The 72,089-nt window shown below is 39.4% G+C and overlaps 3 long non-coding RNA genes across 3 annotated transcripts; all 3 read left to right on the forward strand.

Annotated features, from left to right (window-relative positions):
* Window positions 1-7,393: 7,393 nt before the first annotated feature.
* LOC134575502 (uncharacterized) lies at window positions 7,394-9,850 on the forward strand. The gene is made up of 3 exons (XR_010085682.1): window positions 7,394-7,534; window positions 8,459-8,497; window positions 9,608-9,850. It is a non-coding gene; the product is annotated as an uncharacterized LOC134575502 (long non-coding RNA).
* Window positions 9,851-21,607: 11,757 nt separating this feature from the next.
* Window positions 21,608-25,014, forward strand: LOC134575423 (uncharacterized). The gene is made up of 3 exons (XR_010085653.1): window positions 21,608-21,748; window positions 23,614-23,652; window positions 24,772-25,014. It is a non-coding gene; the product is annotated as an uncharacterized LOC134575423 (long non-coding RNA).
* Window positions 25,015-49,422: 24,408 nt separating this feature from the next.
* On the forward strand, window positions 49,423-56,180 carry LOC134575424 (uncharacterized). The gene is made up of 3 exons (XR_010085654.1): window positions 49,423-49,563; window positions 52,663-52,701; window positions 55,938-56,180. It is a non-coding gene; the product is annotated as an uncharacterized LOC134575424 (long non-coding RNA).
* Window positions 56,181-72,089: the final 15,909 nt, after the last annotated feature.

The raw sequence follows: 72,089 nt of genomic DNA on the forward strand, positions 1-72,089 counted from the left end.
GTGAGGAGAGGTATATCTGAGTGTCATCAGCGTACAGGTGGTAGTTGAATCCAAAAGAGGCAATACGTTTTCCAAGAGAGGCAGTATAAAGAGAAAATAGAAGGGGACCAAGGACAGAGCCTTGGGGAACTCCAACCGAGACAGGGCGAGGGGAGGAGGTATCCTTGGAAAAGGAGACACTAAATGAGCGTTGGGAGAGATAGGAGGAAAACCAAGAGAGGACAGAGTCACAGAGACCGAGTGATTGAAGAGTTTGAAGGAGGAGAGAATGATCAACTGTGTCAAAGGCAGCAGAGAGGTCAAGGAGAATTAATATGGAGTAGTGACCTTTGGATTTAGCGGAGATTAGGTCATTAGTCACTTTGATAAGAGCGGTCTCAGTAGAGTGGAGAGGGCGGAAGCCAGACTGAAGAGGGTCAAGGAGAGAGTTGGAATTAAGGAAGTGAGACACACGGGTAAAGACAAGTCTTTCCAAAAGCTTTGATGAGTAAGGGAGCAGGGATATGGGACGATAGTTCGAGGGGAAGGACGGGTCAAGAGATGTTTTTTTCAGGATAGGTATTACAGTGGCATGTTTAAGGTATATATAAGGTTATATTTATATTGTATTAACTTCTATTTATTGTTTTATTTGTTATTATAAGTTTTAAAATTTAAATGTATAATGTATGATTTTGATTGGATACTGATCATTGATGCTATTTTGGTGCCATTTTTTAAAGTCCCAGTGCCCCTATAAATACCCTATACTTTACATTGCCATAATACAGACAAGGACCGGGGGCTGTCAGAGAGCTGTAACTTACCTCTCCTTCAGCTCCTGTCAGCTCCCTTCTCTCACCTCCGGTCCGTGCATTACCCAGATCTGCTCCCTCTGCAAGTCTTGCGGGAGCTGCGGGGTCAGAGCGTTGCCACGGGTTACCATGGCAACGCTCCGCACGCCCGCGAGACTTGCAAAGGGAGCTGATCTGGGAGCTGCACGGACCGGAGGAGAGAGAAGGGAGCTGACAGGAGCTGCTGTGAAGGTAAGTAACACTTCCTGCCAGCCCCTCTCCTACAGCCCATCCACTGGACCACTAGGGAGTGAGAGCCCCCCTCCCTGGCCAGCTAACAAGCAGGGAGGGGGGACGAAAAAAAAATAATAATATTAATAATAAAAAATAGTAATAAAATAAAATAAAAAAATATCTAAGAAAAAAAATAATAATATTAAAATAATAATTAAATAATAATAAAAAAATGCCCACCCCCCACCAATGCTCTCCATCACACACACACACACACTGCACTCATACACACACACTGCATTTATTGGGACTATTTCAATTTATTTCTATTTATTTATTCTGTTTTAACTTATTTATTCTGTTTTAAGTTTGGCGCAGCCTTTCTTTCTCTTGTTGTACATTTCTATTTAGGAGGGTTAGAGGGTTACACTCTGTAAGGCCGCTGCCTATCCATTATATTATTAGCACTAACCTATTTTTTATTTTTATTTCTTCTAGATTTCTTGGCACTATGTCTTTTTAATGAGTCTGTTTTATTTGTGGTAATTAATATTTTGTGCTTTTGAAAAAGGAGAAGAAAAGGGGAAGGAGTAAGGAGGGGATATGAAAAAGTATACCTTTCTGAGGCATAAGTGACACGTTTGTGACTGTACATTCTCTTGTAGAACCTTCCTTCAATTGTACTGGTGGTTTTATTTGTTTGTCAAATTGTTTAAGTCTTTTTTGTGTAATTGATGGAGAAAAAAAAAGAGAAAAAAGAAAAAATAATAATAAATATTCTAAATGTCAAAAAGAAAAGAGAAAAAAAGGATAATGTCCATAGCATAATCATCATAGTTCAAGAATACAGAGATCAGGAAGAGAGATAAGCATAAGAAGGGAGTTTGGATCTTATTCTATAATATATGTTCTGTGGTCATGGCCCTATAAATCATCGCTTACTATCAAGGGCGGGCTGGGCCCGGGGGCAGGGAGGCAATTGCCCCCCAGGCCGCACTAAATAATTTTAAAACCGGCCGCGGCGGGACGGTCCTAATGCTGCAGCCGACTGAGAGCTCTGTTAAGAGCCTCCGGCGGCTGCAGCGCTGCTTCTCTCCTCCCCTCCCCTGTAGCGTGGCCGAGCTCCTCTCCAGTCCACGGTGCCCGGCTGCAGTGATAGGAAGGTGCACACTCAGTGTGCACTTCCTCTCAGTCCGGCCGGTTACAGGAAACAGAAACTCCGCGCGGAACAGGAGTTTCTGTTTCCTGTAACCGGCCGGACTGACAGGAAGTGCACACTGAGTGTGCACCTTCCTATCACTCCGGCCGGGCACCGCGGATTGGAGAGGAGCTCGACCATGCTACAGTGAAGGGAAGGGAAGGGAAGGGGAGGGGGAGTAAGAAGAAGGGGAGGGGTAAGAAGAAGAGGGGGGTAAGAAAAAGTGATGGGGCAAGAAGAAGGGGTTGGGTAAGAAGAAGGGGTTGGGTAAGAAGAAGGGGGGGATAAGAAGAAGGGGTAAGAAGAAGGGGTGGGTTAAGAAGAAGGTGTGGGGTAAGAAGAAGGTGTGGGGTAAGAAGAAGGGGGTAAGAAGAAGAGGGGGTAAGAAGAGGAAGGGGTAAGAAGAAGGAGGGAGTAAGAAGAAGGGGGTAAGAAGAAGGGGGTAAGAAGAAGGGAGGGGTAAGAATAAGAGGGAGGTAAGAAGAAGGGAGGGGTAAGAAGAAGAGGGGGTAAGAAGAAGAAGGGAAGAGTAAGAAGAAGAGGGGAGTAAGAAAAACAAGGAGGGATAAGAAGAACAGGTGGGGGTAAGAAGAAGGGGTGGGGTATGAAGAAGGGGTAAGAAGAAGGGGAGGGGTAAGAAGAAGAGGGGGTAAGAAGAAGAAGGGGGGAGTAAGAAGAAGGGGGCGACTAAGAAGAACAAGAAGGGGTAAGAAGAACAGGGAGGTTAGAAGAACAAGTGGGGAGTAAGAAGAAGAAGAAAAAGGGGGGTAAGAATAATGGTGGTAAGAAGAAGAAGGGGGATAAGAAGAAGGGGGAGAGTAAGAAGAAGAAGAGGGGGAAGAAGAGGGGGTAAGAAGAAGGGGGGGAGTAATAAGAAGGGTGGTAAGAAGAACAAGGGGGGTAAGAAGAGGAAGGAGGGGGGAGAGTATGGGGGGAGAGTATGGGTGAAGAGAAGGGGAGATGAGGAGAACGGGGGGACTGAGAAGAACAGAGGGAGGGTGGGTGGCGAGGAGAACAAAGGGAGGAGAGGGGGTAAGAAGAACACAGTGGGGTGAGGAGAAGGGGAGATGAGAACACAGGGAGGAGGAGGTGAGAAGAACACAGGTAGGGGGAGGTGAGAAGAACACAGGGGGTGAGTGAGAAGAACACAGGGGGTGAGGAGAACACATGGAAGGAGGGTTCAGAGAAGAATACAGGGAGGGTGGAGGGGGGGATGAGAAGAGCACAGGGAGGGTGGGTGAGTGTGAGAAGAGACCGCGGGGGGGGGGGAGCTCTAAGTGACAGTATGGACAGCTCTATAGGACAGGGGGCAAGACAGGGAGCTCTTTCACACTACGCGCACACGCACACACAATGCATCCCTATACATACACAGAAACACACAATGCATCCCTACACACACAGAAACACATGCTTCCCTTACACACAGAGAAACAGACAATGCAAACCCTTACACACACAATGCGACCCTTACACACAAAGACAATGCATCCTTTGCACAGAAACACACAATGCAAACCCTTACACACACATGCAAACGCACACACTGCTTTTCTTACATAAAAAACAGAAACACAACGCATCTCTTACACACACTCAATGCACACACATACATACACACACTTTGCATCTCTTATACATACAAACACAGATTCACACAATGCATCCCTTACACACAACCAGAAACACACAATACATCCCTTATACACAAATACACACTGCTTTCACTACACTGCATCACCTACACAAACTGGTATCCCTATACACTACATACCATAAGCACACATATTATATCCTCTACAATAACACATAACACATCCCTACACACTCCACTCTCTGTGAGCGAACTCACGGGTGGGTGGAACATATAAGTGGACTTATGAGTGGGCCTTATGGGCATACTCACTGTTAAGACACTCCTGGCATAAAGGAGTGAAACGGCCGCTTAGTAGAGCTTCCCCTTTCAGGGATACAGGCACGACTACTTTAGAGCCCCAAACTCCCAAACTGGAACCAGGGGAATGCTCCTAACTCCTGAACAGCATACTAATAATACTCCAAACTCCTGAATGGTAATCTCACGCTGCTAACAGACGAACAGACACAGCATCCAAGCGGCTTACATTCCCAGCAGTCAGTCTCTATCCGTGTATAGTATATCCCCCCAATCACGAGACCAAGCTCCGTATTGAGGGTAAAACAAGAATTGGCTTTAATAAGGGCTACCTGACCGTATTTAAACAGGTCTCCCACTTGGTGAACTCTCCCCTAGGGGACCAAATGGGAGACTGTAACAAAGGACAGACAGGTATCGAATCAGGACACACAGTCAAAATACACCCCCCACAATGCATCCTGGCTTCCTCCTCTCTGCCCTGGAGATAATTGAGAAGTAATTCAATTATCTACCAGGACAAAGACAAATCGCCATTATACACGTGGGGACACCAGAATAGAAATTACTGTTAAAATATACAGTGTCACAAATGTCACAATAAATACAGACATATAACATACCCCCAAAGAGCTCAGGTCTGAGCGCACATTATTAGGTGAATGGCGCTCAGACCACACGAATACAGTTTAATCGCCATGGAGCCAAAGTCTTTAATTCCACGAACAGGCTCCATGGCATGCTATCTGGGTACCCTCACATGTAATATAATATAAGACATAAAGTACCGAATGCTCCGTTGTTCAGTTTACGAACGAATCTGAAGACCCGTAGGCTGGTAGTTCAGCAGTGCTTGGGAGGAAAAAGTGTCCGCTTTTAGTGTACTAACACTGCACAGAGCACCGCTGGCTGGCCGGGGGGGACTTCCATAACACCGCCACCGTGTGTCGGCTATGTGTAACCGTGACCACCCAGTAACAGGCAATTAAGCTGCGGTTAACCATAGATACTGGGTGGTCAATTGAAAGCACACGCCAGCTTCCCGGTGGTCGCGTATTCAGTAGTCTTTCGGGAAACAACACGGGGAAACAGGGGGACTGTATGGGCAAAGAAATAACCGAACAAACAGACGAATGGAGGGAGGAGAAACATAATCCAATGACAGACGGTTCTGTCACACTCACTGTCAGGCCCTGGGGCTCAGACCTTGAGCTGTGTAAGGAGCCCCCAAAAAATGGAGCTGCTTCCAATTCTCCCAGAACATTGAATTTTGTGACCACAGTTGCAAACAGCCTCCAGAGATCCTGTTCTACACCAGACCAGTGGAGCCAAACTGCAGTCCATCATCATCCTCATCTGGTTGTAAGTAGGCAATCTAGTATGATATTAGTGACACTAATCTGTAATTTACCTCACATTAAAGGGACACTATAGTCCCCAGAACTACTTCAGCTTAAGGAAGTGGTTCTGGTGTCTACAGCTGGTCCCTGCAGGCTTTTTAATGTAAACACACACAGTGTGCAGCACTGGCGTTAGTTCATATGGCAGATCATATGGGTGAGGCATTGTGATGTCACATGGGGGCGGCAAATTTTTCTTTTGCCTAGGGCGCAAAAATCCTTGCACTGGCTCTGATCCTGGGCAGGTGCACCAGTCTACTGGTGACCCACAGGAGGGGAGTGCAATGATTGCACAGCACTCTCCTCCTGCCCAGATCTGTCTTTACTGCAGTGCAAGGGCCCTCTGCCCCTAATTTACAGTGGCTCACACTCACAGCAAGCAGTGCCTGGAGCCCTTTGCAGAGACGGGAACAAAGAGGTTCTGCGGCAGCTGGCCGTCCTGCAAGCATTACATTAACCAGCTGTTCCCCATGCAGCCACAGGTGGCGCTGTGCTGGGAGAATGTGATTACTCTTCACTTCCTCCCAGCTTACAGAGCAGCGCATGGGGGAGAGAGAGGAGGAGGCATGATTTAATCTTACAATAAATCCACTAAGCAAATCTTTATAAATTTTGGGGGGATCAGCTCTGTTTCCACAGTTCATTGGTGTTTACTCTGATGTCTGTATTAATATTGAGGGATGTCTAAGTAGTAACGTCAGTGTGTGTCAGCAGGGCCAGCCGTTGGGGTGTGCACGCTGTAAGGTCACGCAGGGTGCCATGACAACAGAGGCACCCGGCGGCCAACACAGCTCACAAGTTGAGAAACTGACGCTAAGAAGGTAGAAACAATCACTGCCCTACGTGTTCTCTTAATTGCAAACAAAACATTTCACAACAATATATTAATTTAACGTTATTTAAAACCTGATGGAAACAATACAGTCATCAAGATGCAAGTCATGATATAATTACGGATTAGAGTATATATATATATATATATATATATATATATATATATATATATATAAATCATTAAGGGCACATGTTATATAATAAAAAAATGAAAATAAACAGAGTAGAAGGGGTAATGATTGGCAGAAGATAGTTATCGCAATCTCCTTACCACTTGATGTTTCAGTTGTTGTTCCCCAAAATTCTATCCTTGGCATATTTAGCTTCCAATCTATGCTTCCTTTCTTGGCAACCTTGTTATTGCATTGGGTTTCAAACACCACATTAGGCTGAAGGGCCGGCACAAGACATTGGGCTGCCTGAGTCCAAGGATGAAATGCTGCCCCCTCCCCCCCCCCACCAACTCTCCCACAAAATCACCATCCCCTCTACAACCAACCAAAGCCAGCCCCTTTTTTTTTTCTAAATTTTGCAAATTAGTTTGATTTTCACTACAAGACAGTGCTCCCTGAATACACGTGGAAACAGATAAATGAATATGTGTGCTTAATCAAGCTCAAGGGCTATCTAGCTAAGCACTTTGTATAAAAGAGCTTCAATGGCTAGTTATCAGCTTACAGGCAGGGCTCTCTCTACCTCTTGTATTTGTCTGTCTATATTGTACGGTCTCCATTAATTGTACAGCGCTGCGGAATCTGTTGGCGCTTTATAAATACCAGTAATAAATAAATATAACAATTACTCACAAATTCTAATATGCAAATCTTAAGTATACAGATAATACAAAAATATGTAATGATATAAAAACGGAACGCAATTACAGACTTAAACCATAAAAAGTGTTATTAAAAGAGGTGTAAGGATGTATGTTTGAAATATTTCAACAAGATAAACCTGTATTCAGTTTCACTGTAAAACAATTTATTAGATGCGAATATGACTATCCTGACGTATAAATACAGTAAGTTAGCACATATTCAACACAACTGAAAAGCTCCTTCTTCCCTTCAAACTTACGGCACAGTCTGTAAAACTCGACCAAAAATAATCATGTCTGGAGTCAAGGGACAGACGAAATGCCCAGATCCATGCCCGGATCCTTGCCCACCACGATGCCCACCAACAAAGCAATGTCACGATCGTAAGTAAAAAAAATCCATGTTATATCAATACTTAAATCATGCTCGTGTATGTTTTATTTTAGAATTATCATGATAAATACTTTGCTTTTTTATCTCTAAAACACACTCACAACTGTCAACGATATGATCATCTAAGCAGATTTATTTCACGTTTGATTATTGCCATGTCTCTGGTTTAAATGCTAATTTACATTACAGAGATAAGTGATGTTTTAAAGGCCAAGGACCTGATCTTTTAGGCACATCTGGCATTAAAGGGAACGTTTCTCTGAATTCCTATTTTATGACACAATGCTGAGTTTTGTGATCAATTTAGTAATGACTCTGGTCTAATGAAGGCTGGAGACATGTGTTATTTTAATGGTGAGCAGGGGGCTTGTGTTATTTTAGTAAATACAGATACAAGGAAACACATTTCATTGACATATACACAAAATACTGTCAGTAAGAAAAATAGGAAAGTTTAATATCTATACAGGGCAGGGCATGGAAGGAACAAAAATGGTTTATTTTGTTGTCTTGTCTCTGTTTATTGAATAGAGCTGGCACAATTTAAATAAGTGGAATATAAAAAAAATATCTGAAAGGGAGTCGGAGAAAATCATTTCATATTAGCTTATTAAACAGCGTTAATATTACAGCTGTGGTAATGCAGTATTTTACTGCTTTGAATATTGGGCCATCAGTATCTATGAATAAACTGGATTGTATACTAGTTAATGCCAAAAAATGTATTAAAAAAAAAGATTAAACAAAATAATTGTAAGGTTTATATTGTGAAATGTATTTCAGGCACATAGAAATTTCAATGTATTGAAAATGTAAATAGATTGCATGGGATTAAGCAGGATTTTATTCTAATTAAGTTAATAGTACACAAATTTGAGAAAAATCATTAATATTTTTTCCTTCTTCTTTTGCAGCTTGTGACCCATGCCCCAAGCCAGTTCCTCAATGCCCAGGTAAAAACGGCACAACCTATTAGCTCTCCACTGACTAATATTTATTTATAGCGTAGAAACAAAAAAAGTACTTTTGCTAAAATATAGATAATGGACCCACAAAGGAAGAGTCTTCTTATTACTACGGGCTGATCATGTTAATAAATCACATTCTGTTTGGTGGGGGTTGTCACACTATGTAGTAAATCAATACTGCACTATGTGATCGACACTGCACCGGGAGACATCTAATATCGGGCAGTATCAGGACATACATATATGAATTGTTATTAGCTGCTGCTGTCATGAGCTCAGTCCGCTAGCATTAACTAACAAATAAAATGAATTAAATCTTATTTTGTTATTACGTTAATGCATAAAACAATACTATAAGAAGACCTCTCTAATCCATTAAAAGTACACTCCACTGCCCAAGTACAAACAATAAACCTTTATCTAGTAGATATTCCACTGATGAAAAAAATACACGTATTTATTTATAGGTAGCATATCTAAAAACAGTTTGCAAAAGCTACAGATCTTTTACACATAAGCCTTTGCAAGCCCTCCCCTTCTCCCCCACTCAGAATTTCTGTGGCTGTCCAATCACAGGCTTCCCAATGCAACTCGATGAGAAGTCTTTGCAAGGCAGGTGCTCTGGGCAAATACTGCATCCTGAGTTTAGCTTTATTGAACTAAACAAACCAGAAATTTACAGAACTGTGGGCAGTGTAACAAGATTAATTTATAAAAGTGACAATTTTGGTTGAAATCTGCGCATATTGTATTGTATAATAAATACTTTAGGTGCGTGGAGTGCTCCTTTAATAATAACAACAGTCTGTGTGGCCATAATAGTCTGTTCTTTAAAGGTATTATTCCAAAATAGAATGACCCCCTCATGGGAAGCGTGGTGCTGCCATAGAATAGGAACGTTTTAATAATTGATGACATGCAGTTGGTACAGACCTAAATATAACTACAAACTGTTATATTTGGTCCTTAAATAACTTTCTAATATTTCAAGGTTGCAATTAGAGTATATTCATGTTCAAAATGGTTAATCTACAAATAAATTGGCAGTCTAATTTTCTATCTCTCACTCATACAATCTCTGTTCTCTCTTTCCAGATCCCTGCAAACCGGCTCCCCAGCACTGTCATCAGGACGTGAAGTGCGTGAAGAAGTGTTAATATGATGGAATCCTGTGTTGAAACTGCTGTCTGCTTCTTTGCTTAACAAATTATATCTAGCGCGACATCTGAAAAACAAACATTTCGTTGTCCTTTTAATGATTACCTAGTGGTACCCAGTTTCCTCTGGTGACAACGCAGTTCACCATTTGCTGTATGAGCCAATCAACATTGAATTAAAATGCATTCTGAAACATGAAGTTATGTCTTGTGGTATTTGTTTTGTCCAGTTATTAAATCCAAGGGTTCACATACTTTTTCCACCTGCACTGTGAATGTTTACATGGTGTGTTCAATAAAAACATGGCAACATTTCATTCTTTGTGTGTTATTAGTTTAAGCAGACTTTGATTGTCTATTGTTGTGACTTAGATGATGATCAGATCACATTTTATGACCAATTTGAGCAGAAATCCATATCATTCCAAAGGGTTCACATACTTTTTCTTGCAACTGTACTTTGATAAAAACATAATAAAAGTCCATACTTATATAGTGTATAGGTGAGGGAGATTATACAAATGAACACAAATAAAAACAGAAGCCTTTAAATGAGAAAAAATTAACTCAGAAGATGGTCACTTGACACGCATGTACTTCCGCGTCACGTGACTACAATGGACCGCATACATCATATGGGAGTGGAATGCATATGCGGCAAGAGAGATGAGGAAGTAGTCTCGTCGCCCCGTGGGAGGAGTTCTGTACACGGGGCGACGGGACTGAAGAAAAAAAGAGCAGATATTCCCACGTGTTGTCTAGTGCAGTGGCAGCACAGACAACACACTGAGACATAGCATCTCCCGAACTGTGGAATCGAGACCCAAACTGGGCTAAACCACTGGGGGAGGGCATAACTAAAAATGCAATGGTTAAAAAATTAACAATCAAGGCATATTTAGACACGAACAGTGGCAGTTGAACATATCATTAAACCACATAACTCAAACTTATTTTTATATAAAACATAGGGACAGCATAATATGTAGTGTGGGTGGGAAGGAACATCCAAGTAATAAAATGAAAAATAAAACATAAGATAAGAATGTTAAGAATATACATGATAAAATAAAATAAAATAAAAAATGAATTAAAATAAAACAAAATGGAATAATAATCCAAGAGACTAAAATTAGGTAAGGTGACTAGAGTGGCTTAAAATCACATAGATGAAAGAGAAAGAGTAACATAATAGTCTAAAAAAAAAACCAAAAAACAGGTATTGGATAAAAAGATGTTATACAATTTATAAAAAGTTAAAAAGGTCAAACTCCATATTAAGACCTTGTGGGGTAAGGGTCTTTAAATGTTATGCTCATTCCATTTCTCTACTTCCTAAAATTCTTTTAATATCCCCTCCTCTCACATATGTCAATACCTATACATTTAAGGTGTTTAGTATTTTTTTTATGATTTAAAAAGTGTTTATAAACTGAGTGATTCTCGTACCCGTTGGCGATATTGCGACAATGTTCCACCAGTCTAATCTTAAGATTCTTGGTCATCATGCCGACATATTGGAGCCCACAGGGACATTCTAATAAATAAACTACATTTTTTGTGTAACAATGGATGACATTTTTTATGAAATATGTTTTTTGTGTAACAGAAGACTTAAAGGAGGTAGTTTTAGATTTAATGGCCGCATCGGTACGTTTACACACTATACAATTGTTGCATTTAAAAAAAACCTTTGGGCTTAGAAAGAAAGGAAAGTGATACTACTTTATTTAGTAAAGTTTTTTGTGAGGATGGATTTGAAGCTGGGTGCTCCTCTAAATATGACATGAGGTTTGTCGGGGATAATTCCAGCTAGAGTTTCATCCTGCTTTAATATATGCCAGTGTTTATTAATGATTTTTTTCATAACATGGCTTTCGTTATTAAAATCAAAAATAATTGGCAATGATGGGGCACCCTTTGTGTTTGTTTTATCTCAATATTCTAACGTGTCTAATCTATATTTTTCTTTAACATTATTTTTTGCATGACTAAGATCGTTATCAGGATAGTTTTTTTTGAGTAAATTTACTTAAAAGAATGTTAAATTGTTCCTCATAATCTTCAATTCGGGAGCAATTCCTCCGAAGGCGGAGGGACTGGCTTTTTGGTATCCCATGAAGCCATGGTTTATGATGACAGCTGGACATGTCAATGACATTGTTAGTACATACTTTCTTAAAAAAGGTCTTTGTATGTAACTGGTTATTCAGAATAAAACTTTCTAAATCTAAGAAATGAATAAGGGATTGACTGTATTCCCAAGTTAAGATAATGCCTTTGCTATTGCTATTTAAAAACTGTTTAAATTGATTAAGAGAATTTTCAGAACCTTCCCAAATAAAAAACAAATCATCAATATATCGAAAATATGTAACCAGGTTTGTCTGCCAGTCATGCCCGCCCAAGATGGCAGAAGATTCCCATTCCACCATAAATAAGTTGGCATAACTGGGGGCAAACCTGGTCCCCATAGCATTCCCTTGTTTTTGTAGATAAAAAGAGTCTAAAAACCAAAAATAATAGTTTTTTAGAATAATGTTAATACCTTCAATAATAAAACTTATTTGGTGATCTTTAATTTAGTTTTCTGCTTTTAAATTGTTTTCAACCGCTAAACATCCACCGTCATGGGGGATAATAGTACAGGGATTGTACATCACACATAACTAAAAAATATGTGTCTTTCCATGTAAAATCGTTTAAGAAGTGAAGCAAAGTCATTGAATCTTGTAGATAGGATTTCATACACTTGACTGTGTTTGTAAGAAAGTGTCTAAATATTCAGATAAGTTAGATAAAACGAATTAATGCCAGACACAATTGGTCTTCCTGGGGGGGGGGGGGGAGGTTATTAATATTTTTATGAATTTTTGTTAACAAATAAATAACGGGAATTTTTTAAAAATTCGAATTCTTATTTACTTAAAATACCCAGGTCTCGGCCATTTATTAAGAAGGAATTTAGAATCTGTTGAATTTTGAGAGTGCGGTCATTTTTAAATTTCTTGTAAACATTAGGGTAATTTAATTGTCTCATAGCTTCTTTGACATACTGATCTCTGGATAATATGACAATGCCACCGCCCTTATCGGCTGGTTTGATAACAAAACATATAAAATACAATAGAGGAAAGGAAAAATATCGATAAAAGATGCTCAAATCACCAAGTGTGAGTCACTCCAAATCACACAGAAAATATATAGTAAAAAAACAAAAGTGGTATGGTGAGGGGATTATACCACCCACACGCTATCCATCGAGCAGTGCGTCTGCTCATAATATCGTGAGTATATTTTATCCTACTTTTTATTACCATAACAGCTATTCAGGGAGCACTATATATTTTATCTTTACCTCAAGCTGGACTGTCATATTGGACTGCTATACCGAAGAACACCATAGACACTCCGCATATCCTTGAGTGGGGATTGTTCCACTTCATGCCATATAAACCAGAGGTGGAATTATAGCTCTGGAAAGTGTGAGTAGGTTGTTTTTATTTTTTCCGATATATTTTTTCTGATTAAGACATACTGCACCATTGGAGTCTTTTGTCTTCTACTTTTCTCCATGTACATACCTCTGGACTACGAGTTCACAATTGTGACCATAGACTTCGCTCGCTGTCTCACAAGGATCTTCTTCTGCCTACGTGAACTACTCTAATATTGGACTATTGCATAACTGCCTGTACTGTTACATATCTACATAAGTATTATTTGTATTTGTTTTTAAGCCGCACCCTTCTTTCTTCTTTTTTCTTTTACACAAACACACACACACTCTGCATCATATACAAACATACTGCATTCACACAAACACACACATTCTGCATTCATTATATACACACAAACACACACACACACACACTACACAAACACACACACACTCTGCATTCATTATATACACACACTGTAAATACATATTCAATTAATGTACTTTTATTGGAATCTAATTTTATTTAGAGATTTACCTGTAGCTGCTGCATTTCCCACCCTAGGCTTATACTCAAGTCAATAAGTTTTCCCATTTTTTGTGGTAAAATTAGGGGCCTCAGCTTATATTCGGGTCGGCTTAAACTCGAGTAGATACAGTATATTTTATCCTATTTCAATGTAACCTGGAGTTAGGTTCACAATAAATCATTAACTAATAGTTTGTTCTACACGTGGAGAAACTGACGCTAAGAAGGATTTGGACCGAGCCCTTAAGGTAGAAACAATTACTGCCCTACGTGTTCTCTTAATTGCAAACAAAACATTTCACAACAAAATATTAATTTAACTTTATTTAAAAATTTGTGGAAACAAAACAGTCATTAAAATGCAAGTCATGATATAATTACGGATTAGAGTATAAATCATTAAGAGCACATGTTAAATAATAAAAAGAAAAAGAAAAGAAACAAAGTAGTAAGGGTAATGATTGGCAGAAGATAGTTATCGCAATCTCCTTCTCACTTGCTGTTTCAGTTGTTATTCCCCAAAATTATGTCCTTGGCACATTTAGCTTCTAATCTATGCTTCCTTTCTTGGCAACCTTGTTATTGCCTTTGGTTTCAAACACCACATTAGGCTGCAGGGCCGGCACAAGACATTGAGCTGCCTGAGTCCAAGGATGAAATGCTGCCACCCACCAGCTCTCCCACCGAATCACCATCCCCTCTACAACCAACCAAACACCCTGCCCCCCCTCACAGTGAGCAGGGGATGTAGTCTGTGTTTGTGCTGTGGATGCAGTGTATCTCTGTGCTTGTGCTGAGAATGCATTGTGTCTGTGTCTATGTATGTGTATGTACTGGAGATGCAGTTTGTCTGTTTGTGTGCAGGGGATGCAGTGCATGGGATACAGTGTGTCTGTGTGTGTGTGTGGGGGGGGATGAAGTGTATGTGTGCTGGGGGCAAAGTGTGTGTCTTTCTGTGTGCTGGGGTTGCAGTGTGTGTCTGTGTGTATGCTGGAGATGCAGTGTACCTGTAAATGTGCTGGGAATGCAGTGTGTGCTTGTTTGTATGCAGGGGATGTTGTGTGTCTGTGTCAGGATCGGGACAGGGATCCAACACGCAGAGTACAAACAGTAGCCAGATACGTATACCGGACCTTAGAATGGCCGGACTAACGTAAGTAGTACAGTATAGAATGGTCAAAGACAAGCCGAGGTCGAGGGTAACAGAAGACAGGTAAGCGAGAGACAAGCCGAATCAAGGGTAACAGAGATAAGCAGAGTAAGGTAAACAAGCCGGGTCAAAACCAAAAGGGATAATAGAATACACAAGCACTGAGTGACTAGAACAAGCTAGAACCACGACAGGGCAATGAGCTAATGAAAGAAGCTCTGTAAAATACCCTGTTCAGAGCAGTAACCACGCCTCCGAGGCGTCCTGATTGGTCCTGCAGCAATTGAGTGACAGGTCGTTCCGGAGGATTGTCCTGATGACAACTTCCTGCCTAGATGCTGTAAAAGGCAGTCACTCCCTCGCGGCCGGCCTTGCATGACCGGATAGACCGTGGGGAAGGGAGCCATCAGGCCGTCTGGATGGAGGAACAGCTAAGTCTCTACCTCTTTCGGATGTAGAGACCACAGGTACCCTGACAGTACCCCCCCTCTCAGATACGCCCACCGGGCGGAATACACCAGGGCAAGAAGGGAATCGAGAGTGAAACGCCCTGCGGAGACGGGGAGCATGCACCTCCTCCTGAGGTACCCAACTTCTCTCCTCAGGACCATAACCCTTCCAATCGACCAGATATTGCAGTTTCCCCCGGGAGATTCGAGAATCAACGATGGAATTGACCTCATACTCCTCCTGACCCTCCACCTGAACTGAGCGGGGAGGGGCGATCGTGGAGGAGAACCTGTTACATATTAATGGTTTTAGCAAGGAAACATGAAATGAATTAGGAATGCGTAAGGCATTAGGCAACGCTAAACGATACGCAACTGGGTTAATTTGAGACAGTACCCTGTAAGGTCCAATATATCGAGGAGCAAACTTCATGGACGGCACTTTTAACCGAATGTTTCTAGTACTTAACCATACTCTATCGCCTGGAACAAACACCGGTGCTGCCCTTCTACGTTTGTCAGCGTGTTTTTTAACCAGCGTAGAATTGTGCAGAAGGATTTGTCGAGTTTGATCCCACAACTCTCTTAAATTGGCAACATGAACATCCACCGACGGTATCCCTTGAGAAGAAGACTCCGAAGGAAGGATGGAAGGATGAAAGCCATAATTCAAGAAAAAAGGGCTAGAATGCGTAGAATCACAAATGAGATTGTTATGTGCAAACTCCGCCCAAGGAATCAAACCGACCCAATCGTCCTGGTGTTCTGAAACGAAACAACGTAAATATTGTTCAACTTTTTGGTTAGTGCGTTCAGCAGCTCCATTGGACTGAGGATGATAGGCAGAGGAGAAATTTAATTTGATGCCTAGTTGGGAGCAGAATGATCTCCAAAAACGGGAAACAAATTGGGAGCCTCTGTCAGAGACAATTTGGGAAGGTATCCCATGCAAACGGAAAATCTCCCTGGCGAATATCTCCGCTAATTCGGGCGAAGATGGGAGTTTAGGTAAGGGAATGAAGTGAGCCATTTTAGTAAATCTGTCTACCACAGTGAGGATGACAGTCTGCTTTTTAGAGATAGGCAAATCAACAATGAAGTCCATTGCCAGGCAGGACCAAGGCTTTTCAGGAACCTCTAAAGGGTGCAGAAATCCGCATGGAAGCGAATGGGGTAGCTTGGTCTTGGTACAAACTTCACATGCCCCGATGAATTCTTTAATATCCTTGCGTAAGTCAGGCCACCAAAAATCTTTAGAGACCAGCGCATAAGTCTTGCGGATGCCAGGATGCCCAGCCACCTTGCTGTTATGGAGACAGCGTAGCACCTCCAGTTGGAGAGCGGCAGGAACGAAGTGTCGATCCCCAGGAGTCTGTTTGGGTGCCAAATGCTGAAACTTCATGATCTCAGAAAGCAATGGAGAGTGAATCCTGAGATTCGTGTTCGCAATGATATTCCCCTTAGGAACTATGGAGGACAGAAGTGGTTCAGTTATAGTGCATGGTTCATATTGACGAGACAAAGCATCGGCTTTAGAGTTCTTAGAACCAGGTCTATACGTAAGTACATAATTAAAGTGAGTGAGGAACAAAGCCCAGCGAGCCTGCCTGGCGGACAAGCGCTTAGCCTCCCCAATATAAGACAAGTTCTTATGATCCGTTAGGATAGTAACAGGGTGTAGTGTCCCTTCCAGTAAATGTCTCCACTCCTTTAAAGCCTTAATGACCGCTAACAGTTCCCTCTCCTCGATGTCATATCTGCTCTCAGGCCCAGAAATTTTTTTAGAGAAGAAACCACAAGGGTGTAACGGTTTATCCACCCCTAACCTTTGAGACAGAACAGCCCCAACTCCTGTCTCAGAAGCATCGACCTCGAGCAAGAAAGGCAGAGTCGTATCAGGATGAACTAGAATGGGAGCTGAGGCAAAAAGTTCCTTGAGAGTCTTAAAAGCACCAAGAGCTTCCTCAGACCAGAACTTAGTATCAGCCCCTTGTTTGGTCATATTGGTAATAGGCGCAATGATAGAGGAGTAACCCTTAATGAAGCGCCTATAGTAGTTGGAAAAACCAATAAACCTTTGGATAGCCTTGAGTCCTTTGGGCAAAGGCCAGTCTAAAATAGATTGGAGTTTACCAGGATCCATTTTAAAACCTTCCCCAGAAATCACGTACCCAAGAAAGTCTACCTGAGACTGATCAAAACTGCTCTTCTCCAATTTGCAGTATAGACCATGTTGCAGAAGTTTGTGTAACACCTTTCTGACCTGTCTATGGTGAGTCTCAATCTCCTTAGAGTGCATTAGTATGTCGTCCAGGTAGACAATAACACAATCATGCTGAAACTCCCTAAGTACCTCATTAATCAAATCTTGAAATACTGCAGGAGCATTGCATAGTCCAAATGGCATAACAGTGTATTCGTAATGGCCATACCGGGTATTGAATGCCGTCATCCACTCGTGACCTTGCTGGATTCTTACCAAATTGTAAGCCCCTCTGATATCTAACTTGGTGAAGATTTTGGAGCCCTTAAGACGATCAAATAACGCGGTAATCAGTGGGATAGGATAGGCATTTCTGACAGTTATTTAATTCAAGCCTCGGTAATCGATACAAGGTCTCAGCGTGCCATCCTTCTTCTTAATGAAAAAGAACCCCGCCCCGGCCGGAGAAGAAGACCTCCTGATGAATCCCTTTTCTAAATTCTCCTGAATATACTCCTCTAGAACCGAGTTTTCCTGAACAGACAAAGGATATACATGGCCCCTCGGAGGCATAGTCCCGGGTAGAAGCTTAATTTTACAGTCAAATGACCTGTGTGGCGGCAAAGAATCGGCATTCTTCTTGTCAAACACTGCCCTTAAGTCTAGGTAAAGGTCTGGTATTTGTCTTTCTGTGGACTGAGTAGGATTCTCCTGTATGTTAATATTAGCTAATGGAGAAACCTTGCACAAACACCGATCCTGGCAGCCCTGGCCCCACGAGAGTATCTCCCCTAACTCCCAATCAATAATAGGATTATGTTCTTTCAACCATGGGTACCCCAGAACTATGGGAACGGAAGGAGACGAAATGAGCAGAAGAGATAAACTCTCCACGTGTAGGATACCCACATTTAAATCAATGGGTATGGTCTCACGAAAGATAACAGGGTCTAGTAGTGGTCTACCATCTATGGCCTCAACGGCCAAGGGTGTCTCCCTTAGCTGGGATGGGAAATTGTTTTTACTAGCAAAGGCTTGGTCGATAAAATTCTCAGCAGCACCGGAATCTATCAAAGCCATAGCCCTTACTACTTCCCTCCCGCAAGTTAAGGAAACTGGTAGCAGAAGCCTGTGATCTTTATAATTAGGAGTAGAGGACAAAATAGAAACACCCAAGGCCTGTCCTCTAGAGAGACTTAGGTGCGAGCGTTTCCCGGGCGGTTAGAACAGTTCGAGAGTAAATGACCCTTAGCTCCACAATACATACACAAACCCTCTCTTCTCCTGTACTGTCTTTCCTCCTCAGAGAGGCGGGTATACCCTATCTGCATAGGTTCAGGAAGCAAAGATACCGTGGAGTCAGGACTTGGAAAAGCGGGGGCTAACCTAAAAGAAGGTCTCCGGTTCCTCTCTCGAGTGTTCTGTCTCTCTCTTAAACGTTCATCTATACGAGAGATGAACGAAATTAAATCCTCTAAATTCTCAGGGAGTTCTCTGGTAGCAACCTCATCAAGGATTACTTCAGATAAGCCATTCAAAAATACATCCATATACGCTTGCTCATTCCACTTGACTTCTGACGCCAGAGACCTGAACTCTAGTGCATAATCCACCAGTGTTCGGTTCTCCTGTTTCAGACGCAACAGTAATCTGGCTGCATTAACCTTTCTACCTGGAGGGTCAAATGTTCTTCTAAAAGCAGCTACAAAGGCGTTATAGTTATAAACTAATGGGTTATCGTTCTCCCATAATGGGTTGGCCCATCTCAGAGCTTTCTCAATAAGTAGGGTGATAATAAATCCTACCTTTGCCCTATCTGTAGGATAAGAGCGAGGTTGCAATTCAAAGTGGATACTAATTTGGTTTAAGAAACCACGACACTTCTCAGGAGCCCCACCATAGCGTACTGGGGGGGGGGGGGGGTAATGCGAGAAGAAGCACCCACTGTGGCTACCTCTAGACCTGAACCGACAGGAGAAACAGGGGTATTACGTATCTCCTCTGGTGGGTTATTGGCACGAGATAATAGAGCCTGTAGCGCAAGCGCCATCTGATCCATTCTGTGATCCATGGCTTCAAACCTAGGATCAGGAGAAGCAAGCTGACTGTTTGTACTTGCAGGATCCATTGGCCCTGTCGTAATGTCAGGATCGGGACAGGGATCCAACACGCAGAGTACAAACAGTAGCCAGATACGTATACCGGACCTTAGAATGGCCGGACTAACGTAAGTAGTACAGTATAGAATGGTCAAAGACAAGCCGAGGTCGAGGGTAACAGAAGACAGGTAAGCGAGAGACAAGCCGAATCAAGGGTAACAGAGATAAGCAGAGTAAGGTAAACAAGCCGGGTCAAAACCAAAAGGGATAATAGAATACACAAGCACTGAGTGACTAGAACAAGCTAGAACCACGACAGGGCAATGAGCTAATGAAAGAAGCTCTGTAAAATACCCTGTTCAGAGCAGTAACCACGCCTCCGAGGCGTCCTGATTGGTCCTGCAGCAATTGAGTGACAGGTCGTTCTGGAGGATTGTCCTGATGACAACTTCCTGCCTAGATACTGTAAAAGGCAGTCACTCCCTCGCGGCCGGCCTTGCATGACCGGATAGACCGTGGGGAAGGGAGCCATCAGGCCGTCTGGATGGAGGAACAGCTAAGTCTCTACCTCTTTCGGAGGTAGAGACCACAGGTACCCTGACAGTCTGTGTCTATGCTTTGGTTACAGTGTGTTTGTGTGTGTGTGCTGAGGATACGGAGTGTCTGTGTTAGTGTACAGGGGAAGTAGTGTGTGTGTGCTGGGGGCGAAGTGTGTGTCTGAGTAATAGTGTGTGTCTATCAGAGTGTGTCAAATCAGTTAGTGTTTGTGTATGTCATTGTTTGTCAGTGTATATGAGAGGGTGTGTCTGTCAATGAGTGTATGTGTCTGTCAATGAGTGTATGCATCTTTCAGTGAGTGTGTGTGTCTCTCAGTGAGTGTGTGTGTCTGTCAGTGTGGTCCTGAGTAATAGTGTGTGCATGTCAGAGTGTGTCAAATCAGTGAGTGTGTATGTCATTGTTTGTCAGTGTATATGAGAGTGTGTGTCTTTCTGTCAGTGAAAGTGTGTGTTGGTTAAACAGTATGTGTGCCAATGACTATCTTTTAGTGAGTGTATGTGAGTGAATGCTTCAGTAAGAAAGTGTCTGTCAGTCAAAGTGCGGCCTTGTCAGGAAGGGGTAGGGAAAATATAAATATGGGGGGTGGGCCGAACAAATCCAAAATACACCACCGGGCCTCCCAGAGTAACTTGTACCTCACATACCTGTCTCTTGCTCTCTCCTCCACCTCTGCTTCACTCCCACCAAGACACAATTGTGCCATTTTCTTTGCTGTCATTTGATTGCCATTTATTGTTTAGTGAATATACCCTACATTGTGAATCAGAGTCTTATAGATCTAAATTTGAATATTAAGCTTTTTTTAAAACCCCATTTCATTGTTTTAATTAAGGTACGTCAATGTGTTTTGTTTGTAAATCAAAAGGTTTATTCGCTAAACTCCAAACTGTAGAAAAGAGCACAATATTTGATAGAAAAACAACACTGTGACTATAACCAGATTGGAGATATTTTAAAGCCAGCCCCTTTGTTTCTACATTTTTCAAATTAGTTTGATTTTCACTACAAGACAGTGCTCCCTGAATACACGCGGAAACAGATAAATTAATATGTGTGCTTAATCAAGCTCAAGGGCTATCTAGCTAAGCACTTTGTATAAAAGAGCTTCAATGGCTAGTTATCAGCTTACAGGCAGGGCTCTCTCTACCTCTTGTATTTGTCTGTCTATATTGTACGGTCTCCATTAATTGTACAGCGCTGCGGAATCTGTTGGCGCTTTATATATACCAGTAATAAATAAATATAACAATTGCTCACAAATTCTAATATGCAAATCTTAAGTATACAGATAATACAAAAATATGTAATGATATAAAAACGGAACGCAATTACACACTTAAACCATAAAAAGTGTTATTAAAAGAGGTGTAAGGATGTATGTTTGAAATATTTCAACAAGATAAACCTGTATTCAGTTTCACTGTAAAACAATTTATTAGATGCAAATATTTCTATCCTGACGTATAAATACAGTAAGTTAGCACATATTCAACACAACTGAAAAGCTCCTTCTTCCCTTCAAACTTACGGCACAGTCTGTAAAACTCGACCAAAAATAATCATGTCTGGAGTCAAGGGACAGAAGAAATGCCCAGATCCATGTCAAGATCCTTGCCCACCACGATGCCCACCAACAAAGCAATGTCAGGATCGTAAGTAAAAAAAAATCTATGTTATATCAATACTTAAATCATGTTCGTCTATGTTTTATTTTAGAATTATTATATTATATATATATATATATATATATATATATATATATATATATATATATATCTGGAAGAATAAAAAGCCCATGATCAGATTAAAGATATTTTCAAAAAAGATAAAACAAGGTGGTTTAAACTTTCCTAACGCAAAACGTATATATTATGCGAATATAATCAAACATATATACACATTACAAGAGCAACAAGTGAATGGAGACCCTTGGTACAGTATTGAAGCAGAAGCAACTAAAACAAGGACATTGGAGTACTATCTATGGTTAAATTGTGATAAGAAACATATAGAGGCCCTTACAGACACATCATTAATATTATTTCAACTTTTACAAGTTTGGGAGGAGATAAAAAAAGCTTTGGGAATTGGTATATATATTCCAAAAACCTGTAAATTAACTGTACTATAACAAAATATGAAAGATTTATCATTAAAGAATTGGCCAAATAAAGATACAATTTAAATTTCACAAATAATGAAAGATGATAATATTATTCCATTCCAAGAGATCCCAAACAGGGAATTTTTTTTACATATTTAAGAATAAAAAACGTTATAGATACCAATACTTTAAAATCCTCATTTCAGTCAGCAGGTCTTATGGAAAATATATTTAGCAACATTTATGTTAATAGAGTAATTTCCAAAGAAAATCACCTGCTAGACTTACTTAATGATAATCCAACGAAAATAATAAATTATTGGGAACAAGAATTAGAATTAACTATAACATTGGAAGAATGGTGTTCCTCTTTGTCACATATTTCTAAAAATATACATTGTTTGAATTTGACAGAGTGCCATTTCAAAGTTATAAATAAATGGTATTTAACTCCAAATAAATTAGCTAAAACGTATAAGAATTGCGACCCTGCGTGTTGGAGATGTGGCAGTAATTTGGGTTGATATATTCACATATGGTGGCATTGCCCATGTGTTAATGAAATTTGGTCTTGGATTTGTAAACTTTATTATGATTTGACAGGTATAAAACTAACATTCTCACCTACAGTTGCATTATGAAATGTAAACTGGAATTTAGAATCACGAAATTATATCTGTATTGCTATCCATTGTTTTATAGCTATGAAAATTATAATAGCTCTAAATTGGAGGTCCTCCTTAACTTTTTACAAAATATACTTTCTCAAATTAAAACACAATTGAATATGGAAAAATGGCTTACGATAAATCATATTTCACTAATAAGAAAAAAATGTATGTATGAAATATGCTTAAACAAATTGTCAACTATGTAAGATCTACCCTGAACATGATGTTAAAAGATTCGCGATATTCTGAATTTGTAAAAGTTTTATCCTTGGAACCCCCTAGTATGAATGTAGCACATTTATATGTAATGTGATTTATTGTGTATTTGTGTTTGAGTGACTGAATATTTAAATGTAGACTTATATAAATTGTATTTGTTAAATAATTTAAATAAATAAATTTTGAAATAAAAATAAATAAAAAAGTGTTAATATTACAGCTGTGGTAATGCAGTTTTTTAATGAAAGCTTTTTACAGATTACTGCTTTGAATATTGGGCCATCAGTATCTATGAATAAAATTGATTTTATACTAGTTAATGCCAAAAAATGTATTAAAAAAAAAATTAAACAAAATAATTGTAAGGTTTATATTGTGAAATGTATTTCAGGTACAAAGCAATTTCAATGTATTGAAAATGTAAATAGATTGCATGGGATTTAGCAGAATTTTATTCTAATTAAGTTAATAGTACACAAATTTGAGAAAAATCATTAATATTTTTTTCCTTCTTCTTTTGCAGCTTGTGACCCATGCCCCAAGCCAGTTCCTCAATGCCCAGGTAAAAACGGCACAACCTATTATCTCTCCACTGACTAATATTTATTTATAGCGTAGAAACAAAAAAAGTACTTTTTGCTAAAATATAGATAATGGACCCACAAAGGAAGAGTCTTCTTATTACTACGGGCTGATCATGTTAATAAATCACATTCTGTTTGGTGGGGGTTGTCACACTATGTAGTAAATCAATACTGCACTATGTGATTGAGACTGCACCGGGAGACATCTAATATCGGGCAGTATCAGGACATACATATATGAATTGTTATTAGCTGCTGCTGTCATGAGCTCAGTCCGCTAACATTAACTAACAAATAAAATGAATTAAATCTTATTTTGTTATTACGTTAATGCATAAAACAATACTACAAGAAGACATCTCTAATCCATTAAAAGTACACTCCACTGCCCAAGTACAAACAATACACCTTTATCTAGTAGATATTCCACTGATGAAAAAAATACACGTATTTATTTATAGGTAGCATATCTAAAAACAGTTTGCAAAAGCTACAGATCTCTTACACATAAGCCTTTGCAAGCCCTCCCCTTCTCCCCCACTCAGAATTTCTGTGGCTGTCCAATCACAGGCTTCCCAATGCAACTCAATGAGAAGTCTTTGCAAGGCAGGTGCTCTGGGCAAATACTGCATCCTGAGTTTAGCTTTATTGAACTAAACAAACCAGAAATTTACAGAACTGTGGGCAATGTAACAAGATTCATTTATAAAAGTGACAATTTCGGTTGAAATCTGTGCATATTGTATTGTATAATTAAAAAAAAAGTAGTTTAGGTGCGTGGAGTGCTCCTTTAAAAATAACAGCATTCTGTGTGGCCATAATAGTCTGTTCTTTAAAGGTATTATTCCAAAATAGAATGACCCCCTCATGGGAAGCATGGTGCTGCCATAGAATAGGAACGTTTTAATAATTGATGACATGCAGTTAGTACAGACCTAAATATAACTACAAACTGTTATATTTGGTCCTTAAATAACTTTCTAATATTTCAAGGTTGCAATTAGAGTATATTCATGTTCAAAATGGTTAATCTACAAATAAATTGGCAGTCTAATTTTCTATCTCTCACTCATACAATCTCTGTTCTCTCTTTCCAGATCCCTGCAAACCGGCTCCCCAGCACTGTCATCAGGACGTGAAGTGCGTGAAGAAGTGTTAATATGATGGAATCCTGTGATGGAACTGCTGTCTGCTTCTTTGCTTAACAAATGATATCTAGCGCGACATCTGAAAAACAAACATTCCGTTGTCCTTTTAATGATTACCTAGTGGTACCCAGTTTCCTCTGGTGACAACGCAGTTCACCATTTGCTGTATGAGCCAATCAACATTGAATTAAAATGCATTCTGAAACATGAAGTTATGTCTTGTGGTATTTGTTTTGTCCAGTTATTAAATCCAAGGGTTCACATACTTTTTCCACCTGCACTGTGAATGTTTACATGGTGTGTTCAATAAAAACATGGCAACATTTCATTCTTTGTGTGTTATTAGTTTAAGCAGACTGTGATTGTCTATTGTTGTGACTTAGATGATGATCAGATCACATTTTATGACCAATTTGAGCAGAAATCCATATCATTCCAAAGGGTTCACATACTTTTTCTTGCAACTGTACTTTGATAAAAACATAATAAAAGTCCATACTTATATAGTGTATAGGTGAGGGAGATTATACAAATGAACACAAATAAAAACAGAAGCCTTTAAATGAGAAAAAATTAACTCAGAAGATGGTCACTTGACACGCATGTACTTCCGCGTCACGTGACTACAATGGACCGCATACATCATATGGGAGTGGAATGCATATGCGGCAAGAGAGATGAGGAAGTAGTCTCGTCGCCCCGTGGGAGGAGTTCTGTACACGGGGCGACGGGACTGAAGAAAAAAAGAGCAGATATTCCCACGTGTTGTCTAGTGCAGTGGCAGCACAGACAACACACTGAGACATAGCATCTCCCGAACTGTGGAATCGAGACCCAAACTGGGCTAAACCACTGGGGGAGGGCATAACTAAAAATGCAATGGTTAAAAAATTAACAATCAAGGCATATTTAGACACGAACAGTGGCAGTTGAACATATCATTAAACCACATAACTCAAACTTATTTTTATATAAAACATAGGGACAGCATAATATGTAGTGTGGGTGGGAAGGAACATCCAAGTAATAAAATGAAAAATAAAACATAAGATAAGAATGTTAAGAATATACATGATAAAATAAAATAAAATAAAAAATGAATTAAAATAAAACAAAATGGAATAATAATCCAAGAGACTAAAATTAGGTAAGGTGACTAGAGTGGCTTAAAATCACATAGATGAAAGAGAAAGAGTAACATAATAGTCTAAAAAAAAAAACCAAAAAACAGGTATTGGATAAAAAGATGTTATACAATTTATAAAAAGTTAAAAAGGTCAAACTCCATATTAAGACCTTGTGGGGTAAGGGTCTTTAAATGTTATGCTCATTCCATTTCTCTACTTCCTAAAATTCTTTTAATATCCCCTCCTCTCACATATGTCAATACCTATACATTTAAGGTGTTTAGTATTTTTTTTATGATTTAAAAAGTGTTTATAAACTGAGTGATTCTCGTACCCGTTGGCGATATTGCGACAATGTTCCACCAGTCTAATCTTAAGATTCTTGGTCATCATGCCGACATATTGGAGCCCACAGGGACATTCTAATAAATAAACTACATTTTTTGTGTAACAATGGATGACATTTTTTATGAAATATGTTTTTTGTGTAACAGAAGACTTAAAGGAGGTAGTTTTAGATTTAATGGCCGCATCGGTACGTTTACACACTATACAATTGTTGCATTTAAAAAAAACCTTTGGGCTTAGAAAGAAAGGAAAGTGATACTACTTTATTTAGTAAAGTTTTTTGTGAGGATGGATTTGAAGCTGGGTGCTCCTCTAAATATGACATGAGGTTTGTCGGGGATAATTCCAGCTAGAGTTTCATCCTGCTTTAATATATGCCAGTGTTTATTAATGATTTTTTTCATAACATGGCTTTCGTTATTAAAATCAAAAATAATTGGCAATGATGGGGCACCCTTTGTGTTTGTTTTATCTCAATATTCTAACGTGTCTAATCTATATTTTTCTTTAACATTATTTTTTGCATGACTAAGATCGTTATCAGGATAGTTTTTTTTGAGTAAATTTACTTAAAAGAATGTTAAATTGTTCCTCATAATCTTCAATTCGGGAGCAATTCCTCCGAAGGCGGAGGGACTGGCTTTTTGGTATCCCATGAAGCCATGGTTTATGATGACAGCTGGACATGTCAATGACATTGTTAGTACATACTTTCTTAAAAAAGGTCTTTGTATGTAACTGGTTATTCAGAATAAAACTTTCTAAATCTAAGAAATGAATAAGGGATTGACTGTATTCCCAAGTTAAGATAATGCCTTTGCTATTGCTATTTAAAAACTGTTAAAATTGATTAAGAGAATTTTCAGAACCTTCCCAAATAAAAAACAAATCATCAATATATCGAAAATATGTAACCAGGTTTGTCTGCCAGTCATGCCCGCCCAAGATGGCAGAAGATTCCCATTCCACCATAAATAAGTTGGCATAACTGGGGGCAAACCTGGTCCCCATAGCATTCCCTTGTTTTTGTAGATAAAAAGAGTCTAAAAACCAAAAATAATAGTTTTTTAGAATAATGTTAATACCTTCAATAATAAAACTTATTTGGTGATCTTTAATTTAGTTTTCTGCTTTTAAATTGTTTTCAACCGCTAAACATCCACCGTCATGGGGGATAATAGTACAGGGATTGTACATCACACATAACTAAAAAATATGTGTCTTTCCATGTAAAATCGTTTAAGAAGTGAAGCAAAGTCATTGAGTCTTGTAGATAGGATTTCATACACTTGACTGTGTTTGTAAGAAAGTGTCTAAATATTCAGATAAGTTAGATAAAACGAATTAATGCCAGACACAATTGGTCTTCCTGGGGGGGGGGGGAGGTTATTAATATTTTTATGAATTTTTGGTAACAAATAAATAACGGGAATTTTTTAAAAATTCGAATTCTTATTTACTTAAAATACCCAGGTCTCGGCCATTTATTAAGAAGGAATTTAGAATCTGTTGAATTTTGAGAGTGCGGTCATTTTTAAATTTCTTGTAAACATTAGGGTAATTTAATTGTCTCATAGCTTCTTTGACATACTGATCTCTGGATAATATGACAATGCCACCGCCCTTATCGGCTGGTTTGATAACAAAACATATAAAATACAATAGAGGAAAGGAAAAATATCGATAAAAGATGCTCAAATCACCAAGTGTGAGTCACTCCAAATCACACAGAAAATATATAGTAAAAAAACAAAAGTGGTATGGTGAGGGGATTATACCACCCACACGCTATCCATCGAGCAGTGCGTCTGCTCATAATATCGTGAGTATATTTTATCCTACTTTTTATTACCATAACAGCTATTCAGGGAGCACTATATATTTTATCTTTACCTCGAGCTGGACTGTCATATTGGACTGCTATACCGAAGAACACCATAGACACTCCGCATATCCTTGAGTGGGGATTGTTCCACTTCATGCCATATAAACCAGAGGTGGAATTATAGCTCTGGAAAGTGTGAGTAGGTTGTTTTTATTTTTTCCGATATATTTTTTCTGATTAAGACATACTGCACCATTGGAGTCTTTTGTCTTCTACTTTTCTCCATGTACATACCTCTGGACTACGAGTTCACAATTGTGACCATAGACTTCGCTCGCTGTCTCACAAGGATCTTCTTCTGCCTACGTGAACTACTCTAATATTGGACTATTGCATAACTGCCTGTACTGTTACATATCTACATAAGTATTATTTGTATTTGTTTTTAAGCCGCACCCTTCTTTCTTCTTTTTTCTTTTACACAAACACACACACACTCTGCATCATATACAAACATACTGCATTCACACAAACACACACATTCTGCATTCATTATATACACACAAACACACACACACACACACTACACAAACACACACACACTCTGCATTCATTATATACACACACTGTAAATACATATTCAATTAATGTACTTTTATTGGAATCTAATTTTATTTAGAGATTTACCCGTAGCTGCTGCATTTCCCACCCTAGGCTTATACTCAAGTCAATAAGTTTTCCCATTTTTTGTGGTAAAATTAGGGGCCTCAGCTTATATTCGGGTCGGCTTAAACTCGAGTAGATACAGTATATTTTATCCTATTTCAATGTAACCTGGAGTTAGGTTCACAATAAATCATTAACTAATAGTTTGTTCTACACGTGGAGAAACTGACGCTAAGAAGGATTTGGACCGAGCCCTTAAGGTAGAAACAATTACTGCCCTACGTGTTCTCTTAATTGCAAACAAAACATTTCACAACAAAATATTAATTTAACTTTATTTAAAAATTTGTGGAAACAAAACAGTCATTAAAATGCAAGTCATGATATAATTACGGATTAGAGTATAAATCATTAAGAGCACATGTTAAATAATAAAAAGAAAAAGAAAAGAAACAAAGTAGTAAGGGTAATGATTGGCAGAAGATAGTTATCGCAATCTCCTTCTCACTTGCTGTTTCAGTTGTTATTCCCCAAAATTATGTCCTTGGCACATTTAGCTTCTAATCTATGCTTCCTTTCTTGGCAACCTTGTTATTGCCTTTGGTTTCAAACACCACATTAGGCTGCAGGGCCGGCACAAGACATTGAGCTGCCTGAGTCCAAGGATGAAATGCTGCCACCCACCAGCTCTCCCACCGAATCACCATCCCCTCTACAACCAACCAAACACCCTGCCCCCCCTCACAGTGAGCAGGGGATGTAGTCTGTGTTTGTGCTGTGGATGCAGTGTATCTCTGTGCTTGTGCTGAGAATGCATTGTGTCTGTGTCTATGTATGTGTATGTACTGGAGATGCAGTTTGTCTGTTTGTGTGCAGGGGATGCAGTGCATGGGATACAGTGTGTCTGTGTGTGTGTGTGAGGGGGGATGAAGTGTATGTGTGCTGGGGGCAAAGTGTGTGTCTTTCTGTGTGCTGGGGTTGCAGTGTGTGTCTGTGTGTATGCTGGAGATGCAGTGTACCTGTAAATGTGCTGGGAATGCAGTGTGCGCTTGTTTGTATGCAGGGGATGTTGTGTGTCTGTGTCAGGATCGGGACAGGGATCCAACACGCAGAGTACAAACAGTAGCCAGATACGTATACCGGACCTTAGAATGGCCGGACTAACGTAAGTAGTACAGTATAGAATGGTCAAAGACAAGCCGAGGTCGAGGGTAACAGAAGACAGGTAAGCGAGAGACAAGCCGAATCAAGGGTAACAGAGATAAGCAGAGTAAGGTAAACAAGCCGGGTCAAAACCAAAAGGGATAATAGAATACACAAGCACTGAGTGACTAGAACAAGCTAGAACCACGACAGGGCAATGAGCTAATGAAAGAAGCTCTGTAAAATACCCTGTTCAGAGCAGTAACCACGCCTCCGAGGCGTCCTGATTGGTCCTGCAGCAATTGAGTGACAGGTCGTTCCGGAGGATTGTCCTGATGACAACTTCCTGCCTAGATGCTGTAAAAGGCAGTCACTCCCTCGCGGCCGGCCTTGCATGACCGGATAGACCGTGGGGAAGGGAGCCATCAGGCCGTCTGGATGGAGGAACAGCTAAGTCTCTACCTCTTTCGGAGGTAGAGACCACAGGGACCCTGACAGTACCCCCCCTCTCAGATACGCCCACCGGGCGGAATACACCAGGGCAAGAAGGGAATCGAGAGTGAAACGCCCTGCGGAGACGGGGAGCATGCACCTCCTCCTGAGGTACCCAACTTCTCTCCTCAGGACCATAACCCTTCCAATCGACCAGATATTGCAGTTTCCCCCGGGAGATTCGAGAATCAACGATGGAATTGACCTCATACTCCTCCTGACCCTCCACCTGAACTGAGCGGGGAGGGGCGATCGTGGAGGAGAACCTGTTACATATTAATGGTTTTAGCAAGGAAACATGAAATGAATTAGGAATGCGTAAGGCATTAGGCAACGCTAAACGATACGCAACTGGGTTAATTTGAGACAGTACCCTGTAAGGTCCAATATATCGAGGAGCAAACTTCATGGACGGCACTTTTAACCGAATGTTTCTAGTACTTAACCATACTCTATCGCCTGGAACAAACACCGGTGCTGCCCTTCTACGTTTGTCAGCGTGTTTTTTAACCAGCGTAGAATTGTGCAGAAGGATTTGTCGAGTTTGATCCCACAACTCTCTTAAATTGGCAACATGAACATCCACCGACGGTATCCCTTGAGAAGAAGACTCCGAAGGAAGGATGGAAGGATGAAAGCCATAATTCAAGAAAAAAGGGCTAGAATGCGTAGAATCACAAATGAGATTGTTATGTGCAAACTCCGCCCAAGGAATCAAACCGACCCAATCGTCCTGGTGTTCTGAAACGAAACAACGTAAATATTGTTCAACTTTTTGGTTAGTGCGTTCAGCAGCTCCATTGGACTGAGGATGATAGGCAGAGGAGAAATTTAATTTGATGCCTAGTTGGGAGCAGAATGATCTCCAAAAACGGGAAACAAATTGGGAGCCTCTGTCAGAGACAATTTGGGAAGGTATCCCATGCAAACGGAAAATCTCCCTGGCGAATATCTCCGCTAATTCGGGCGAAGATGGGAGTTTAGGTAAGGGAATGAAGTGAGCCATTTTAGTAAATCTGTCTACCACAGTGAGGATGACAGTCTGCTTTTTAGAGATAGGCAAATCAACAATGAAGTCCATTGCCAGGCAGGACCAAGGCTTTTCAGGAACCTCTAAAGGGTGCAGAAATCCGCATGGAAGCGAATGGGGTAGCTTGGTCTTGGTACAAACTTCACATGCCCCGATGAATTCTTTAATATCCTTGCGTAAGTCAGGCCACCAAAAATCTTTAGAGACCAGCGCATAAGTCTTGCGGATGCCAGGATGCCCAGCCACCTTGCTGTTATGGAGACAGCGTAGCACCTCCAGTTGGAGAGCGGCAGGAACGAAGTGTCGATCCCCAGGAGTCTGTTTGGGTGCCAAATGCTGAAACTTCATGATCTCAGAAAGCAATGGAGAGTGAATCCTGAGATTCGTGTTCGCAATGATATTCCCCTTAGGAACTATGGAGGACAGAAGTGGTTCAGTTATAGTGGATGGTTCATATTGACGAGACAAAGCATCGGCTTTAGAGTTCTTAGAACCAGGTCTATACGTAAGTACATAATTAAAGTGAGTGAGGAACAAAGCCCAGCGAGCCTGCCTGGCGGACAAGCGCTTAGCCTCCCCAATATAAGACAAGTTCTTATGATCCGTTAGGATAGTAACAGGGTGTAGTGTCCCTTCCAGTAAATGTCTCCACTCCTTTAAAGCCTTAATGACCGCTAACAGTTCCCTCTCCTCGATGTCATATCTGCTCTCAGGCCCAGAAATTTTTTTAGAGAAGAAACCACAAGGGTGTAACGGTTTATCCACCCCTAACCTTTGAGACAGAACAGCCCCAACTCCTGTCTCAGAAGCATCGACCTCGAGCAAGAAAGGCAGAGTCGTATCAGGATGAACTAGAATGGGAGCTGAGGCAAAAAGTTCCTTGAGAGTCTTAAAAGCACCAAGAGCTTCCTCAGACCAGAACTTAGTATCAGCCCCTTGTTTGGTCATATTGGTAATAGGCGCAATGATAGAGGAGTAACCCTTAATGAAGCGCCTATAGTAGTTGGAAAAACCAATAAACCTTTGGATAGCCTTGAGTCCTTTGGGCAAAGGCCAGTCTAAAATAGATTGGAGTTTACCAGGATCCATTTTAAAACCTTCCCCAGAAATCACGTACCCAAGAAAGTCTACCTGAGACTGATCAAAACTGCTCTTCTCCAATTTGCAGTATAGACCATGTTGCAGAAGTTTGTGTAACACCTTTCTGACCTGTCTATGGTGAGTCTCAATCTCCTTAGAGTGCATTAGTATGTCGTCCAGGTAGACAATAACACAATCATGCTGAAACTCCCTAAGTACCTCATTAATCAAATCTTGAAATACTGCAGGAGCATTGCATAGTCCAAATGGCATAACAGTGTATTCGTAATGGCCATACCGGGTATTGAATGCCGTCATCCACTCGTGACCTTGCTGGATTCTTACCAAATTGTAAGCCCCTCTGATATCTAACTTGGTGAAGATTTTGGAGCCCTTAAGACGATCAAATAACGCGGTAATCAGTGGGATAGGATAGGCATTTCTGACAGTTATTTTATTCAAGCCTCGGTAATCGATACAAGGTCTCAGCGTGCCATCCTTCTTCTTAATGAAAAAGAACCCCGCCCCGGCCGGAGAAGAAGACCTCCTGATGAATCCCTTTTCTAAATTCTCCTGAATATACTCCTCTAGAACCGAGTTTTCCTGAACAGACAAAGGATATACATGGCCCCTCGGAGGCATAGTCCCGGGTAGAAGCTTAATTTTACAGTCAAATGACCTGTGTGGCGGCAAAGAATCGGCATTCTTCTTGTCAAACACTGCCCTTAAGTCTAGGTAAAGGTCTGGTATTTGTCTTTCTGTGGACTGAGTCGGATTCTCCTGTATGTTAATATTAGCTAATGGAGAAACCTTGCACAAACACCGATCCTGGCAGCCCTGGCCCCACGAGAGTATCTCCCCTAACTCCCAATCAATAATAGGATTATGTTCTTTCAACCATGGGTACCCCAGAACTATGGGAACGGAAGGAGACGAAATGAGCAGAAGAGATAAACTCTCCACGTGTAGGATACCCACATTTAAATCAATGGGTATGGTCTCACGAAAGATAACAGGGTCTAGTAGTGGTCTACCATCTATGGCCTCAACGGCCAAGGGTGTCTCCCTTAGCTGGGATGGGAAATTGTTTTTACTAGCAAAGGCTTGGTCGATAAAATTCTCAGCAGCACCGGAATCTATCAAAGCCATAGCCCTTACTACTTCCCTCCCGCAAGTTAAGGAAACTGGTAGCAGAAGCCTGTGATCTTTATAATTAGGAGTAGAGGACAAAATAGAAACACCCAAGGCCTGTCCTCTAGAGAGACTTAGGTGCGAGCGTTTCCCGGGCGGTTAGAACAGTTCGAGAGTAAATGACCCTTAGCTCCACAATACATACACAAACCCTCTCTTCTCCTGTACTGTCTTTCCTCCTCAGAGAGGCGGGTATACCCTATCTGCATAGGTTCAGGAAGCAAAGATACCGTGGAGTCAGGACTTGGAAAAGCGGGGGCTAACCTAAAAGAAGGTCTCCGGTTCCTCTCTCGAGTGTTCTGTCTCTCTCTTAAACGTTCATCTATACGAGAGATGAACGAAATTAAATCCTCTAAATTCTCAGGGAGTTCTCTGGTAGCAACCTCATCAAGGATTACTTCAGATAAGCCATTCAAAAATACATCCATATACGCTTGCTCATTCCACTTGACTTCTGACGCCAGAGACCTGAACTCTAGTGCATAATCCACCAGTGTTCGGTTCTCCTGTTTCAGACGCAACAGTAATCTGGCTGCATTAACCTTTCTACCTGGAGGGTCAAATGTTCTTCTAAAAGCAGCTACAAAGGCGTTATAGTTATAAACTAATGGGTTATCGTTCTCCCATAATGGGTTGGCCCATCTCAGAGCTTTCTCAATAAGTAGGGTGATAATAAATCCTACCTTTGCCCTATCTGTAGGATAAGAGCGAGGTTGCAATTCAAAGTGGATACTAATTTGGTTTAAGAAACCACGACACTTCTCAGGAGCCCCACCATAGCGTACTGGGGGGGGGGGGGGTAATGCGAGAAGAAGCACCCACTGTGGCTACCTCTAGACCTGAACCGACAGGAGAAACAGGGGTATTACGTATCTCCTCTGGTGGGTTATTGGCACGAGATAATAGAGCCTGTAGCGCAAGCGCCATCTGATCCATTCTGTGATCCATGGCTTCAAACCTAGGATCAGGAGAAGCAAGCTGACTGTTTGTACTTGCAGGATCCATTGGCCCTGTCGTAATGTCAGGATCGGGACAGGGATCCAACACGCAGAGTACAAACAGTAGCCAGATACGTATACCGGACCTTAGAATGGCCGGACTAACGTAAGTAGTACAGTATAGAATGGTCAAAGACAAGCCGAGGTCGAGGGTAACAGAAGACAGGTAAGCGAGAGACAAGCCGAATCAAGGGTAACAGAGATAAGCAGAGTAAGGTAAACAAGCCGGGTCAAAACCAAAAGGGATAATAGAATACACAAGCACTGAGTGACTAGAACAAGCTAGAACCACGACAGGGCAATGAGCTAATGAAAGAAGCTCTGTAAAATACCCTGTTCAGAGCAGTAACCACGCCTCCGAGGCGTCCTGATTGGTCCTGCAGCAATTGAGTGACAGGTCGTTCTGGAGGATTGTCCTGATGACAACTTCCTGCCTAGATACTGTAAAAGGCAGTCACTCCCTCGCGGCCGGCCTTGCATGACCGGATAGACCGTGGGGAAGGGAGCCATCAGGCCGTCTGGATGGAGGAACAGCTAAGTCTCTACCTCTTTCGGAGGTAGAGACCACAGGTACCCTGACAGTCTGTGTCTATGCTTTGGTTACAGTGTGTTTGTGTGTGTGTGCTGAGGATACGGAGTGTCTGTGTTAGTGTACAGGGGAAGTAGTGTGTGTGTGCTGGGGGCGAAGTGTGTGTCTGAGTAATAGTGTGTGTCTATCAGAGTGTGTCAAATCAGTTAGTGTTTGTGTATGTCATTGTTTGTCAGTGTATATGAGAGGGTGTGTCTGTCAATGAGTGTATGTGTCTGTCAATGAGTGTATGCATCTTTCAGTGAGTGTGTGTGTCTCTCAGTGAGTGTGTGTGTCTGTCAGTGTGGTCCTGAGTAATAGTGTGTGCATGTCAGAGTGTGTCAAATCAGTGAGTGTGTATGTCATTGTTTGTCAGTGTATATGAGAGTGTGTGTCTTTCTGTCAGTGAAAGTGTGTGTTGGTTAAACAGTATGTGTGCCAATGACTATCTTTTAGTGAGTGTATGTGAGTGAATGCTTCAGTAAGAAAGTGTCTGTCAGTCAAAGTGCGGCCTTGTCAGGAAGGGGTAGGGAAAATATAAATATGGGGGGTGGGCCGAACAAATCCAAAATACACCACCGGGCCTCCCAGAGTAACTTGTACCTCACATACCTGTCTCTTGCTCTCTCCTCCACCTCTGCTTCACTCCCACCAAGACACAATTGTGCCATTTTCTTTGCTGTCATTTGATTGCCATTTATTGTTTAGTGAATATACCCTACATTGTGAATCAGAGTCTTATAGATCTAAATTTGAATATTAAGCTTTTTTTAAAACCCCATTTCATTGTTTTAATTAAGGTACGTCAATGTGTTTTGTTTGTAAATCAAAAGGTTTATTCGCTAAACTCCAAACTGTAGAAAAGAGCACAATATTTGATAGAAAAACAACACTGTGACTACAACCAGATTGGAGATATTTTAAAGCCAGCCCCTTTGTTTCTACATTTTGCAAATTAGTTTGATTTTCACTACAAGACAGTGCTCCCTGAATACACGCGGAAACAGATAAATTAATATGTGTGCTTAATCAAGCTCAAGGGCTATCTAGCTAAGCACTTTGTATAAAAGAGCTTCAATGGCTAGTTATCAGCTTACAGGCAGGGCTCTCTCTACCTCTTGTATTTGTCTGTCTATATTGTACGGTCTCCATTAATTGTACAGCGCTGCGGAATCTGTTGGCGCTTTATATATACCAGTAATAAATAAATATAACAATTGCTCACAAATTCTAATATGCAAATCTTAAGTATACAGATAATACAAAAATATGTAATGATATAAAAACGGAACGCAATTACACACTTAAACCATAAAAAGTGTTATTAAAAGAGGTGTAAGGATGTATGTTTGAAATATTTCAACAAGATAAACCTGTATTCAGTTTCACTGTAAAACAATTTATTAGATGCAAATATGACTATCCTGACGTATAAATACAGTAAGTTAGCACATATTCAGCACAACTGAAAAGCTCCTTCTTCCCTTCAAACTTACGGCACAGTCTGTAAAACTCGACCAAAAATAATCATGTCTGGAGTCAAGGGACAGAAGAAATGCCCAGATCCATGTCAAGATCCTTGCCCACCACGATGCCCACCAACAAAGCAATGTCACGATCGTAAGTAAAAAAAAATCTATGTTATATCAATACTTAAATCATGTTCGTCTATGTTTTATTTTAGAATTATTATATTATATATATCTGGAAGAATAAAAAGGCCATGATCAGATTAAAGATATTTTCAAAAAAGATAAAACAAGGTGGTTTAAACTTTCCTAACGCAAAACGTATATATTATGCGAATATAATCAAACATATATACAAGTTACAAGAGCAACAAGTGAATGGAGACCCTTGGTACATTATTGAAGCAGAAGCAACTAAAACAAGGACATTGGAGTACTATCTATGGTTAAATTGTGATAAGAAACATATAGAGGCCCTTACAGACACATCATTAATATTATTTCAACTTTTACAAGTTTGGGAGGAGATAAAAAAAGCTTTGGGAATTGGTATATATATTCCAAAAACCTGTAAATTAACTGTACTATAACAAAATATGAAAGATTTATCATTAAAGAATTGGCCAAATAAAGATACAATTTCAATTTCACAAATAATGAAAGATGATAATATTATTCCATTCCAAGAGATCCCAAACAGGGAATTTTTTTTACATATTTAAGAATAAAAAACGTTATAGATACCAATACTTTAAAATCCTCATTTCAGTCAGCAGGTCTTATGGAAAATATATTTAGCAACATTTATGTTAATAGAGTAATTTCCAAAGAAAATCACCTGCTAGACTTACTTAATGATAATCCAACGAAAATAATAAATTATTGGGAACAAGAATTAGAATTAACTATAACATTGGAAGAATGGTGTTCCTCTTTGTCACATATTTCTAAAAATTTACATTGTTTGAATTTGACAGAGTGCCATTTCAAAGTTATAAATAAATGGTATTTAACTCCAAATAAATTAGCTAAAACGTATAAGAATTGCGACCCTGCGTGTTGGAGATGTGGCAGTAATTTGGGTTGATATATTCACATATGGTGGCATTGCCCATGTGTTAATGAAATTTGGTCTTGGATTTGTAAACTTTATTATGATTTGACAGGTATAAAACTAACATTCTCACCTACAGTTGCATTATGAAATGTAAACTGGAATTTAGAATCACGAAATTATATCTGTATTGCTATCCATTGTTTTATAGCTATGAAAATTATAATAGCTCTAAATTGGAGGTCCTCCTTAACTTTTTACAAAATATACTTTCTCAAATTAAAACACAATTGAATATGGAAAAATGGCTTACGATAAATCATATTTCACTAATAAGAAAAAAATGTATGTATGAAATATGCTTAAACAAATTGTCAACTATGTAAGATCTACCCTGAACATGATGTTAAAAGATTCGCGATATTCTGAATTTGTAAAAGTTTTATCCTTGGAACCCCCTAGTATGAATGTAGCACATTTATATGTAATGTGATTTATTGTGTATTTGTGTTTGAGTGACTGAATATTTAAATGTAGACTTATATAAATTGTATTTGTTAAATAATTTAAATAAATAAATTTTGAAATAAAAATAAATAAAAAAGTGTTAATATTACAGCTGTGGTAATGCAGTTTTTTAATGAAAGCTTTTTACAGATTACTGCTTTGAATATTGGGCCATCAGTATCTATGAATAAAATTGATTTTATACTAGTTAATGCCAAAAAATGTATTAAAAAAAAAATTAAACAAAATAATTGTAAGGTTTATATTGTGAAATGTATTTCAGGTACAAAGCAATTTCAATGTATTGAAAATGTAAATAGATTGCATGGGATTTAGCAGAATTTTATTCTAATTAAGTTAATAGTACACAAATTTGAGAAAAATCATTAATATTTTTTTCCTTCTTCTTTTGCAGCTTGTGACCCATGCCCCAAGCCAGTTCCTCAATGCCCAGGTAAAAACGGCACAACCTATTATCTCTCCACTGACTAATATTTATTTATAGCGTAGAAACAAAAAAAGTACTTTTTGCTAAAATATAGATAATGGACCCACAAAGGAAGAGTCTTCTTATTACTACGGGCTGATCATGTTAATAAATCACATTCTGTTTGGTGGGGGTTGTCACACTATGTAGTAAATCAATACTGCACTATGTGATTGAGACTGCACCGGGAGACATCTAATATCGGGCAGTATCAGGACATACATATATGAATTGTTATTAGCTGCTGCTGTCATGAGCTCAGTCCGCTAACATTAACTAACAAATAAAATGAATTAAATCTTATTTTGTTATTACGTTAATGCATAAAACAATACTACAAGAAGACATCTCTAATCCATTAAAAGTACACTCCACTGCCCAAGTACAAACAATACACCTTTATCTAGTAGATATTCCACTGATGAAAAAAATTCACGTATTTAATTATAGGTAGCATATCTAAAAACAGTTTGCAAAAGCTACAGATCTCTTACACATAAGCCTTTGCAAGCCCTCCCCTTCTCCCCCACTCAGAATTTCTGTGGCTGTCCAATCACAGGCTTCCCAATGCAACTCGATGAGAAGTCTTTGCAAGGCAGGTGCTCTGGGCAAATACTGCATCCTGAGTTTAGCTTTATTGAACTAAACAAACCAGAAATTTACAGAACTGTGGGCAATGTAACAAGATTCATTTATTAAAGTGACAATTTCGGTTGAAATCTGCGCATATTGTATTGTATAATTAAAAAAAAAGTAGTTTAGGTGCGTGGAGTGCTCCTTTAAAAATAACAGCATTCTGTGTGGCCATAATAGTCTGTTCTTTAAAGGTATTATTCCAAAATAGAATGACCCCCTCATGGGAAGCATGGTGCTGCCATAGAATAGGAACGTTTTAATAATTGATGACATGCAGTTGGTACAGACCTAAATATAACTACAAACTGTTATATTTGGTCCTTAAAGAATTTTCTAATATTTCAAGGTTGCAATTAGAGTATATTCATGTTCAAAATGGTTAATCTACAAATAAATTGGCAGTCTAATTTTCTATCTCTCACTCATACAATCTCTGTTCTCTCTTTCCAGATCCCTGCAAACCGGCTCCCCAGCACTGCCATCAGGACGTGAAGTGCGTGAAGAAGTGTTAATATGATGGAATCCTGTGTTGAAACTGCTGTCTGCTTCTTTGCTTAACAAATGATATCTAGCGCGACATCTGAAAAACAAACATTCCGTTGTCCTTTTAATGATTACCTAGTGGTACCCAGTTTCCTCTGGTGACAACGCAGTTCACCATTTGCTGTATGAGCCAATCAACATTGAATTAAAATGCATTCTGAAACATGAAGTTATGTCTTGTGGTATTTGTTTTGTCCAGTTATTAAATCCAAGGGTTCACATACTTTTTCCACCTGCACTGTGAATGTTTACATGGTGTGTTCAATAAAAACATGGCAACATTTCATTCTCTTTGTGTGTTATTAGTTTAAGCAGACTGTGATTGTCTATTGTTGTGACTTAGATGATGATCAGATCACATTTTATGACCAATTTGAGCAGAAATCCATATCATTCCAAAGGGTTCACATACTTTTTCTTGCAACTGTACTTTGATAAAAACATAATAAAAGTCCATACTTATATAGTGTATAGGTGAGGGAGATTATACAAATGAACACAAATAAAAACAGAAGCCTTTAAATGAGAAAAAATTACGTGACTACAATGGACCGCATACATCATATGGGAGTGGAACGCATATGCGGCAAGAGAGATGAGGAAGTAGTCTCGTCGCCCCGTGGGAGGAGTTCTGTACACGGGGCGACGGGACTGAAGAAAAAAAGAGCAGATATTCCCACGTGTTGTCTAGTGCAGTGGCAGCACAGACAACACACTGAGACATAGCATCTCCCGAACTGTGGAATCGAGACCCAAACTGGGCTAAACCACTGGGGGAGGGCATAACTAAAAATGCAATGGTTAAAAAATTAACAATCAAGGCATATTTAGACACGAACAGTGGCAGTTGAACATATCATTAAACCACATAACTCAAACTTATTTTTATATAAAACATAGGGACAGCATAATATGTAGTGTATGTAGTGTATGTAGTATGTAGTGTGGGTGGGAAGGAACATCCAAGTAATAAAATGAAAAATAAAACATAAGATAAGAATGTTAAGAATATACATGATAAAATAAAATAAAATAAAAAATGAATTAAAATAAAACAAAATAGAATAATAATCCAAGAGACTAAAATTAGGTAAGGTGACTAGAGTGGCTTAAAATCACATAGATGAATGAGAAAGAGTAACATAATAGTCTAAAAACAAAAACAAAAAAACAGGTATTGGATAAAAAGATGTTATACAATTTATAAAAAGTTAAAAAGGTCAAACTCCATATTAAGACCTTGTGGGGTAAGGGTCTTTAAATGTTATGCTCATTCCATTTCTCTACTTCCTAAAATTCTTTTAATATCCCCTCCTCTCACATATGTCAATACCTATACATTTAAGGTGTTTAGTATTTTTTTTATGATTTAAAAAGTGTTTATAAACTGAGTGATTCTCGTACCCGTTGGCGATATTGCGACAATGTTCCGCCAGTCTAATCTTAAGATTCTTGGTCATCATGCCGACATATTGGAGCCCACAGGGACATTCTAATAAATAAACTACATTTTTTGTGTAACAATGGATGACATTTTTTATGAAATATGTTTTTTGTGTAACAGAAGACTTAAAGGAGGTAGTTTTAGATTTAATGGCCGCATCGGTACGTTTACACACTATACAATTGTTGCATTTAAAAAAAACCTTTGGGCTTAGAAAGAAAGGAAAGTGATACTACTTTATTTAGTAAAGTTTTTTGTGAGGATGGATTTGAAGCTGGGTGCTCCTCTAAATATGACATGAGGTTTGTCGGGGATAATTCCAGCTAGAGATTGATCCTGCTTTAATATATGCCAGTGTTTATTAATGATTTTTTTCATAACATGGCTTTCGTTATTAAAATCAAAAATAATTGGCAATGATGGGGCACCCTTTGTGTTTGTTTTATCTCAATATTCTAACATGTCTAATCTATATTTTTCTTTAACATTATTTTTTGCATGACTAAGATCGTTATCAGGATAGTTTTTTTTGAGTAAATTTACTTAAAAGAATGTTGGATTGTTCCTCATAATCTTCAGTTCGGGAGCAATTCCTCCGAAGGTGGAGGGACTGGCTTTTTGGTATCCCATGAAGCCATGGTTTATGATGACAGCTGGACATGTCAATGACATTGTTAGTACATACTTTCTTAAAAAAGGTCTTTGTATGTAACTGGTTATTCAGAATAAAACTTTCTAAATCTAAGAAATGAATAAGGGATTGACTGTATTCCCAAGTTAAGATAATGCCTTTGCTATTGCTATTTAAAAACTGTTAAAATTGATTAAGAGAATTTTCAGAACCTTCCCAAATAAAAAACAAATCATCAATATATCTAAAATATGTAACCAGGTTTGCCTGCCAGTCATGCCCGCCCAAGATGGCAGAAGATTCCCATTCCACCATAAATAAGTTGGCAAAACTGGGGGCAAACCTGGTCCCCATAGCATTCCCTTGTTTTTGTAGATAAAAAGAGTCTAAAAACCAAAAATAATTGTTTTTTAAAATAATGTTAATACATTCAATAATAAAACTTATTTGGTGATCTTTAATTTAGTTTTCTGCTTTTAAATTGTTTTCAACCGCTAAACATCTGCCGTCATGGGGGATAATAGTATACAGGGATTGTACATCACACGTAACTAAAAAATATGTGTCTTTCCATGTAAAATCGTTTAAGAAGCGAAGCAAAGTCATTGCGTCTTGTAGATAGGATTTCATACACTTGACTGTGTTTGTAAGAAAGGGTATAAATATTCAGATAAGTTAGATAAAACAAATTAATGCCAGACACAATGGGTCTTCCTGGGGGGGGGGGGTTATTAATATTTTTATGAATTTTCGGTAACAAATAAATAACGGGAATTTTTGGATGGTAAACATTTAAAAATTCGAATTCTTATTTACTTAAAATACCCTGGTCTCGGCCATTTATTAAGAAGGAATTTAGAATCTGTTGAATTTTGAGAGTGTGGTCATTTTTTAATTTCTTGTAAACATTGGGGTCATTTAATTGTCTCATAGCTTCTTTGACATACTGATCTCTGGATAATATGACAATGCCACCGCCCTTATCGGCTGGTTTGATAACAATACATATAAAATACAATAGAGGAAAGGAAAAATATTGATAAAAGATGCTCAAATCACCAAGTGTGAGTCACTCCAAATCACACAGAAAATATATAGTAAAAAAGCATAAGTGGTATGGTGAGAGCAAACTATATACACCAAGTATAAAACAGATAAAATGAATAAAACAGGCAATGTTACCATATATCTTTGGCTTGTTTACATGTCCTAAAAACATAAAATAAAGAACATAGTATAGCCTGTATATAATAATACAAATAAATATAGGTATAAAATTGCCCACTCACGTGGTGCTGAGCCGTTTGAAGTGGCTCAGACTATAAGCGCCTTGTAAAGTATTCCTGGAGACCACAATGCTAAGAAGCAAATCAGATTGTTCACTGTAGAAATTCCCTTGTGTAGTTTGCATAAAAATCAAATAGAAATGCAGGAACAAAAAAGCTTTATTTGCATATGAATAGCATAAAAATGGAATCTCCCAAATTGCACTAACGCGTTTCAACCAATTATGGTCTTTATGAAAGTGCTACATTTGATAACAATACTCTCATCTCTTTGGAGTTCAAAAAGTGCATTCCTTTCTGCTCTAGTGAGATTGCTTTGGTCAAATGTACTCTTTTATATTTTTTCTAAGTCCTTTGTTACCAATTTCTCAAAGACCTCTAAAGGGCCTGTTTTAAAACTAGATGGAAAGAAGGTTGAGTTCTTTTTTAGAGAGGTAGTAACAATTTTAGGGTGGTCTGGAGGAGAGATAGCTACAAATGGACTGCTAGGTGTGTGCGTATCTTTACTAGCAAAGAACCTTTTCAGGGTGGCCTTCAGAACAAATTTGTTCGCGTCTATAAAGGCTTTAAAGGGTTTAAACGGATTTGTGGGGGCAAATTTGAGGCCTTTGCTTAAAACTAATAGTTGTGTGGATGTGAGGGCTTTTTGTGATAAATTAAAAATACCAAGATCTTTCTCTACAGCAGGGGTTATTATCGGTCTCGTCTTTCTCTTTTGAATTCTTCTCCCACTTCTCCTTCTTCTAAACTCAGACTTTGTTTTCTCGTTTTTGTATGATGTGGTGTTGGTACGTGTGTGTTGGTCTTTGTGCATAACATAGTCGACATTTTCTATTTCGGAGTCCACAGACAATAATTGGTATCTGTTACTGTGGGCATAATTTACAGGTGACTTGGTGCTTTGAAAGTGTCTATGTGCATACCTCAGTCTTTGGGTTTTGGGTATGGCCCCATTTCTGTTTTGGTACATACCAGGTGAGTAAAGTCCATTGTTAGTGTGACTTTGATAATTGGGGGATATGTTAGGTGAATTTTGATAATGGTGTGTTGGGTGTGGGTATCTTATTGGGACTTGATAGTGTTTTTATATTGAGTTGTTCGTGCTCTACTAGAGTAGTGATAACGAGATGTCGTTGGAGAGTTTTTTCTAATGGGGCGGTTATGTGGATATTGCGTATCTCTTTTTGTAGGACGGTTGGTATATACTTTAGGGGCATGGTTGTCTTGGTGAGAATGGTACAAATTGGTAGATTGGTAAGTATTGTTATCTGTAGTGTTTCTTTTGTTTAGATGGAAAGAGCAGATTTGATTATTGGAATAGTCCTGCTTTTCACGGATATATTTCTTCACCTTAATGTGTTTAGTGTCCATCTCTACTTTTTCTATTTTATTTTGGATAAGGATGGAGTTTTGTTTAAAAACTTGTGTTTCTGTGAATGTTAACATTTTATCTTTAAGATATTTTTTTTCAGTATCAAGGATAGAAAGTTTTTCAGTTTTTTAATGATGAGAGTTTCCATGAGTCCAAAAGTACAAATTTCCAACTTATTATACCAATCTCTCATGAACTCCTCATCATCCCTATAAGAAGTAGCTTCTTTAAAAAGTCTTAGTCCTCTAGGAGTTATTCTTTCTTCTAAATATTTTTTGAGGGTTGCTATTTCCCATTTCAATTTTATTTCCATAGTGAGGGCTTTCTCAAGTTTGACAAAGAGTTCTTTTTGGTTATAGTTATCGATTCTTGTATATGTCGGAAGAGTTTCCTCAGTATTAAAGACATGGTTCACATCTATCACATAATTGTTCCTGAAGTCAAATATTGGCATATTTACCTATGTATCAAATCAGCAGCTATCACCAGAGAGGTTTAAAGTAGGGGTATAGGAAAAAACACAGAAAGGATCAGCGCTGATATGACAATAGGAAATAAAATAGTTTAATATATAGGCAGCACACCTATAGAATGAGGGGTCCCCTCGAATACCCACAGAATAATTGTGAAAAAGAAAAAAGAAGAAAGAAGGGTGCGGCTTAAAAACAAATACAAATAATACTTATGTAGATATGTAACAGTCCAGGCAGTTATGCAATAGTCCAATATTAGAGTAGTTCACGTAGGCAGAAGAAGATCCTTGTGAGACAGCGAGCGAAATCTATGGTCACAATTGTGAACTCGTAGTCCAGAGGTATGTACATGGAGAAAAGTAGAAGACAAAAGACTCCAATGGTGCAGTATGTCTTAATCAGAAAAAATATATCGGAAAAAATAAAAACAACCTACTCACACTTTCCAGAGCTATAATTCCACCTCTGGTTTATATGGCATGAAGTGGAACAATCCCCACTCAAGGATATGCGGAGTGTCTATGGTGTTCTTCGGTATAGCAGTCCAATATGACAGTCCAGCTCGGGGTAAAGATAAAATATATAGTGCTCCCTGAATAGCTGTTATGGTAATAAAAAGTAGGATAAAATATACGCACAATATTATGAGCAGACGCACTGCTCAATGGATAGCGTGTGGGTGGTATAATCCCCACCTTGGGATTCTTGCCACTGCTGGCTTCATCAAGTAGAAACTCATAGGAGAAAACAGACCTGACAGACAGTGTTTATATAACAAACATGTAATTACATTGAAAATATGAAATTCCCACTCTCATATGACGTATGCGGTCCATTGTAGTCACGTGACGCAGAAGTACATGTGCGTCACGTGACCATCTTCCGAGTTAATTTTTTCTCATTTAAAGGCATTAGAGGCATTTAGAGGCATTTAGAGGCATTAAGTATCCCGAGGTGGGGATTATACCGCCCACACGCTATCCATCGAGCAGTGCGTCTGCTCATAATATCGTGAGTATATTTTATCCTACTTTTTATTACCATAACAGCTATTCAGGGAGCACTATATATTTTATCTTTACCCCGAGCTGGACTGTCATATTGGACTGCTATACCGAAGAACACCATAGACACTCCGCATATCCTTGAGTCGGGATTGTTCCACTTCATGCCATATAAACCAGAGGTGGAATTATAGCTCTGGAAAGTGTGAGTAGGTTGTTTTTATTTTTTCCGATATATTTTTTCTGATTAAGAAATACTGCACCATTGGAGTCTTTTGTCTTCTGCTTTTCTCCATGTACATACCTCTGGACTACGAGTTCACAATTGTGACCATAGACTTCGCTCGCTGTCTCACAAGGATCTTCTTCTGCCTACGTGAACTACTCTAATATTGGACTATTGCATAACTGCCTGTACTGTTACATATCTACATAAGTATTATTTGTATTTGTTTTTAAGCCGCACCCTTCTTTCTTCTTTTTTCTTTTACACAAACACACACACACTCTGCATCATATACAAACATACTGCATTCACACAAACACACACATTCTGCATTCATTATATACACACAAACACACACACACACACACTACACAAACACACACACACACACTCTGCATTCATTATATACACACACTGTAAATACATATTCAATTAATGTACTTTTATTGGGATCTAATTTTATTTAGAGATTTACCTGTAGCTGCTGCATTTCCCACCCTAGGCTTATACTCAAGTCAATAAGTTTTCCCATTTTTTGTGGTAAAATTAGGGGCCTCAGCTTATATTCGGGTCGGCTTAAACTCGAGTAGATACAGTATGTTTTATCCTATTTCAATGTAACCTGGAGTTAGGTTCACAATAAATCATTAACTAATAGTTTGTTCTACACGTGGAGAAACTGACGCTAAGAAGGATTTGGACCGAGCCCTTAAGGTAGAAACAATTACTGCCCTACGTGTTCTCTTAATTGCAAACAAAACATTTCACAACAACATATTAATTTAACTTTATTTAAAAATTTGTGGAAACAAAACAGTCATTAAAATGCAAGTCATGATATAATTACGGATTAGAGTATAAATCATTAAGAGCACATGTTAAATAATAAAAAAAAAGAAAATAAACAGAGTAGAAGGGGTAATGATTGGCAGAAGATAATTATCGCAATCTCCTTCTCACTTGCAGTTTCAGTTGTTATTCCCCAAAATTCTGTCCTTGGCACATTTAGCTTCTAATCTATGCTTCCTTTCTTGGCAACCTTGTTATTGCCTTTGGTTTCAAACACCACATTAGGCTGCAGGGCCGGCACAAGACATTGAGCTGCCTGAGTCCAAGGATGAAATGCTGCCACCCACCAGCTCTCCCACCGAATCACCATCCCCTCTACAACCAACCTAACACCCTGCCCCCCCCCCCTCACAGTGAGCAGGGGATGTAGTCTGTGTTTGTGCTGTGGATGCAGTGTATCTCTGTGCTTGTGCTGAGAATGCATTGTGTCTGTGTCTATGCATGTGTATGTACTAGAGATGCAGTTTGTCTGTTTGTGTGCAGGGGATGCAGTGCATGGGATACAGTGTGTCTGTGTGTGTGTGTGGGGGGGATGAAGTGTATGTGTGCTGGGGGCAAAGTGTGTGTCTGTCTGTGTGCTGGGGTTGCAGTGTGTGTCTGTGTGTATGTTGGAGATGCAGTGTACCTGTAAATGTGCTGGGAATGCAGTGTGTGCTTGTGTGAATGCAGAGGATGATGTGTGTCTGTGTCTATGCTTTGGTTACAGTGTGTTTGTGTGTGTGTGCTGAGGATACGGTGTGTCTGTTTGAGTGTGCAGGGGATGTAGTGTGTGTGTGCTGGGGGCGAAGTGTGTGTCTGAGTAATAGTGTGTGTCTATCAGAGTGTGTCAAATCAGTTAGTGTTTGTGTATGTCATTGTTTGTCAGTGTATATGAGAGTGTGTGTCTGTCAATGAGTGTATGTGTCTGTCAATGAGTGTATGCATCTGTCAGTGAGTGTGTGCGTCTCTCAGTGTGTGTGTGTGTCTGTCAGTGTGGGTCTGAGTAATAGTGTGTGCATGTCAGAATGTGTCAAATCAGTGAGTGTGTATGTCATTGTTTGTCAGTGTATATGAGAGTGTGTGTCTTTCTGTCAGTGAAAGTGTGTGTTGGTTAAACAGTATGTGTGCCAATGACTGTATCTTTTAGTGAGTGTATGTGAGTGAATGCTTCAGTAAGAAAGTGTTTGTCAGTCAAAGTGCGGCCTTGTCAGGAAGGGGTGGGGAAAATTTAAATATGGGGGGTGGGCCGAACAAATCCAAAATACACCACTGGGCCTCCCAGAGTAACTTGTACCTCACATACCTGTCTCTTGCTCTCTCCTCCAGCTCTGCTTCACTCCCACCAAGACACAATCATGCCATTTTCTTTGCTGTCATTTGATTGCCATTTATTGTTTAGTGAATATACCCTACATTGTGAATCAGAGTCTTATAGATCTAAATTTGAATATTAAGCTTTTTTTAAAACCCCATTTCATTGTTTTAATTAAGGTACGTCAATGTGTTTTGTTTGTAAATCAAAAGGTTTATTCACTAAACTCCAAACTGTAGAAAAGAGCACAATATTTGATAGAATAACAACACTGTGACTATAACCAAATTGGAGATATTTTAAAGCCAGCCCCTTTTTTTTTCTAAATTTTGCTAATTAGTTTGATTTTCACTACAAGACAGTGCTCCCTGAATACACGTGGAAACAGATAAATGAATATGTGTGCTTAATCAAGCTCAAGGGCTATCTAGCTAAGCACTTTGTATAAAAGAGCTTCAATGGCTAGTTATCAGCTTACAGGCAGGGCTCTCTCTACCTCTTGTATTTGTCTGTCTATATTGTACGGTCTCCACTAATTGTACAGCGCTGCGGAATCTGTTGGCGCTTTATATATACCAGTAATAAATAAATATAACAATTGCTCACAAATTCTAATATGCAAATCTTAAGTATACAGATAATACAAAAATATGTAATGATATAAAAACGGAACGCAATTACACACTTAAACCATAAAAAGTGTTATTAAAAGAGGTGTAAGGATGTATGTTTGAAATGCTTCGACAAGATAAACCTGTATTCAGTTTCACTGTAAAACAATTTATTAGATGCAAATATGACTATCCTGACGTATAAATACAGTAAGTTAGCACATATTCAGCACAACTGAAAAGCTCCTTCTTCCCTTCAAACTTACGGCACAGTCTGTAAAACTCGACCAAAAATAATCATGTCTGGAGTCAAGGGACAGAAGAAATGCCCAGATCCATGTCAAGATCCTTGCCCACCACGATGCCCACCAACAAAGCAATGTCAGGATCGTAAGTAAAAAAAAATCTATGTTATATCAGTACTTAAATTATGTTCGTCTATGTTTTATTTTAGAATTATCATGATAAATAAACACTTAACGATATGATCATCTAAGCAGATTTATTTCACTTTTGATTTTTGCCATGTCTCTGGTTTAAATGCTAATTTACATTACAGAGATAAGTGATGTTTTAAAGGCCAAGGACCTGATCTTTTAGGCACATCTGGTATTAAAGGGAACGTTTCTCTGAATTCCTATTTTATGACACAATGCTGAGTTTTGTGATCAATTTAGTAATGACTCTGGTCTAATGAAGGTTGGAGACATGTGTTATTTTAATGGTGAGTAGGGGGCTTGTGTTATTTTAGTAAATACAGATACAAGGAAACACATTTCATTGACATATACACAAAATACTGTCAGTAACAAAAATAGGAAAGTTTAATATCTATACAGGGCAGGGCATGGAAGGAACAAAAATGTTTTGTTTTGTGGTCTTGTCTCTGTTTATTGAATAGAGTTGGCACAATTTAAATAAGTGGAATATAAGAAATATCTGAAAGGGAGTGGGAGAAAATCATTTCATATTAACTTATTAAAAACTGTTAATATTAAGAGTTTGACAGGGTAGGCTGGGGAGCCTTTTGGAGGAAAATGGATTTAGTGGTATGATTTTCAATGCCATTATGGCACTTTATTCGTCTCCATCAGCGAGGACAGTTGGAACTAATATATGCGCAGAGTGGTTTGAATTAAAGAATGGTACAAGGCAGGGGTGCCCGTTGTCACCTCTGCTATATATATTATCATTGGAACCACTAGCAATCAACATAAGGGAAAATTGTAATATTAAAGGTTTTCACACCGCTATAAGGGAAATCAAAATGTAGCTATATGCGGACGATACTACAATTAGAATGACTTCTCCTGAACAATATTTACTCGAATTAATGAAAGAAATTAAGACATATGCTTTGGTTTCAAATTACAAACTAAACACACTAAAATCCACAGCAATGTATAAAAATATGGATAAATCAATAGTCAAAAAATTGAGAAAGGAATATAAGTTTATTTGGACTAAAAAAGTAATAAATAATTTAGGAGTTTTAATCCCAGCTAGAGTAGAAAAAACAATGGAAATAAATGTACTGAAATTATTAAAATATACTAATAAAACATTAAAATCATGGAGAAATGTGCAAACATCATGGTGGGGGAAAATTAATGTTGTAAATGCCTATATAGTACCTAAATGGTCCTATTTATTTGCAATGATTCCTCTTAAAATTTCTAAAAGCTGGCTTGATCTGATTCATATATATATATATATATATATATATATATATATATATATATATAGCAAAATCCAATTAGGTTATGGTGGGGAAAAATTGTGATTGAAAACCCCTTCCACCTGAAGTCTGTGGATACTTAATACAATGTTAAACAAAAATCTGCACACCAGTCAAGCCATAAGACTTGCTTTTCCCACGCTGCAGTTTTGGGATTTCTGTGGGAAAAGCAAGTCTTATGGCTTGACTGGTGTGCAGATTTTTGTTTAACATTATATATATATATATATATATATCTGGAAGAATAAAAAGCCCATGATCAGATTAAAGATACTTTCTAAAAAGATAAAACAAGGTGGTTTAAACTTTCCTAACGCAAAACGTATATATTATGCGAATATAATCAAACATATATACAAATTACAAGAGCAACAAGTGAATGGAGACCCTTGGTACATTATTGAAGCAGAAGCAACTAAAACAAGGACATTGGAGTACTATCTATGGTTAAATTGTGATAAGAAACATATAGAGGCCCTTACAGACACATCATTAATATTATTTCAACTTTTACAAGTTTGGGAGGAGATAAAAAAAGCTTTGGGAATTGGTATATATATACCAAAAACCTGTAAATTAACTGTACTATAACAAAATATGAAAGATTTATCATTAAAGAATTGGCCAAATAAAGATACAATTTCAATTTCACAAATAATGAAAGATGATAATATAATTCCATTCCAAGAGATCCCAAACAGGGACATTTTTACATATTTAAGAACAAAAAACTTTATAGATACCAATACTTTAAAATCCTCATTTCAGTCAGCAGGTCTTATGGAAAATATATTTAGCAACATTTATGTTAATAGAGTAATTTCCAAAGAAAATCACCTGCTAGACTTACCTAATGATAATCCATCGATAATAATAAATTATTGGGAACAAGAATTAGAATTAACTATAACATTGGAAGAATGGTGTTCCTCTTTGTCACATATTTCTAAAAATTTACATTGTTTGAATTTGACAGAGTGCCATTTCAAAGTTATAAATAAATGGTATTTAACTCCAAATAAATTAGCTAAAACGTATCAGAATTGCGACCCTGCGTGTTGGAGATGTGGCAGTAATTTGGGTTGATATATTCACATATGGTGGCATTGCCCATGTGTTAATGAAATTCGGTCTTGGGTTTGTAAACTTTATTATGATTTGACAGGTATAAAACTAACATTCTCACCTACAGTTGCATTATTAAATGTAAACTGGAATTTAGAATCACAAAATTATATCTGTATTGCTATCCATTGTTTTATAGCTATGCAAATTATAATAGCTCTAAATTGGAGGTCCTCCTTAACTTTTCAGAAACAAAATATACTTTCTCAAATTAAAACACAATTGAATATGGAAAAATGGCTTACGATAAATCATATTTCACTAATAAGAAAAAATTTTATGTATGAAATATGCTTAAACAAATTGTCAACTATGTAAGATCTACCCTGAACATGATGTTAAAAGATTCTTGATATTCTGAATTTGTAAAAGTTTTATCCTTGGAACCCCCAAGTAGGAATGTAGTACATTTATATGTAATGGGATTTATTGTGTATTTGTGTTTGAGTGACTGAATATTTAAATGTAAGGTTTATATTGTGAAATGTGTTTCAGGTACATAGCAATTTCAATGTATTGAAAATGTAAATAGATTGCATGGGATTAAGCAGGATTTTATTCTAATTAAGTTAATAGTACACAAATTTGAGAAAAATCATTAATAATTTTTCCTTCTTCTTTTGCAGCTTGCGACCCATGCCCCAAGCCAGTTCCTCAATGCCCAGGTAAAAACGGCACAACCTATTAGCTCTCCACTGACTAATATTTATTTATAGCATAGAAACAAAAAAGAGTACTTTTGCTAAAATATAGATAATGGACCCACAAAGGAAGTCTTCTTATTACTACGGGCTGATCATGTTAATAAATCACATTCTGTTTGGTGGGGGTTGTCACACTATGTAGTAAATCAATACTGCACTATGTGATTGACACTGCACTGGGAGACATCTAATATCGGGCAGTATCAGGACATACATATATGAATTGTTATTAGCTGCTGCTGTCATGAGCTCAGTCCGCTAACATTAACTAACAAATAAAATGAATTAAATCTTATTTTGTTATTACGTTAATGCATAAAACAATACTATAAGAAGACCTCTCTAATCCATTAAAAGTACACTCCACTGCCCAAGTACAAACAATAAACCTCCATCTAGTAGATATTCCACTGATGAAAAAAATTCACGTATTTAATTATAGGTAGCATATCTAAAAACAGTTTGCAAAAGCTACAGATCTCTTACACATAAGCCTTTGCAAGCCCTCCCCTTCTCCCCCACTCAGAATTTCTGTGGCTGTCCAATCACAGGCTTCCCAATGCAACTCGATGAGAAGTCTTTGCAAGGCAGGTGCTCTGAGCAAATACTGCATCCTGAGTTTAGCTTCATTGAACTAAACAAACCAGAAATTTACAGAACTGTGGGCAGTGTAACAAGATTAATTTATAAAAGTGATAATTTTGGTTGAAATCTGCGCATATTGTATTGTATAATAATAAAAAAGTACTTTAGGGGGGGCGGAGCTAGCCACAAAGCTGAACGGTCGCACTTTATGGAGCTCCTCACTGACCGGATCGAAAAACGCTGCTTTTTGGCGAAAATTACACCAGAGACCGGACAAATTTATACAACCCTTGTAGGTGAGAACTATGGGCAGGAAAAGCAAAAAGCCCAAACCGGGGAAAAGCCCTACAGCCCGAGATATTGGGGAAATGCTGCGCACCACACAGCAGGCCGCACAGCAAGCCGCATGGCAAAAGATGGCGCTGGGAGAGGACAGCTCCTTCTACTCCTCTGATGGCACCCCTTCAGACATCGGTGAGGGACCACTCAAAGGCCCAGCACCGGGCTTGCCACCCGATCGCCTACCCGTTCCAGCACCGGCGGGAGCACCAGTGACAGCGGATCTGCTCAAGAGCATGTTGGCAGACCTGCGTAAAGACATCGCTGCGGACATGGCGTTTTTCAAGAATGCGATGGAAGGTGCCACAGCTAAGATCACCCTCCTAGAAGCCTCAACAAGCACCCATGATGCCAGGTTAACCACTGTTGAACAGCGGATCGAAGACATGCAGAGGCAACAATTGGTCACATCCGATAGGCTGGACAACATGGAGGACCAGCGGAGAAAATACAATATGAAAATTCGTGGCATCCCAGATTCAGTCACCATTACTGATCTCCCACACTATATCAGGCGTCTGACCGCAGTCCTCTTGCCGCCTAAGCAGGTGAAATCATTACGGCTGGACGGGATGTTCCGCCTCCCGAAACCGAAGTCGGCACCCCCAGCGGCTACCGCAGACGTGATTATTAGATTTCAAGCTATGCAAGAAAAGACCCTTCTACAAAATGCTGCCCGACGGAAAACCCCCTTAATCTTTGAGGGGTCGACTCTGTCACTGTTTCCAGACCTCACACGCGCAACCATCACCTGGAGAAAATCCCTACAGCCGCTCCTACAACAGCTACGCCTCAAGAACATTCAGTACCGCTGGGGTACACCGAGGGCGGTCTTACTCACCCATCAGGGGACAGCCTGCAGGGCGCACAGCTATCCGGAACTGGAGGCCCTCCTGCTCAAACTGGGCATCATCGACTGTGCTGCAACCACGACCACGGGACTTTCCCACCTAAACCCTGCCAGGATAACGGAATTCATCCCACGCCAATCTCAACGGTCGAATGCTGCACAGGACCCAACTTGAGAATCAGAGGAGGTTGTGGACTTACCTAAATGCCTACGGAAATTCCTTCTTTCCTAGCAAGGGACTGGCCACAGCTGGGTAGTATAACACTACCAAACGACTGTATGTTTTTTTACCTTTTCTCATACTGTTCATCTCAATTGATAGTTCCTGACACCATCTCCCTATTAACAGGGAAGTGCCTCTCTCAACTGACCGACAGGGTATTCACAACCGCTGAGGCACTAAAGGTTCAGGGCTAGCCTTGATTCACATGGCCGGGCTCATGTTAACACCATTCTCCCCCCCCCCCAGGAATGGATAATATTATGCAAGACACCACAGAAACACCCCATGAGATAGTGAAAAAGTTAACGCAAGGGACAGTGCTACAACCTCTTGCGGTCTTTACCTTTAATGTCTCCCAGTATTCACCTGATGTAGCCATTCCTTTACATGCATGCACCCCCAAGAATGTATACCTCAGCAGGTTCCTATACTTCCTAGGTCTACATATGTAACCGCACTCTAAACCATGCTTTGAATATATGCCGATATGCAACGCCATCCCTATGTTATGACTTATTTTTTATTTTATTTTATTTTCTCTTATTCGATTATTTTTTTGTTATTCTTAACCCCTTAACTAACACGTCTGTATACTATGTTGTTGTACTGCAGGGGACTTGCCTTCCAACGGGCATTAACTCCCTCACATATTTGCCTTGCTCTGGCCCTGGAAGGCCCCGTGCCAATATAATGTTTGTTCTTTTAAGTTTGCATAACTACCAAAAAAAAAAAAACCTCAGTCTGCTGCCTTTTACTCTGACGTAATCTGAATGTGATCTGCATTGTACTACTTGACATGCCAATACCTATTTCTTGTAACTATGATATACGTGCAGACTGAACAAAATAAAGAATTTAAAAAAAAAAGTACTTTAGGTGCGTGGAGTGCTCCTCTAATAATAACAACAGTCTGTGTGGCCATAATAGTCTGTTCTTTAAAGGTATTATTCCAAAATAGAATGACCCCCTCATGGGAAGCGTGGTGCTGCCATAGAATAGGAACGTTTTAATAATTGATGACATGCAGTTGGTACAGACCTAAATATAACTACAAACTGTTATATTTGGTCCTTAAAGAATTTTCTAATATTTCAAGGTTGCAATTAGAGTATATTCATGTTCAAAATGGTTAATCTACAAATAAATTGGCAGTCTAATTTTCTATCTCTCACTCATACAATCTCTGTTCTCTCTTTCCAGATCCCTGCAAACCGGCTCCCCAGCACTGCCATCAGGACGTGAAGTGCGTGAAGAAGTGTTAATATGATGGAATCCTGTGTTGAAACTGCTGTCTGCTTCTTTGCTTAACAAATGATATCTAGCGCGACATCTGAAAAACAAACATTCCGTTGTCCTTTTAATGATTACCTAGTGGTACCCAGTTTCCTCTGGTGACAACGCAGTTCACCATTTGCTGTATGAGCCAATCAACATTGAATTAAAATGCATTCTGAAACATGAAGTTATGTCTTGTGGTATTTGTTTTGTCCAGTTATTAAATCCAAGGGTTCACATACTTTTTCCACCTGCACTGTGAATGCTTACATGGTGTGTTCAATAAAAACATGGCAACATTTCATTCTTTGTGTGTTATTAGTTTAAGCAGACTGTGATTGTCTATTGTTGTGACTTAGATGATGATCAGATCACATTTTATGACCAATTTGAGCAGAAATCCATATCATTCCAAAGGGTTCACATACTTTTTCTTGCAACTGTACTTTGATAAAAACATAATAAAAGTCCATACTTATATAGTGTATAGGTGAGGGAGATTATACAAATGAACACAAATAAAAACAGAAGCCTTTAAATGAGAAAAAATTAACTCAGAAGATGGTCACTTGACACGCATGTACTTCCGCGTCACGTGACTACAATGGACCGCATACATCATATGGGAGTGGAACGCATATGCGGCAAGAGAGATGAGGAAGTAGTCTCGTCGCCCCGTGGGAGGAGTTCTGTACACGGGGCGACGGGACTGAAGAAAAAAAGAGCAGATATTCCCACGTGTTGTCTAGTGCAGTGGCAGCACAGACAACACACTGAGACATAGCATCTCCCGAACTGTGGAATCGAGACCCAAACTGGGCTAAACCACTGGGGGAGGGCATAACTAAAAATGCAATGGTTAAAAAATTAACAATCAAGGCATATTTAGACACGAACAGTGGCAGTTGAACATATCATTAAACCACATAACTCAAACTTATTTTTATATAAAACATCGGGTCAGCATAATATGTAGTGTGGGTGGGAAGGAACATCCAAGTAATAAAATGAAAAATAAAACATAAGATAAGAATGTTAAGAATATACATGATAAAATAAAATAAAATAAAAAATGAATTAAAATAAAACAAAATGGAATAATAATCCAAGAGACTAAAATTAGGTAAGGTGACTAGAGTGGCTTAAAATCACATAGATGAAAGAGAAAGAGTAACATAATAGTCTAAAAAAACTAACCAAAAAACAGGTATTGGATAAAAAGATGTTATACAATTTATAAAAAGTTAAAAAGGTCAAACTCCATATTAAGACCTTGTGGGGTAAGGGTCTTTAAATGTTATGCTCATTCCATTTCTCTACTTCCTAAAATTCTTTTAATATCCCCTCCTCTCACATATGTCAATACCTATACATTTAAGGTGTTTAGTATTTTTTTTATGATTTAAAAAGTGTTTATAAACTGAGTGATTCTCGTACCCGTTGGCGATATTGCGACAATGTTCCGCCAGTCTAATCTTAAGATTCTTGGTCATCATGCCGACATATTGGAGCCCACAGGGACATTCTAATAAATAAACTACATTTTTTGTGTAACAATGGATGACATTTTTTATGAAATATGTTTTTTGTGTAACAGAAGACTTAAAGGAGGTAGTTTTAGATTTAATGGCCGCATCGGTACGTTTACACACTATACAATTGTTGCATTTAAAAAAACCTTTGGGCTTAGAAAGAAAGGAAAGTGATACTACTTTATTTAGTAAAGTTTTTTGTGAGGATGGATTTGAAGCTGGGTGCTCCTCTAAATATGACATGAGGTTTGTCGGGGATAATTCCAGCTAGAGTTTCATCCTGCTTTAATATATGCCAGTGTTTATTAATGATTTTTTTCATAACATGGCTTTCGTTATTAAAATCAAAAATAATTGGCAATGATGGGGCACCCTTTGTGTTTGTTTTATCTCAATATTCTAACATGTCTAATCTATATTTTTCTTTAACATTATTTTTTGCATGACTAAGATCGTTATCAGGATAGTTTTTTTTGAGTAAATTTACTTAAAAGAATGTTGGATTGTTCCTCATAATCTTCAATTCGGGAGCAATTCCTCCGAAGGCGGAGGGACTGGCTTTTTGGTATCCCATGAAGCCATGGTTTATGATGACAGCTGGACATGTCAATGACATTGTTAGTACATACTTTCTTAAAAAAGGTCTTTGTATGTAACTGGTTATTCAGAATAAAACTTTCTAAATCTAAGAAATGAATAAGGGATTGACTGTATTCCCAAGTTAAGATAATGCCTTGGCTATTGCTATTTAAAAACTGTTAAAATTGATTAAGAGAATTTTCAGAACCTTCCCAAATAAAAAACAAATCATCAATATATCTAAAATATGTAACCAGGTTTGTCTGCCAGTCATGCCCGCCCAAGATGGCAGAAGATTCCCATTCCACCATAAATAAGTTGGCATAACTGGGGGCAAACCTGGTCCCCATAGCATTCCCTTGTTTTTGTAGATAAAAAGAGTCTAAAAACCAAAAATAATAGTTTTTTAGAATAATGTTAATACCTTCAATAATAAAACTTATTTGGTGATCTTTAATTTAGTTTTCTGCTTTTAAATTGTTTTCAACCGCTAAACATCCACCGTCATGGGGGATAATAGTATACAGGGATTGTACATCACACATAACTAAAAAATATGTGTCTTTCCATGTAAAATCGTTTAAGAAGTGAAGCAAAGTCATTGAGTCTTGTAGATAGGATTTCATACACTTGACTGTGTTTGTAAGAAAGTGTCTAAATATTCAGATAAGTTAGATAAAACGAATTAATGCCAGACACAATTGGTAACAAATAAATAACGGGAATTTTTTAAAAATTTGAATTCTTATTTACTTAAAATACCCAGGTCTCGGCCATTTATTAAGAAGGAATTTAGAATCTGTTGAATTTTGAGAGTGTGGTCATTTTTAAATTTCTTGTAAACATTAGGGTAATTTAATTGTCTCATAGCTTCTTTGACATACTGATCTCTGGATAATATGACAATGCCACCGCCCTTATCGGCTGGTTTGATAACAATACATATAAAATACAATAGAGGAAAGGAAAAATATCGATAAAAGATGCTCAAATCACCAAGTGTGAGTCACTCCAAATCACACAGAAAATATATAGTAAAAAAACATAAGTGGTATGGTGAGAGCAAACTATATACACCAAGTATAAAACAGATAAAATGAATAAAACAGGCAATGTTACCATATATCTTTGGCTTGTTTACATGTCCTAAAAACATAAAATAAAGAACATAGTATAGCCTGTATATAATAATACAAATAAATTGTCATGCCTTAACTATAATATCCCCTTACTTCCTGGTTCCACGGAGCTTAGCCACACCTCTTCATGACTCGGTCTCCCTATTTAATCTGACTGCACCAGCTGATCAGGGCTGGATTATTGAACTACGTTCCTTACTCACAACCCGGCTACAACTTCGTTGTGAAAGCCTCTGCTACCAGACCGGACTGAAAGACTCTGCAAAGTTCCCTTCACCTTTCCTCATCCACGGCTAAAGCTGAACTCTATCCATGCAGGATAATCTGCCTCTGAGGAATCTCGGGAACCAGTGTTCTATAAGCCGGAAGCTAAGTAAAACTTCTCTGATAAACGTTGCATCTAAAGCTGTTATTTCCTGTCTCCAAAGTCCTTCGTTAAAGCCAACCGTTACAGCTAACTTCAACACATACTTGTCTCAGTTAGCTGCATCTATCTTTCTTCAGTTAAAGTCTATGGAACAGCTATTGTAACTTCTTATCATCTAATTAACTAATACTACTAAAGGACTCTTGCTGCTTCAGTTCCGTTTACTCCTTAAAGCTACAGTGCATGTAACTGTGGACTTCATTTATCGTATATTACTTAATGCTACAGTACCTGTAAAGTGGAATTAAAGTCTTTACCTTTTACTTTCTTTAATAAATATTCAAACTATACGAAATCTGCAGTTGTGTTCCTTCATAACAAATGTTTAAACGTGACATAAATATAGGTATAAAATTGACCACTCACGTGGTGCTGAGCTGTTTGAAGTGGCTCAGACTATAAGAGCCTTGTAAAGTATTCCTGGAAACCACAATGCTAAGAAGCAAATCAGATTGTTCACTGTAGAAATTCCCTTGTGTAGTTTGCATAAAAATCAAATAGGAAAATGCAGGAACAAAAAAGCTTTATTTGCATATGAATAGCATAAAAATGGAATCTCCCAAATTGCACTAACGCGTTTCAACCAATTATGGTCTTTATCAAAGTGCTACATTTGATAACAATACTCTCATCTCTTTGGAGTTCAAAAAGTGCATTCCTTTCTGCTCTAGTGAGATTGCTTTGGTCAAATTTACTCTTTTATATTTTTTCTAAGTCCTTTGTTACCAATTTCTCAAAGACCTCTAAAGGGCCTGTTTTAAAACTAGATGGAAAGAAGGTTGAGTTCTTTTTTAGAGAGGTAGTAACAATTTTAGGGTGGTCTGGAGGAGAGATAGCTACAAATGGACTGCTAGGTGTGTGCGTATCTTTACTAGCAAAGAACCTTTTCAGGGTGGCCTTCCGAACAAATTTGTTCACGTCTATAATGGCTTTAAAGGGTTTAAACGGATTTGTGGGGGCAAATTTGAGGCCTTTGCTTAAAACTAATAGTTGTGTGGATGTTAGGGCTTTTTGTGATAAATTAAAAATACCAAGATCTTTCTCTACTGCAGGGGTTATTATCGGTCTCGTCTTTCTCTTTTGAATTCTTCTCCCACTTCTCCTTCTTCTAAACTCAGACTTTGATTTCTCGTTTTTGTATGATGTGGTGTTGGTACGTGTGTGTTGGTCTTTGTGCATAACATAGTCGTCATTTTCTATTTCGGAGTCCACAGACAATAATTGGTATCTATTACTGTGGGCATAATTTACAGGTGACTTGGTGCTTTGAAAGTGTCTATGTGCATACCTCAGTCTTTGGGTTTTGGGTATGGCCCCATTTTTGTTTTGGTACATACCAGGTGAGTAAAGTCCATTGTTAGTGTGACTTTGATAATTGGTGGATATGTTAAGTGAATTTTGATAATGGTGTGTTGGCTGTGGGTATCTTATTGGGACTTGATAGTGTTTTTTATATTGAGTTGTTCGTGCTCTACTAGAGTAGTGATAACTAGATGAAGTTGGAGAGTTTTTTCTAACGGGACGGTTGTGTGGATATTGCGTATCTCTTTTTGTAGGACGGTTGGTATATACTTTAGGGGCATGGTTGTCTTGGTGAGAATGGTACAAATTGGTAGATTGGTAAGTATTGTTATCTGTAGTGTTTCTTTTGTTTAGATGGAAAGAGCAGATTTGATTATTGGAATAGTCCTGCTTGTCACGGATATATTTCTTCACCTTAATGTGTTTAGTGTCCATCTCTACTTTTTCTATTTTATGTTGGATAAGGATGGAGTTTTGTTTAAAAACTTGTATTTCTGTGAATGTTAACATTTTATCTTTAAGATATTTTTTTTCAGTATCAAGGATAGAAAGTTTTTTAGTTTTTTAATGATGAGAGTTTCCATGAGTCCAAAAGTACAAATTTCCAACTTATTATACCAATCTCTCATGAACTCCTCATCATCCCTATAAGAAGTAGCTTCTTTAAAAAGTCTTAGTCCTCTAGGAGTTATTATTTCTTCTAAATATTGCTATTTCCCATTTCAATTTTATTTCCATAGTGAGGGCTTTCTCAAGTTTGACAAAGAGTTCTTTTTGGTTATAGTTATCTATTCGTGTATATGTCGGAAGAGTTTCCTCAGTATTAAAGACATGGTTCACATCTATCACATAATTGTTCCTGAAGTCAAAAATAGACATATTTACCTATGTATCAAAGCAGCAGCTATCACCAGAGGGATTTAAAGTAGGGGTATAGGAAAAAACACAGAAAGGATCAGCGCTGATATGACAATAGGAAATAAAATAGTTTAATATATATGCAGCACACCTATAGAATGGGGGGTCCCATCGAATACCCACAGAATAATTGTGAAAAAGAAAAAAGAAGAAAGAAGGGTGCGGCTTAAAAACAAATACAAATAATACTTATGTAGATATGTAACAGTACAGGCAGTTATGCAATAGTCCAATATTAGAGTAGTTCACGTAGGCAGAAGAAGATCCTTGTGAGACAGCGAGCGAAGTCTATGGTCACAATTGTGAACTCGTAGTCCAGAGGTATGTACATGGAGAAAAGTAGAAGACAAGACACTCCAATGGTGCAGTATGTCTTAATCAGAAAAAATATATCGGAAAAAATAAAAACAACCTACTCACACTTTCCAGAGCTATAATTCCACCTCTGGTTTATATGGCATGAAGTGGAACAATCCCCACTCAAGGATATGCGGAGTGTCTATGGTGTTCTTCGGTATAGCAGTCAAATATATAGTGCTCCCTGAATAGCTGTTATGGTAATAAAAAGTAGGATAAAATATACGCACGATATTATGAGCAGACGCACTGCTCAATGGATAGCGTGTGGGTGGTATAATCCCCACCTCGGGATTCTTAATGCCTCTTGTGAGTCATAGCACAGTGGTGTCAGGTCAAGATAAAAAGTAAAATAATAAAATACCAAAATTATAATTAAAAAAAAGGAATATGGCAACAATATGGAAAGTGGCCAAAAATTCCTTTATTACACTTAACAATAAATGTTAAAAGGTTTCTAGACGCGTTTCGCCACTGCTGGCTTCATCAAGTAGAAACTCATAGGAGAAAACAGACCTGACAAACAGTGTTTATATAACAAACATGTAATTACATTGAAAATATGAAATTCCCACTCTCATATGACGTATGCGGTCCATTGTAGTCATGTGACACAGAAGTACATGCGCGTCACGTGACCATCTTCCGAGTTAATTTTTTCTCATTTAAAGGCATTAGAGGCATTTAGAGGCATTTAGAGGCATTAAGAATCCCGAGGTGGGGATTATACCACCCACACGCTATCCATCGAGCAGTGCGTCTGCTCATAATATCGTGAGTATATTTTATCCTACTTTTTATTACCATAACAGCTATTCAGGGAGCACTATATATTTTATCTTTACCCCGAGCTGGACTGTCATATTGGACTGCTATACCGAAGAACACCATAGACACTCCGCATATCCTTGAGTGGGGATTGTTCCACTTCATGCCATATAAACCAGAGGTGGAATTATAGCTCTGGAAAGTGTGAGTAGGTTGTTTTTATTTTTTCCGATATATTTTTTCTGATTAAGACATACTGCACCATTGGAGTCTTTTGTCTTCTGCTTTTCTCCATGTACATACCTCTGGACTACGAGTTCACAATTGTGACCATAGACTTCGCTCGCTGTCTCACAAGGATCTTCTTCTGCCTACGTGAACTACTCTAATATTGGACTATTGCATAACTGCCTGTACTGTTACATATCTACATAAGTATTATTTGTATTTGTTTTTAAGCCGCACCCTTCTTTCTTCTTTTTTCTTTTACACAAGCACACACACACTCTGCATCATATACAAACATACTGCATTCACACAAACACACACATTCTGCATTCATTATATACACACAAACACACACACACACTACACAAACACACACACACTCTGCATTCATTATATACACACACTGTAAATACATATTCAATTAATGTACTTTTATTGGGATCTAATTTTATTTAGAGATTTACCTGTAGCTGCTGCATTTCCCACCCTAGGCTTATACTCAAGTCAATACGTTTTCCCATTTTTTGTGGTAAAATTAGGGGCCTCAGCTTATATTCGGGTCGGCTTAAACTCGAGTAGATACAGTATATTTTATCCTATTTCAATGTAACCTGGAGTTAGGTTCACAATAAATCATTAACTAATAGTTTGTTCTACACGTGGAGAAACTGACGCTAAGAAGGATTTGGACCGAGCCCTTAAGGTAGAAACAATTACTGCCGTACGTGTTCTCTTAATTGCAAACAAAACATTTCACAACAAAATATTAATTTAACTTTATTTAAAAATTTGTGGAAACAAAACAGTCATTAAAATGCAAGTCATGATATAATTACGGATTAGAGTATAAATCATTAAGAGCACATGTTAAATAATAAAAAAAAATGAAAATAAACAGAGTAGAAGGGGTAATGATTGGCAGAAGATAGTTATCGCAATCTCCTTCTCACTTGCTGTTTCAGTTGTTGTTCCTCAAAATTCTGTCCTTGGCACATTTAGCTTCCAATCTATGCTTCCTTTCTTGGCAACCTTGTTTTTGCCTTTGGTTTCAAACACCACATTAGGCTGCAGGGCCGGCACAAGACATTGAGCTGCCTGAGTCCAAGGATGAAATGCTGCCACCCACCAGCTCTCCCACCGAATCACCATCCCCTCTACAACCAACCAAACACCCCGCCCCCCCCCCCCTCACAGTGAGCAGGGGATGTAGTCTGTGTTTGTGCTGTGGATGCAGTGTATCTCTGTGCTTGTGTGCTTGTGCTGAGAATGCATTGTGTCTGTGTCTCTGCATGTGTATGTACTGGAGATGCAGTTTGTCTGTTTGTGTGCAGGGGATGCAGTGCATGGGATACAGTGTGTCTGTGTGTGTGTGGGGGGGGGGATGAAGTGTATGTGTGCTGGGGGCAAAGTGTGTGTCTGTCTGTGTGCTGGGGTTGCAGAGTGTGTCTGTGTGTATGCTGGAGATGCAGTGTACCTGTAAATGTGCTGGGAATGCAGTGTGTGCTTGTGTGTATGCAGGGGATGTTGTGTGTCTGTGTCTATGCTTTGGTTACAGTGTGTTTGTGTGTGTGTGCTGAGGATACGGTGTGTCTGTGTGAGTGTGCAGGGGATGTAGTGTGTGTGTGCTGGGGGTGTGACCTGACAGACAGTGTTTATATAACAAACATGTAATTACATTGAAAATATGAAATTCCCACTCTCATATGACGTATGCGGTCCATTGTAGTCATGTGACGCAGAAGTACATGCGCGTCATGTGACCATCTTCCGAGTTAATTTTTTCTCATTTAAAGGCATTAGAGGCATTTAGAGGCATTTAGAGGCATTAAGTATCCCGAGGTGGGGATTATACCGCCCACACGCTATCCATCGAGCAGTGCGTCTGCTCATAATATCGTGAGTATATTTTATCCTACTTTTTATTACCATAACAGCTATTCAGGGAGCACTATATATTTTATCTTTACCCCGAGCTGGACTGTCATATTGGACTGCTATACCGAAGAACACATAGACACTCCGCATATCCTTGAGTGGGGATTGTTCCACTTCATGCCATATAAACCAGAGGTGGAATTATAGCTCTGGAAAGTGTGAGTAGGTGGTTTTTATTTTTTCCAATATATTTTTTCTGATTAAGAGATACTGCACCATTGGAGTCTTTTGTCTTCTACTTTTCTCCATGTACATACCTCTGGACTACGAGTTCACAATTGTGACCATAGACTTCGCTCGCTGTCTCACAAGGATCTTCTTCTGCCTACGTGAACTACTCTAATATTGGACTATTGCATATCTGCCTGTACTGTTACCAGGGCCGGCCTTAGGCATTTTGACGCCCTGTGCGAAAAATCTTCACAGCGCCCCCCCCTCCCCCCCCCGTCATCCATGTATGCTGTAATGTTTGTGTTGTCTGTGTATGTGATAGTAGGTGTGATGACTGTGTGTGATATGTATGCTATGTGTGATATTTGTAATGGGTGTATTAACAGTGTGTGATATGCGTGTATTGGTTGTATGTGACACACACACACACACACACACACACAGAGTCAGACGGCCATACACACACACAGGAAGACATCCACACACACACACACACAGGCAGACAGTCATACACACAAAAGCAGACAGTCTCACACACACACACACAGACACACACAGGCAGACAGTCAGTCATACACACAGACACAGACAGTAATACACACAGACACACACAGAGGCAGACAGTAATACACACAGACAAACACGCAGACAGTCATACACACAGACACACACAGGCAGACAGCCATACACACAGACACACAGAGGCAGACAGCCATACACACAGAGGCAGACAGCCATACACACAGAGGCAGTCATACACACAATCACACACACAGAGGTAGACAGTCATACACACAGAGGCAGACAGTCATACACACAGACACACACACAGAGGCAGACAGTAATACACACAGACACACAGTGGCAGACAGTCATATACACACACACACACAGGCAGACAGTCTCACACACACAGACACACACAGGCAGACAGTCAGTCATACACACAGACACAGACAGTAATACACACAGACACACACAGAGGCAGACAGTAATACACACAGACACACAGAGGCAGACAGTCATACACACAGACACACACAGAGGCAGACAGTCATACACACACACACAGACACACACAGGCAGACAGTCATACACAGACACACACACACAGGCAGACAGTCATACACAGACACACACACACAGGCAGACAGTCATACACACAGACACACACAGGCAGACAGTCATACACACACAGTAATAAACACAGGCAGAGAGTCACACTCACCTGACAATCCCACAGTTACCTGTGGAGTTCATTGTGGAGGCAGTGCAGCTCCTGGTGACTGTTTGGTGGGGAAGCAGGGACTCCTTCCTGCTTCCCCTGCAGCAGTTTTCCGGCGCTTTTAGCTCCGCCCCCGCCGCACGGTAAGCTCTGCCCCCGCTGCAAATTAAAAAAATGCAAATTAAAAAAAAAAAAAAAAAAAATTTTTTTTTTTTTTTTTTTTTTTTAAAATGCACGGCGCCCCCTGCTCCATGGCGCCCTGTGCGGCCGCACAGCTCGCACACCCCTAAGGCCGGCCCTGACTGTTACATATCTACATAAGTATTATTTGTATTTGTTTTTAAGCCGCACCCTTCTTTCTTCTTTTTTCTTTTACACAAACACACACACACTCTGCATCATATACAAACATACTGCATTCACACAAACACACACATTCTGCATTCATTATATAAACACAAACACACACACACACACTACACAAACACACACACACTCTGCATTCATTATATACACACACTGTAAACATGGGCGTAGGAACCCCAAAAAATCTGGGGGGGATAGCATTTTTACTCGCCGGGTATATTCTTATTCCGTAAACTAGAAGTTGTTTATCCCATTGTACAGCACTACGGAATTTGCAGTCGCTATATAAATGATTAAATAATAACATTAAAGGGTCACTACAGGGAAGGGGTTTTACTTACCCGGATACAGCGCCGGGATCCTCCTGATTAGAACCACCCCTACCCTTCCCATGAATATTAGAACCACCCCTACCCCTTCCATGCACAAAAGAAACCCCACCTACCCCTTCCACGCATATTAACCCCCTACCCCTTCCATGCATATTAGTACCCCCTAACCACTTCCTAGCATATTAGTACTCCCCTAACCCCTTCCAATAGTTTTTCTACCTCCCCCATCCTCCCATCCATATTAGTAACCCCCCTAAACCCTTCCAATTATTTTTCTACCTACCCCTCTCCCCCTATCCTTATTAGTAGCCCCCCTAACCCTTTCCAATTATTTTTCTGCCATGTTAACTAACGCCAGTGCTGGAGTGCCGTCGTGTTTACATTAAAAGGCCTGCAGGGACAGGCTATAGACACCAGAACCACTACATTAAGCTGCAGTGCTTCTGGGGACTATAGTGTTTCTTTAATGTGAGGTAAATTAGAGATTAGTGCCACGAATAATATGCTAGATTGCCTACTTACAACCAGATGAGGATGATGATGGGCTCTAGCTGCAGTCTGGCTCCACTGGTCTGGTGTAGAACAGGCTCTCTGGAGGCTGTTTGTAACTGTGGTCCCAAAAATCAATGTTCTGTGAGAACGGGAAGCAGCTCCATTTTTTGGGGGCCCTTTACACAGCTCAAGGTCTGGGTCCCATGGTCCACCTTCACGTTCCACCAATGAGTTTGTTCACAGGGGGTGGAGTGTGTAGGGGATGTCCTGATATGTGTGTAAGGAATGCATTGTGTGAATCTGTGTTTGTATGTGTAAGGGCTGCAAGGTGTGATTCTGTGTATGTACGGGATGCAGTGTGTGCGTCTGTAAGGGGTGCATTGAGTGTGTGTACGGGGTGCATTGAATGTGTGTAAGGAATGCATTGTGTGTTTCTGTGTGTGTAAGGGTGGCATGATTGTGTGATTGTGTGTGTGTGTGATGGATGTCAATCTCTCTCCCTCGTCACTCTCTTTCTCCCCCTCCCTCCCTTGTCACTCTCTCTCCCCCTCCCTTGTCACTCTCTCTCCCCCTCCCTTGTCACTCTTTCTCCCCCTCTCCCCCCTCCCTGTTTCTTTCCCCCTCCCTCCCTGTTTCTTCCCCCCCCTCCCTCCCTGTTTCTTTCTCCCCCCGTTTCTTTCTCTCCTCTCCCTGTTTCTTTCTCCCCCCGTTTCTTTCTCCCCTCTCCCTGTTTCTTTCTCCCCCCCGTTTCTTTCTCCCCCCCTCCTGTTTCTTTCTCCCCCCCTCCCTGTTTCTTTCTCCCCCCTCCCTGTTTCTTTCTCCCCCCTCCCTGTTTCTTTCTCCTCCCCCCTCCCTGTTTCTTTATCCCCCCTCCCTCCCTGTTTCTTTATCCCCCCTCCCTGTTTCTTTATCCCCCCCTCCCTCCCTGTTTCTTTATCCCCCTCCCTGTTTCTTTATCCCCCTCCCTGTTTCTTTATCCCCCCTCCCTCCCTGTTTCTTTATCCCCCCCTCCCTCCCTGTTTCTTTATCCCCCCTCCCTCCCTGTTTCTTTATCCCCCCTCCCTCCCTGTTTCTTTATCCCCCCCCTCCCTCCCTGTTTCTTTACCCCCCTCCCTCCCTGTTTCTTTATCCCCCCTCCCTCCCTGTTTCTTTATCCCCCTCCCTCCCTGTTTCTTTATCCCCCCTCCCCTCCCTGTTTATTTATCCCCCCCTCCCTCCCTGTTTCTTTATCCCCCCCTCCCTGTTTCTTTATCCCCCCCTCCCTTCCTGTTTCTTTATCCCCCCCCTCCCTTCCTGTTTCTTTATCCCCCCCTCCCTCCCTGTTTCTTTATCCCCCATCCCTGTTTCATTATCCCCCCTCCCTGTTTTGTTATCCCCCCCCTCCCTGTTTCTTTATCCCCCCTCCCTCCCTGTTTCTTTATCCCCCCCTCCCTCCCTGTTTCTTTATCCCCCCCCTGTTTCTTTCTTCCCCCCTCCCCTACCTGTGTTGTAGCGTGGCCGAGCTCTGTACTGTCCGCGGGTACAGGGAGCTTTTGTTTCCTGTATCCGGCGGACTAACAGGAAGTGCACACTCAGTGTGCACTTCCTGTTAGTCCGGCCGGGTACAGGAGACAGATGCTCCCTGTACCGGCGGACTATACAGGGCTCGGCCACGCTACATTGAGGGAGTGACAGGAGGGAGCGCTGAGCGCTTCCCTCCTGTCAGCAACCCTCTCCTCTGGCTGCACCCGGGCGGTGCGCCCTCATGGACGCACCAGCCCGGGCAGAGCTGCAGCCGCCTGAGGCTCTCTGCAGAGTGCTCGGGCGGCTGCAGCAAAAGGGGGGCCGGCGGAGCTGGGGGGGATTTCCCCATACCTGTCCCCCCCGCATGATTTGCTGGGGGGGATGCGTCCCCCCCGTCCCCCCCGGTTCCTACGCCCATGACTGTAAATACATATTCAATTAATGTACTTTTATTGGGATCTAATTTTATTTAGAGATTTACCTGTAGCTGCTGCATTTCCCACCCTAGGCTTATACTCAAGTCAATAAGTTTTCCCATTTTTTGTGGTAAAATTAGGGGCCTCAGCTTATATTCGGGTCGGCTTAAACTCGAGTAGATACAGTATATTTTATCCTATTTCAATGTAACCTGGAGTTAAGTTCACAATAAATCATTAACTAATAGTTTGTTCTACACGTGGAGAAACTGACGCTAAGAAGGATTTGGACCGAGCCCTTAAGGTAGAAACAATTACTGCCGTACGTGTTCTCTTAATTGCAAACAAAACATTTCACAACAAAATATTAATTTAACTTTATTTAAAAATTTGTGGAAACAAATCAGTCATTAAAATGCAAGTCATGATATAATTATGGATTAGAGTATAAATCATTAAGAGCACATGTTAAATAATAAAAAAAAAAGAAAATAAACAGAGTAGAAGGGGTAATGATTGGCAGAAGATAGTTATCGCAATCTCCTTCTCACTTGCAGTTTCAGTTGTTATTCCCCAAAATTCTGTCCTTGGCACATTTAGCTTCTAATCTATGCTTCCTTTCTTGGCAACCTTGTTATTGCCTTTGGTTTCAAACACCACATTAGGCTGCAGGGCCGGTACAAGACATTGAGCTGCCTGAGTCCAAGGATGAAATGCTTCCACCCACCAGCTCTCCCACCGAATCACCATCCCCTCTACAACCAACCAAACACCCTGCCCCCCCTCACAGTGAGCAGGGGATGTAGTCTGTGTTTGTGATGTGGATGCAGTGTATCTCTGTGCTTGTGCTGAGAATGCATTGTGTCTGTGTCTATGAATGTGTATGTACTGGAGATGCAGTTTGTCTGTTTGTGTGCAGGGGATGTAGTGCATGGGATACAGTGTGTCTGTGTGTGTGTGGGGGGGATGAAGTGTATGTGTGCTGGGGGCAAAGTGTGTGTCTGTCTGTGTGCTGGGGTTGCAGTGTGTGTCTGTGTGTATGCTGGAGATGCAGTGTACCTGTAAATGTGCTGGGAATGCAGTGTGTGCTTGTGTGTATGCAGGGGATGTTGTGTGTCTGTGTCTATGCTTTGGTTACAGTGTGTTTGTGTGTGTGTGCTGAGGATACGGTGTGTCTGTGTGAGTGTGCAGGGGATGTAGTGTGTGTGTGCTGGGGGCGAAGTGTGTGTCTGAGTAATAGTGTGTGTCTATCAGAGTGTGTCAAATCAGTTAGTGTTTGTGTATGTCATTGTTTGTCAGTGTATATGAGAGTGTGTGTCTGTCAATGAGTGTATGTGTCTGTCAATGAGTGTATGCATCTTTCAGTGAGTGTGTGCGTCTCTCAGTGAGTGTGTGTGTCTGTCAGTGTGGTCCTGAGTAATAGTGTGTGCATGTCAGAGTGTGTCAAATCAGTGAGTGTGTATGTCATTGTTTGTCAGTGTATATGAGAGTGTGTGTCTTTCTGTCAGTGAAAGTGTGTGTTGGTTAAACAGTATGTGTGCCAATGACTGTATCTTTTAGTTAGTGTATGTTAGTGAATGCTTCAGTAAGAAAGTGTCTGTCAGTCAAAGTGCGGCCTTGTCAGGAAGGGGTGGGGAAAATTTAAATATGGGGGGTGGGCCGAACAAATCCAAAATACACCACTGGGCCTCCCAGAGTAACTTGTACCTCACATACCTGTCTCTTGCTCTCTCCTCCAGCTCTGCTTCACTCCCACCAAGACACAATCATGCCATTTTCTTTGCTGTCATTTGATTGCCATTTATTGTTTAGTGAATATACCCTACATTGTGAATCAGAGTCTTATAGATCTAAATTTGAATATTACGCTTTTTTTAAAACCCCATTTCATTGTTTTAATTAAGGTACGTCAATGTGTTTTGTTTGTAAATCAAAAGGTTTATTCGCTAAACTCAAAACTGTAGAAAAGAGCACAATATTTGATAGAATAACAACACTGTGACTATAACCAGATTGGAGATATTTTAAAGCCAGCCCCTTTGTTTCTAAATTTAGCAAATTAGTTTGATTTTCACTACAAGACAGTGCTCCCTGAATACACGTGGAAACAGATAAATGAATATGTGTGCTTAATCAAGCTCAAGGGCTATCTAGCTAAGCACTTTGTATAAAAGAGCTTCAATGGCTAGTTATCAGCTTACGGGCAGGGCTCTCTCTACCTCTTGTATTTGTCTGTCTATATTGTACGGTCTCCATTAATTGTACAGCGCTGCGGAATCTGTTGGCGCTTTATAAATACCAGTAATAAATAAATATTATAATAATAAATAACCAATAATAAATAAATATAAACAATTGCTCACAAATTCTAATATGCAAATCTTTTT

This window comes from Pelobates fuscus, chromosome 10 (assembly GCF_036172605.1).
Source record: "Pelobates fuscus isolate aPelFus1 chromosome 10, aPelFus1.pri, whole genome shotgun sequence".
Lineage (NCBI taxonomy): Eukaryota > Metazoa > Chordata > Amphibia > Anura > Pelobatidae > Pelobates > Pelobates fuscus.